The sequence below is a fragment of the Primulina eburnea genome, chromosome 12, assembly GCF_022965805.1.
Source record: "Primulina eburnea isolate SZY01 chromosome 12, ASM2296580v1, whole genome shotgun sequence".
NCBI lineage: Eukaryota > Viridiplantae > Streptophyta > Magnoliopsida > Lamiales > Gesneriaceae > Primulina > Primulina eburnea.
Genome location: NC_133112.1, coordinates 37,456,056 through 37,512,176, shown reverse-complemented (window position 1 = coordinate 37,512,176; position 56,121 = coordinate 37,456,056). Strand labels below are relative to the sequence as shown.

The following is a 56,121-nucleotide window of genomic DNA, read 5'->3' as shown; positions in this document are numbered from 1 at the left end:
AAACAACATTATATTCTTGGCTACCAAATATTACAAGACATTATCGAGTGGCGTCGCTCCTCTAAACTACTTCTCAAACTATTTTAGTGTGCTCTTCAATATTGACATAGAGTAAGAGATGCGAAATCCAAATCGTACTCTCAGCTTTATTAATCAAGTTGGGTTAACGTTCGATTTTATTATTTTGATTATTATTTTGCACAATAATAATAATAATAATTGTATTAAATTGTTTCATAAATGTGGTCCAGAAGGAAAATTATCGACCCTTTTTTTTTTTATTGGATCAATGAAGGGCATGTAATTGTGACAGATAGGCTCAAATTAGCTGACTTCTTGTCACTAAAAGACGGTGCACGGAATTTATCATTAATTCCTGAACAACATTACCTCCACATGATTTTCTACAAATATGTCAATTTAAAAATTTTATCTTTTTTTCTTTAAAAAAAAAATTAGCTGATACAACACTGTTTTATAATTTTTTGAAGTTATCCTAACATGAGTAAAATTATATTTTATACTCTTATCAAATTATGTGCTCGAGGTTATTAGTTTTGTTACAAGGAAAAATAAACAGCTTATTTTGTAATTTTTTTATTAATAATAGTATATAGACTAAAAAAACAATATCTTGATATATTGCATAAAATGATAACACTTTTTTATTTAAATTTTGAAGAATTCTTATTTTTTCGATTTAGCATCGAGATTAATATCAATATACCTATAAAAGTGTAGATGATATCAAATATTTCAATTGTGAATTAACATAATCACGTTTCACATTGACACATGTGGTACTTTCACATTTTGTGTATAAATAATTAATACTATTTAGCCACATTTTACAGTTATGATTTTGTGTTTTTTATTTTCTTTCATTATAATATTTAATTATGATATATTGCATTCTATTTTATTTTTAAAAAAAATATTTTATTTCATTCTATACATATAAAAATATGGATAGTGAAAAAAAATTTCAATTGTAAATGGGTGTGAGAAAATAAAGTTGAGTTATATTTATATTTTAGTTTGTATGTAGTAAAATAAGTCATCTCCATGTTCTTAAATGTTTGAGCTAAATTTTTTTTAAAAAAAAATCACTATTAAATTTACTTAACATAATATTAATTAATTTTCTCATTTTAATAATTTCTTGTACTTTCAAAAAAATTATATATATGAATTAAGGACTCATGATAAAATATCTGAATGCTTTGAGTTGAGCATCATCTAAATGAATTCTAAATCAAATATATTGACAAATGAAAAAGGCAAAAACTTGTGTGAGACGGTCTCACGGGTCGTATTTGTGAGACGGATCTCTTATTTGGGTAATCCATGAAAAGGTATTGTTTTTTATGCTAAGAGTACTATTTTTTATTGTGAATATGGGTAGGGTTGACCCGTCTCACAGATTAGTATCCGTGAGACGGTCTCACATGAGACTCACTCAATGAAAAAATGTAAAATCACCATTATCACTTTTAAATTGAATTGAAGCGAAAAGTATATTTAATCAAATTTTTTAAATTTATTTTTTAAAATTATTAATTTATAAATGCATGAACAAATATAATATTTTATAACCCAAAATTTAATTGTGATTTGAAATATTATTAATAAAAAATTACTAAATTTGAATCAGAAGTACTTATAAAAGGGTGAATAAAATGAACTGTTCAATCACATAGATAATATGATATGATACTAGACAGATGCATATTCTATTTTATTTAAATATCCCCATTATATATTATCAAATAGTACTTAATTATTACACAATGTCATGACAATTTATTTGCATTTGTAGAGTTATTCTCATACATATAACATTAACTAGAAAAATTAAATAAACAATTAATTTATATCTTTCACTTCTGTTATTTTTCTTTAATAAATTGAGGGCTGGATATGATTATTTTATATAATATTGTTTGTCTTTTTGTTGTTCAAATATAGACAAATGTAACCGGTGTGAATTTTGTTGAATAAGATAAATATGTGCACATTTCAATCGAAAAAATGTAAATAGAATAATTCAGTGTAAATATTTATTTAACTAATATGACAATTAATTGGTTTATAATGAAATGATTATAATGTAAATATGAGTTAAACAAATTGATTTGTAATTATTTATATAATATTAAATTTACATCTGTCTCTCCACTTGTCATTGCATTGTATATATTTACTATTTAATTTACGTTATTTATTTATTTTATATTTATTACTATTAACTTCATATTTTCATATCATTATGATATATTTATTGTTCCTGAAAAAATAAAATGTTAATAATTATTTTAATTAGTTTTAGTTGTCCAATTGTGAAAATCTCAAATCATCTACATAAATTGAAAGACTTTTGTCAATGTAGATATATATATTTTCAATGAGCAAAATACATACATCACATGCTATAAGCTTTAAATGAGCATCAGTACTTATCACAATAAATGATACAACGCAGCATTATTGACTTTGCTAAACTAGAATCAAATCTAAAATTTAGTCATCTATTATAATATTCTTACCCATTCAACGCCAAATAAATATTCAATCAAATTTTTCTATTTATTAATTTTTAGAATATACTTGATTTTGTTATCTATTAAATATTTATAATAAGATAAATACTTATCGGCCACTCTTCCATTCAATCCCCCAATCCAAGTCCGATTACAATTATGACAAGAAAGCTCTCTCACCATGTATATCCACTGACAAGATTCGAATCCAATATTTTGTTTAGTTTTTTTTTTTACATATTCATAAATATCGTAGGTCCTAGCTATTTCGGATTTAATGACGTCAATTTTGTATGTTTGAACAAGAATAGGTGAAAATGGGAATAAGGCACCTTGTTAATTTGACCATCCTTCAGTTTCATTGGTTGCATTATTAAGTGAACTTCACTTTCATTGGTTGAATGATGTACTTTTAAGACAATGAAAATATATACAATATATAACAGATGGACCCGATAGTTATTTGGGTAGCCAAAAAAGTAATCTGAATCAACGAGTAGCAACTTTTTTTCATGCAAATATATATGAAAAATTACAGATAATTTATGAAGTATGAGTTTTGAACCAATTACCTGTTTCAAGAATACCAATTAAGTGAAACAAATCAAAGAGCTAGAGTTCTTGATATAATTGAAAAACAGAAATAAAGAGTTAAAACAACCACAGCCCAATTTTTAGAATGAGATAACATAAGATGGATGCGTATTAATATATCTATATATATATTTCAGTGCTGCTTGTCCGGCTTCAAGTCGGAAGCGAAAATGCAGTCTTCGAGCCTGAAAAAGCTCAAGTATTGGTCGTTGATCCATCCATATCTGTGAGTGAAAGGATTGACAAGTGTTTTGGGAGGATATCTGTCCATGCAATCTGCCCAAACATTCGGATCATCCAGGTCTCTCATCACTTCCCACACACAGTTGTTGCATTTGAAGCCGGCACCGAAGCTGATCATGAATATCCGATCACCCTTCTTTAGCCTCTTCTTGGCCTCCATGTACCCCAGAACATACCACAGCCCACCCGCCGAGGTGTTGCCGAATCGGTGTAGGGTCATCCTAGCCGGCTCCAGGTCGTACTCGCTCAGCCCCAGACTTTTTCCCACTCCATCTATTACCGCCCTGTGGACGAGAAAAATCGATAATGATATATAGAAATCTTATTAAAATCATTATGTAAATTGGTATATTTTAAGTTTTGATGCTTTTCAAATTAGATCTTTCTCCCATAAGCTGTCTTTTTTTTTGGACCAATTATAATAATTTGACATGAAATATTTAGTGATATATCAACAATCTTTTATCATTATATCAACGATTTGACGACATAAGATTAAGAAAAAAAAGTAAGGCATTAAAACAAAAATTAAATGACTGAACCTGGGACCTTTGGACGAATTTGACTATTCTCCTAATTAGTATAATATTAAAATTAAACCAAAAAGGCATTTTCACGTATCAATATGTAGTTATGGATTGATTAGATATTATTATTAGTGGGATATAGCTAGGTACCTGCCACCAGGATGAATGCAGAAGTGTTCCACACCAGACTTGAGATTCAAGCCTTGGCCAACCGCTTCCAGCATGGGATTCTTTTGCTTACCCCATCGCAGAGAAACCAACAGATAACGTAGTATCTCCCATGGCGGTAGGATTTTAGGCAGCAGCACTTTCAAGTTAATGATAAATGCCTTCGCAGCAGCTTTGGTAAGTTTCTTGGTCAGACGAAACCCTTTGTAACCTTCGTCATCCTCAACTTGAATGCAACATTCATATGCTTCGTCATTCGAACCGAAATGGGTTCTCACCAAAGTCTTCAATTTGAAGTTTGCGCGATGTTTAAGATCCGGGTTGTTCGTGAAAAGCATTGAACACCCGCCGGAACGGAACAGGCAGTTCGAAAGCATCATGGATTTCTCTTTGCCGCAGTACCAGTTGGGTCCTAAAGATTCCGTGCTTACCACTACAGCAAAAGCTCGTTTTTTAACCTTGAAAATCTGGCGAACGAGGTCGATGGCGATCAGGCTGGCGCTGCAGCCCATTCCGGACAGGTTATACGACTTAATACCCGGCCTCATCTTGTATCGGTTGACGATCCGGGCCGATAGAGACGGCTCCGGAGAAAGAAGGGACACGTTCACGACTAGTATGTCGATTTCCTGCGGAGAGACCCCGGATTTCTCGAAGAGCTGGTCGAGCGTGGAGAAGAAGATGTCGTCCATCTCCTCGATGGAGTCGCGGAAGTCGGGACAATCTTCTTTCCCGTCGATCACGCTCTGCGGGCTGTAGGTATACTCACCGATACCCGAGCTGACAATAGTCTGCAACAAGAATTTGTATTCTTCCCATCCAAGTGTCCTGTTCCGCATCACCACTCGGCACGAGGATTCGGTGTCGACTACTCTAGACTCGGCGGTAGGCTTGTAGCACTCGTAGTTGAGCATGTAACAGCAGTCCTCTCTGTCCCCGAACAACCAGTTTAGAAGCTTGAGCAAAGGGAATACAAAGAGGAAGATAACAAAGATCGTAGACATGAAGAGATCCATATTATCTATGCGTATGGATTACAATGAGCAAGATTTGTGTATAAACAAAATCCGAGTGAGTGTTTATATATATATATAACAACATATATTTATGTTTTCTAACCACCTAGTTGAAATATACCATAGCTCGATGATCCAACTAATGTTCAACGACCTATTTAGAGCGAGGGTCCCCACCAATTTCGAATCATCAACCTGCTTTTTGTGATAATATTATATAATTTTATGGGTGGTTGCTTGGATTTTCAGTGTATTAAATGTATCGGCCACTTCAAAAGAAAGTGATGGGAAATTGGGCTTTTGAATTTTTTTGTCATATTCTATATATACTTAGAAGTGTCTAAATCCAAATGATGGATGGATCGTTAGTAATCGACCTATAGACCCTAAGCATTGCCGTCTTGTGGATGTATATCATCACATTCAACCAACCACTCAAGAACTTGTGATTAATCTCCTCAAAGTACTCGTTGGTATGCATTCTAGAAGGGATGCAATAATTGTTGCGTTTGGGATCATGTGATATAATTTTAAAATATTCTAATTCTATAATTTTTGATAAAATAACAAATATTCGATGAAAATAAAACAATCATGGAGACATCATAAAATAATAAAAAATATTTTAGAGAATATCGATCTCATGTAGATGAGATCTTACTTATGTGGACACTACCCCCACTTGATTTCAACAGGTAAGATCTTACAACAAATACAATTTCTAAAAAAAGTGGGTCATATATATGCATGGTCAAATCTTAACCATAGGTAAGATGAAATAAACCTGATCTCATCTACCAAAAGACGTGCGATTAATGGTTTAAAAAGACACAACGTAGAATCCTTTACCAACAATCATTTCTTCGAAGTTTAAAATTTGTATTATATGATCAATAATTATTGTAAAACTTGTTCAAATTAAACTTTTTGATATGACACATCATAAGACTTGTAATTTAACCTTTGAATTTTTATTTTAATATAATAACATACTCCACAATCTTGTATGTATGCATCGGAATAATTCTAGAACTTCATAGATATATAAGCATCAATTCGACATAAATACAGACGGTTGAAAAGGGAAGTGATTAATATATATTTATATTAAGGCAGATTTAGTTAGCCAAATTTAATAATGAAATTAAATGGTAAAAAATTATTTCCATAATATAAGAAAAAAATTTTGTTCTTTAATTAATAAAATAATAAGAAACAAAAAACAGAAGATTGCGCGCTACCTTAAGATACAGACAGACAGTTGTTTCACGTCATTTTTTCATCCAACGTTTAGCTGAGATTGCTAAAATAATTGGGAGCATCAAAACTAAGTTCTGAAGTCCCCACTGTCGTCTTGTTTCTTGGCTGCAAAATTCTTCTCTTCTATGTTTCCTGCTCCCTCCTTTTATTTTTCTTTCCCGTGTACTTGGCAAACGCAGCCTCCAAGACCGATCTTACACTTGTTTCTGCTTCCGTTTTTCGGCGTTTCCTGGCATCTGTGACTTCCTTCTCGCCCTCGCTTACAGACATGGGTTTAGGGTCAGAAAGGTGATCTGTTAAATTTTTGACAGGCATTGCGTTGTTGGGAGCAGGAACTACACGTTTGAATGGCTCGTGGAAAGTATCATACAACCGTTTCACCTGATGACAGGCAAAACTTTCAAAATCATTCTCGGTAACGGATGACATCAATCTATACATTAGTAAAGCACATTACAAGTATTTTATAATACAGCAATTAGTGGGATGTGTAAGATCCACACGACATAACCTATGAATTTGTGATATACAGTTGAAGCAGAAAATGTGTCTAAGGAATGAATACCTTTCTTTCTCCTATGCCAGGGCAACGCGCTAAATCTTCCATGGATGCATCCATGATATGAGAAAGAGACTGGTAGTAGTAAAATTTGGCTCAGCAAAAACAGGAACATAACATGCAGTAGGTAGTCAACAATTCAACATTTAAAGACGAATCACAGGCTCACCCCAAACGTTGACCCAAGAGTAATGACATCCGTTTTGTTAACATGACGAACTGCTGTGATCGCATGATTCAACTATATTGGAGAAATCATATTTGGTTACGTAATTCAACAAGAATAGTTCTTAAATCGTATAGTATTATCATTTCTATCGTTAATTTTTTATATATCGGTCAGAAACTATTTGGTGTAATTATAAAGCAAAGGAGTTCATCAATAAACCAAAATATATACAAACATATACCCGTGACAGATAGTCCATATCCATTTGCCCCTGGATAAGATCTGCGGGTTTGTTCTCATATACTTTAATAGTCTCCAGATAACGGCCACATTCCTCTAAGCTAAATGATAAAGCTAATAAATGGTCAGCCCAGACACTTCGTATCACTTGGATATCAGATTGGCATAGCAAATGATGTTGCTTATTTCAAAGCTCTCATAGGACAATTGAACCAAGTTCAAGGAAATCGCTAATATCTTCTCTTCACCGTCAAATAAATATTAAACTAAAAAAACTTTTCAACGATCAATCTCCCATAACATCCAATACAAGACTTGAAAACTACCAGTTTTCCTTTCACATCAGTGGGTTTAGGAGACATTCTCCTGCACTTCTCTCAGTAATAAAATAAGTGTTTGAAAGATCTCATTGTATTGCTCAAAAAATCTATTAAATGCATCAAATATGTAAAATGATACCTCCAGCCGCATAAAAGAGTGCAGTCATGAAGTAGAGCTGTTTTTGTGACTTCAAGCAAGGGCTTAACAACATCTTCCTGGTAACAAAAGTGAAAGCATCCGAGAACCAGAGCAATTTATGTTCTATAATTGATAATTTACCAAAAACTTACCACATCAACATGGCATAAAACAACACGAAGCTTGAAATTTTTTTGCAGTTCTCTTATACGAAAATATAGGTAGTCCGGATGCAGTAGATGATACCGTAGACTGTTAAAATAGAAACCACATAAGATATTTGATAACTTCCAGGGCATGGCCACAAAAGAGAATCACTTTGGTAACTAAATGCATCAATAGATGAATATTAAAGTGAATGTGTTAAGGGTTTGGGTTTTTCAGATACTGTTGGACTTGGGTTTATGGGTAATAGTGGGGTGGATCTCCAAATAGGAATTACCTAGAATAAACATGTGTGAGTTATTTTGGGGTGAGTGAATTTTACGACGATTTTTGCGAGCCTTTGCTAGGGAGAGGGAAGACATTCTGTTTTGAAGATTTTCTACTATAAGGGGCCATAATCCTTGTGAAGATTGGCCATTTTCTTTACAAATTTTATCATATTTACTGAATGAAATTATACTGTTAAGTTACATTTCCGTTTATTCTCCTTTGATACTGGTTTTGCTTGTGTTTTATGGTTTGCGTCATAACAGAATGTCTCAATCTGCATGACCTGTAATACACTGACCTTTTTTTTAGTGCAAGGGATGCATATCGGTCCATTTTTTTAGTAATTGAAGCATCAGGAATTGCTCAGAGAAGTAGAGTGCCTATATAAGTTCTCGAAACACGTTAAATGAAAAACAAGGATCGAAGCAATCCTTCAAGAGGTAGAAGTATGAGGTAAGGAAATGAACTCCGACAGGGGGAAACTTCTAGAAAATTTTGGAAAACGAGTGCTAGTATCTTAGTACCTGAAAAGGTTTAATTTTGAGAAAGACAATGTAATGTGTTAAAATTGAAGGAATAGACAACGTTTTAAACATATTAAAGAAAGAACTAAACCGTCATAAAGCTACACACATAAAGTTTTAAAATAAACTTGTTTTCAAAAAATACTAGAAGGAAATTAAAAAGCCTAATTATTACAAACTCATTATTGACAGCAACTTACGAATCTGAAAATTTTGAGATTTATCACATAATGAATTCAAAGTACACTTTTTCTTCTTCATGTCTAAACAAAAAAAAAAACTAAGATTAGCACTCAAAATTCAAAGCAAGTAAAAAGTCCTCGGGGAAGGGATGGGAATAGATTAAAACGTATGTATCCTGATTCCGCTCTCATAAATAGATGAAGACTTTTTTTTGTTAGTTTTGAAAAGGTTTTAAGCAGGGTTAGATTACAGGTTTTTTCCCGCATCAGTTGGAAATGGCTACCCCATGGTTAATGAAGAAAAGACCCAACCCAAGCATATGAATTTGAGATTTGAACCAATTGATGTTCCTTAGAATAAAGAATACCAAACCCAAGTAAAAGAATGGACGAGGGATACTGATCCTATTTCCTAGTCAATAACTCAATAAAGAAAATTCTTGAATAATACCAGTGATTTGCAAAGTGATCATGTTAAAACAAAACTTAAGAAACAAACTTCAGCAGTATAGACTTCGCAGAATATGAAAGTGATGAAAAAATTACTTAAACACATGTATCTCAAAACTACTTTCATTTTCCTCCCAGAGAATGCGATAATAAAACAAGTCTCCTATCTTGACTCTCATTCAAAAGAAGCGAAGTAAATAATCTAAATCTCAACCAGTATGATAATGATTAGTTTATAAAACACAACATATTTGACCGATACCATGCAAAAACCTATCAATTGAGAATTTAACAATTAGCATTCCAACCTCAAATAAAGAGCGCAAGAACTTTGGCCCAACAAATAATCACAAACAATATCAGCAAAAGCCCATCGCACATTTCTTATATGCTTCAGTAATGGGTTTCCTGTCTGCACGAAAAGAAAAATACTTAAATTACTGTGAACTTTTTTATGATGTAAAGATGAATTGTATCCCTCGAAATCTTAGTGAAACACAAAGAAAATTTCATCAAACATCGAAGCAGTGAATTCAAACTTATTTGATTTCAAAAACTCCGAAACTAGAGAGAGTTCTGGAAAAAATATTACAGTCAAACAAAACATGGTTGAAACACATTTATTAGCAGCAAATGCAGATGCATATGGCCAAGAACTTCCATTTTTTGTTAGTTATGGCCACCAATCTTCTCTAACCTGATCAGTTACTAAAGAAACACTCATCAAAAGTACACCAATGCTGGTAAAAGAAAACAAATTTATCAGCTACTTCAGTCAGCTAAATTTTTAGCAACTCTAAATGAGAACGATGAATTGGGTTTCCTGAAAGATATCCTAGCATCAAAGAGTTTCAACTAGCTAAGAATTCATCCCTGTGTTGAATGGCAAAAAAAAGCAGTGGACTTTACAAAATGCCACTAGTAATAATACGTGAAAACAATATACCTGTCTATGGCTAACAAGGATGCAATTTCGACTAGGACCAGGTGCCGAACTAGATGAGGATGGAACTTCTGATTGAACAATCCCCCTAAAAAACCAGAATTGAAAATACAATAAAGCAATAATAATAATGAGTCTCAAATCAATATCGTTTACCAAGACAAAAGAGCGTGTATGTGTGTGTAGGTGGGACAGAGGACAAGAGAGCACCTTGGGACGGCTGAGGGAGATTGATACGGCGGCGGAGGTTCTGGGACTGGGGCGGAGTAGAATTCTGAGTTCTTGACAAAATTGAAGGCCTGCGAAAAGGAGGATGAAGGATTGAAGATGGAATGGTTGGTGGTGGTGGGCTGAACCACCTCTTCGTAAGAAGGTATCTCGATTTGAAAATTTGAAGTGTGCCGGCGGCTTTCAGGTTCACCGGCGTCTTCCATTTTTATCACTTTCCTCTGTACACGGTTCCAGAAACTTTTGGCTTCCTTTAAAATTTTGGAAAACCTTTTAATATTTTAATAATGTAATGTAATAAAATATTTACAAGCTCATAAACTTGTGTTTATAGTTGGTTTTTATCTAAAATTTCATTAATTTTTTTTTTTGAGTTATTAGAATTTATTAATAAAATAATGAATCTATTTAACCGTTAATAGAAAGACACGTGTCTAATGATTACATTGAAGAGGGGAAAAAAAACATATCCATTCATGAATAAAATGAAAAACATTTACTAGAACTTTGATGGGTGCAATCGTACCAAAAAGTTAAAAAGATAACCCTATAGTTATAATAAATTAATAACAGAGTTATATTTAATTTCTATTTTTCGCTATTTTTGTATTTGATACATAATGCAAATATCAAATAAACTAAGGGAATGGTGAAGCTTTAAAAAGGTGGCTTTCTCACCCCTTTCCTCCATTGTCGTCTTCTTCCCTCTTTCCATTTGGTTCCGAGTCAGCCACCATTCTACGCACCCAGAATAAAAGATTACCCGCAAGTCTTCCCCTCTCACCTTTTCAACACTCATTTGCGCACTTTCTTCCTCCAATCATGTCTTCTCCAGTCAAAAATGGTGTGTTCTTCATTTATCTATTACTTCTTTTTCTTTTTTACCGACTTAAATTTTAGCTCAGGACTATTATCTTCGTTCTTGTGGATCTGGGATTCTCGAAATCCCATTAATAAATCATGGGAATTTATTTAATCCAAAATTCTTTGGAAGTGTGCTTGAGTTGATCGAAAAAATTGTACCTTTTTTCCTCGATTCGTGTGTGGTTTCCATTTAAATTATTTACCAAGTTAGTAGCTGCTGGTCTGTAGATAAAGCTCGGTACTAACTAGCTGGATGCAGCGAAGAATCTGATTCAAGTGTTTCTTGACGTAATACTCGAGGGAAAAAATTGTAGTTGATATATTTACTCGTATTTAGATGATACAGAATAGAGCAACATGGCCTTCTTATTATTTTATTTTATTTTTTGTATTTGGGAGGAGGTTCTTGTGATCAAGTACACGCATCCATGAATTGCTAATGAAATTGAATTTTGTTTTTTCTGATTTTCTGCGAGTAATCTGTCTATTCTGTTAAATGCTTCTCAAAGATTTGGTTTGTGGGAACTTGTATAGAGTTGAAACACGTCCATGAATCTTTCTAATATTTGTTATTGATATAGCCCATGATGGAGACTTGGAGAAAGGTATATCCAGTCCAACAACAAGCCAGAACCCATTGGATGAGCCATCACCGTCACCATCACCGTCCTCGTCTACTGCACCCGCTCTGGTTCTATCAAATTCAGGGAAGCGAATTGACCAATCAGGCAAAAAGAAATACGTAAAACAGGTGACTGGTCGTCATAATGATACCGAGTTGCATTTGGCAGCTCAAAGAGGTGATCTTGTCGCAGTGAAGCAGATACTAGATGATATTAATTCTCAAATGGTGAGGACTCTAAGTGGGGCAGATTTTGACGTGGAGGTTGCGGAAATTAGGGCATCAGTTGTAAATGAGGTGAATGAGTTGGGAGAGACTGTGTTATTCACAGCAGCTGACAAAGGACACATTAATGTGGTTAAGGAGCTTCTCAAGTTCTCGAATAAAGAAACACTTACTAAGAAGAACAGATCATTATTTGATCCTCTGCATATAGCTGCAAGTCAAGGACACCATGGTGATGGTCTCATTTTACTTGAAAAATTATTGCATTTATCTGTCTTATGCTTTCTTCTTTAGTTGTTATTTATATTTTAAGTAAAATGAAACTCATGTAACAAGAATTCTAGTGAACTTGAGGGATTGTCCAATGCTTTTGGACCCCGTATAATTAACTTTTTCAGAAAAATCAACTATTGAGTTTTTAATTAATATAAGTTTGAGACAGATTACTGTCATCTAATGGCACAGTTAAGTAATAGGGTATGCTGTGAGTTAAATTCCTGAAAACGCTCTAGGACTCAACACACTTTCTTTAAATGGGGACCTAAATAAAGATTGATATCGTTTAATTTATGGCTAGTGAAATTGCCACAAGTTTTGTATAAAGAAACCACTTGTAGGTTTTCTTTACACGTCAGCATAATCGTGTTTTTTTTTTTTTTTGCTTCCTATTTAATGTTAGCATTGCACACTCTTATCTTATTATGTTGTCGTGTGATATCCCATCTCACCTTAGTTTGGTGCTCAATAGCTGACACCCTACTGTGTTGATAGTCCTTTTACTTAACGTGTTCTTGCAGTTTATTTACAGATCTCAATATGTCATGTTCTGATTGTTTGCCAAAAAAAAAAAGCAGCCAAGCATCAAAATTGCGAACCTAAGCTTTGAATTTTTCAATGATCTTTCAGTCTTGTCCAAGTTTTCATCTGTTATTATGCATAATTTTATTCTTTGAGATTTTATTTCGCTTATGGTAGATTTATTTTTGTGTTGCATTGATTTGCTTCTCATTATCGCAGAGATTGTGCAAGTGCTGTTAGATCATGATCCTAGCTTAATTAAAACAATTGGTCCTGCAAATGCAACTCCTCTAGTAACTGCGGCTTCAAGAGGCCATACTGCTGTGGTTAACGAACTGTTATCAAAGGATTGTGGCTTGCTAGAAATTTCTAGATCAAATGGAAAAAATGCATTACACTTTGCAGCCAGACCAGGACATGTTGACATTGTTAAGGCATTGCTAGAGAAAGATTCACAATTGGCTCGAAGGACAGACAAAAAGGGACAAACAGCGTTACATATGGCTGTGAAAGGGGTTAGCTGTGAAGTTGTGAAATTACTTCTAGATGCTGATGCAGCTATTGTTATGTTACCTGACAAATCTGGAAATACGGCTTTACATGTGGCTACTAGGAAAAAGCGACCAAAGGTATACTATGAATTATCTCCCACTTTAAATTTTACCATGAAAAAAGATTTATTTTTGTTTCACTCTTCCAGTTAGTATATGATTAAATACAAGCCATTCTTTATGAGTTTAAGATGCTAGATGCATATGGTATTGTTGAGATATACCATCATATTCTTCTGGATTTTAGAAAGATCCTTAAATGAATTTTTAATCTGTTGCAAAATTAAATTTACTCTTTTTGAGACACGATCATCTATGAAGAAAAGCCTCCCACATCCGGAACTCATATTTCTCATTGTTGCTGTGGCAAGTTATTGCAATATTATTTGTCACTCATTGTACTAGGAAACTTTACTATTTTTCTAAAGACTTGTAAGCTTTTCTAAGTCTCCATATAAATGTCATTGTTTTATAACTTTGCTTGATTGGTTTCTGACGTGTCGTTTTTTTTTTTTAATTCGAATTGTCTCTGATTATACTCTACTACTGAAGCATGCATCTGTGTGCACCTCCTAAATTTTCTATTTGATTGATGTATTTATGTTTGCTTTGGTGATTCTTGATTCCCTGCAGATAGTTAATGAGTTATTACGTCTACCTGATACCAATGTGAATGCACTAACACGAGACCACAAGACTGCTCTTGACATTGCTGAAGATCTTCCCCTTTCCGAAGAATCCTCCGAGTTAAAGGCATGCCTATGTCATTACGGAGCTGTGCGAGCCAACGAATTGAATCAACCCAGAGATGAGCTACGCAAAACCGTCTCCCAAATCAAAAAAGATGTTCACATTCAGCTCGAACAAACAAAGAGAACAAATAAAAATGTCCATGGAATTGCAAAAGAGCTTCGAAAACTACACCGAGAAGGTATAAATAATGCCACCAACTCGGTGACTGTGGTAGCTGTGCTCTTCGCGACGGTTGCCTTTGCAGCCATTTTTACAGTGCCTGGTGGGGATGAAAATAATGGAACGGCAGTGGTTGTGAGCCGTATTTCCTTTAAAATCTTCTTTATTTTCAATGCCATTGCACTTTTTACGTCCTTGGCTGTTGTTGTGGTTCAAATAACTCTTGTTAGAGGTGAGACGAAGGCTGAAAGACGTGTAGTAGAAGTTATCAACAAACTCATGTGGTTGGCTTCCGTGTGCACGTCAGTGGCTTTTATGTCGTCTTCTTATATAGTGGTTGGCCGTAAACATGAGTGGGCTGCTATACTGGTTACACTTGTTGGAGGAATTATAATGGCTGGGGTTCTTGGAACAATGACTTATTATGTGGTGAGGTCCAAGAGAATACGATCCATGAGGAAGAAGGAGAAATGTGGTCGGAGTGGCTCCAACTCATGGCATCACTCAGAATTTTCTAATTCGGATATCGAGGCATATTACGCACTCTGATGAATGAAAATGAGGTAGCTGACGCGAGAATGGATGAATCTCGTAGTAGTAAAGATATGTAATCATGGAACCTGGGCAGGTTTCAATGAGTTGGCTTCTTTCTATATAATTGTGTCTGAACTATGGAATCTATATATACATATGCGTATCTTGGTTAAAGGGATTTTAGTTAATATTGTGTTTGTATCGCTTTCAGTTTGATATTATGGATTGCAAGCTCTGCCTGGTAAACAAAATATGGCTCATATCATGGAATCCTAAGAATATATCTTCGGAGAAGCAAATTACCATGTTCACATTTATAAGAAATCATTTTTGAAAAAATATGTGGATCAACGTTCAGTCTGTCTCACTTGATGAGAGTGGGATTATGATGCTCCTAAAATCGACACATCTGGCCGGACTGAAGCTCATCTCTTAAATTGGCCTAGTTTATTAAAGGTTAGGCCTCCTTATTATGACAAGCCCGAGCCTTCCCTAAGGGTCCAAGTCCACCAATGGGGCCGGGAAGTCCGAGTTCTAACGTAGTTAGTGAATATGAAGACATTCTCTTCAATAAATAAGAGGTCTCGATAAATATAAGATTCGATCAAATCTCATCGAGATAAGATAAGAGTCTTAGCCGCCATCAAGAGTCCTAAATATCGTGGTCATTGAGTCCTACCGCATTATGTCTCTTTTCTCAGGTAGAGTTTGTAGGATCGAATGTTTATCGTTTTACCAAAAGTTATAGCTGGTGGTAATGGTGCAACTTAAATCTTTTAAACCGCACAGCAGCTCAAGCACCATGGTTCGATCGCTCTACCAAGCAGGGACAATTATTGCACCCAACAATCTCTCCCTCAATAATTGCACTCCTTACAATCAATGATAATCGAACCCGTGACATTGGCTCTAATACCAATTGTAGAACCGAAAGCTTACCGCTTTACCAAAGCCTATAGCTGGTGGTAATGGTGCAACTCAAATCTTTTAAACCGCACAGCAGCTCAAGCACCACGGTTCGATCGCTTTACCAAGCAAGGACAATTATTACACCCAACAGAGTTCTATCTTAATAAGAATTCTACTCCATTAAGGCAGTTAATCTCTTCTGCCTCTATGAATATCATGTATTGACCTACGATTTTATTCGTTTGCATTCTATTACTTATTTAGAACTACTATATCTCACTGTTAAGTTTGCTCTTCAGACTGACTTAAGGTAAATTATATCTCAATGTCCATATCCATATTTAGGACTACTATATCTCACTGTCCATATCCATAGAGGTTGGTGTTCTGGGTTCTGCACAATAAAAAATTTTATGTACGAAAATTCAAAAATGTCCATATTTATTATTATTATTTATTAATCATATTACTAGTAATAACTAAAAAAATATATATTGAATGGATAATGTTGTAACATTTAGTTTTGGTGATTGGTAAAGATATCTCAACTAAATTCAACTAAGAAACTGTAATTAATAACCTAATTGATCACAAGTCCAAACTGATATCCACCGTAAAAATCAACTTACCGGAGTGATTAAAGATTTATTGATTTAACTCAACCGACATGCTATTACTTTAAACAAGATCGTTACAACGTCAGTGATTACAGATCAAAACATAAAGTGATACAACTTTTTTTTCCTAACAATTATTGTTAAGGATCAGAGTGAGAGTCTCTGTCAGAAGTCAATTGATACCAGAAAAGACGGTGACTCACCAACAAGTACATTTGCAGTCATGAATGAATTTTTCACTCATGAACAAATATCTTTTGTACAAGTTACTGTTGAAGATTGAGATATAAGATCAATTGAACCATCTATCAATCATCTAATACAAAAAAAAAAAAAAAAAAAAGCCAATTCTCTTTGCAAAAAATATTACAAGTAGTCGAATTAAAGAAGAAGCATAAACTGATTCTTTATTTATCTGATCCTATCAATGATCATATTCATGCACATAAAATCTATTTAATTCGTATAAGCTGTGAGCAAAGAACTTTACTGCTCCAAGCTTGATAAAGATAAAGTGAGAATACCAGTAGATGTAAAAATGTATCGAGGTTTGATAAGTTCATTATTATACTTAACTGCCAATAGACCTAACACTTTATTTGCAGTTTGTATGTGCACACGTTTTCAGTCTAATCTAAATCAATCTCATTATTCATTTGCTAAAAGAATACATAAATATCTTAAAGGGATACAAAATATTGGTTTACGGTATGCAAAGGACTCATCCTTCGATCTAGTTGACTGACTCACTATTTAAAGTGATATATTTTTAAATTATTGAACTTGAGTTTCAGATTTTATTTTTTGCATGTAATCTTCCTATTTTACTAATAAGATATGTGTCTAAATTCAATAAAAAAATTAATAATAATGAAAATAAAATAAAATAAAAGCAGCTATACATGATCGCAACTTGGATGCTTCTATTAGTGACAGATTGATGGTGACGTTTTCTCTTAATTTTGCAAAACTTCATCATCTACCTTATTTTTAAAATTAATTTTTTTAAAAAAAATCCGAAAAATAGCAATTTTTTAAATGATAAATATGTGTTTATTTTATAATGTAGATATATTTTTATGAGGCTGAAGTATCCCAATGCAAACCTTTTCTCGTACGTGTAATATTTTTTTCCCGAATCATTTTCGTAACCAACTCCAACTAGCTTGTTTGTTATTTTTGTGTCTTTTTCATCTGTGTGATATATTTACCATGGTGGTCAATCCAAGCAAGAATGCGTAGCAAGATTTTTTTAAAAGAAACGAAGAAAAGCTACTAGATCTGACTGATTATTTGATCACCTTCTTCGTATGTTAGTCCCTATGAAATAAATGCCGAATATTCATACTGTAAAATTAATTTCCTGGAACAGAAAAGTATTGTTGGTCTACTGCATGTGGTATAAATTTAACCATTTAATACTCCATCATTTACATAAATTATTTGATTACATTGGTAATCAAATTTGGCATCGGCCAATGGTTGCCGTAAAAACTTGACATTAATAATTTATAATGTGGCATAAATCTCTCTTCCATGGCTGAAAAAGATGGATATGCACGAGAGTTGCTAGTGTTTAAACAAATTCTTATATCTTCGTTTGTGTTCATCATCATTGTGTCATGTTTCTGCATTAAGTTTTTATCTGTAAAAAAACTACGGATGCAGCTTTTGTGAAACCGAAAATCCTTTTGATGAACAACACACACTAATATGCAATGTGATTAGGTGTTGTATGTGTGTATTCAATATTTCACGGCAACACAAGAATATTCCTTGGCTTAAACATTTGATATCTTCGATGTAAATTTTCAATTCTCGTGTTTACTCATGTGGCGTCTATATTATCTTTTTCGCACACCTTTTGTAGCGGTTATTTATATGCTTCTTTTGCCATATAGCTTATTTGATAAAAAAAAAAAAAAAGAATCTTACAAAATATGGAAACAAGAGTTTTATTAGAAAATAAACTCTTAGGTCTATTGTGAGACGATCTCACGAATCTTTATATGTGAGACGGGTCAACTCTACCGACATTCACAATAAAAAGTAATACTCTTAACATAAAAAGTGGGGAACTCAATGCCTTAATTAAGGTGAACGAATTCAGCACTTATGCTACGATGAATAAGATGTTTTTTTAGACCAAGGCTGGAACAAGTGCACTAGAAGCTATCAACACATCTTTTAAATATGCGACTCAGGCTGAATTTGGACAAAACACTATTCTATTTCAAGCTAATTCAAACCTCAAAATTTTCTTTATATTCAACCTGATTTTTATTTTAAAGAAACGTGCTTGGAGTGTCGCAGTTATTTGTTTCTCGACAAAATTTAAATTATATTTATAATTTTTTGTTCAAAATATATTAATATTTTAAAATATATATTTATTATGAACATTTGTGGGACAGCATGAAAAGAGAAGTTGCCAAGTGCAAACAAATAGATAATAAGCTGCTCAAATATAGCTTTTAAATGTTTATATAATATTTAAATAGAACACCGGAGGAAAAAAGCAGCAAGAAGACTCGAGATATAATAATCTGTTTATAAGATTTTAAATGTTTGCACAAGTTGGTAACCTCAAGGAAACCAAGTTCTTCAGCTTCACACCAAATTTCTTTCAAAATAAGATTTGAAGCAAGGCATCTGACATTTAGTTTACATCATCTCCTGTGATCGTCTCACGCAACGACTAACTTTCTTCTTAAAGTCGTCCCTATGATCTCTCCACTCCTTCTGCAGCAATTAATAATCAAAAACATTGATGAAATTGATTCATAGATCGATCAACTAAAGTAAAGTATTGAACTGAAATGAAGTTGATTTATCAGCAAAACATCAGGTTTCATAAAAGTTTCGTTTGACAGCTTAAAATTCAAGTCCAATATGAAACTTCCATTAGATTTCCGTAACATTTCAGATATGGACAACTTATGATTCCTTTACATCAAACCACCAAAAACTCGTTGAAAAAATAATAACCATAAAGGAAAGGAAACATAAAAATGTTACAAACATCAAAGAGGTTATAGAGCTTTCGTAGAGATTTTAAGATGGTATAGAATTTTTAACATAAGCTTCCTATTTGTTCACTGATATCAACCACATTTGCTTGTATTAGGATTTTATGGAAGATCTCATAATCTCATCCTGACAAATTCAAAATCAACATTTATTAAAAAAAACAAGGTGTGATCTCCTTGCTTTTCCAAAATGATTATTATTACCTCACACTTATTTTAAAATTTATTTTAAGTAGCTCGCTGAAGATAACACAATACATCCTTATAAGCTCCCTATGATCTTCTGATGTTTCAAGAAGGTTAGAAGAATGGTTAAAAACCATCAACATTTTGTATCCAATCATGTAACGCGACAATAAAATAAAACAAAAGCAATCTAAAGAGTTTGCACTCACAGCAGCTTCAACATTAGCAGGAGATTCATCATTTGGACTTGAAAGCATTGATATGATGCTTAGAACTATACTCTCGACCTGGAAATCAAAAATTAAAAAATAAATCTTCTGCACACAAAATTATTATGAGCAGGCAAGAAAAGAGTACGGTCAGAGTGGAGCTCAAAGCTTTGTAGCAACAACCATACAAGAAAACCAACATATATTAATTGATGATACGGGAGGAATAAAGAAAATATTAGACGGTACTGGTCTAATTAACCTTCTTCAAAACTAGATATGTGTCCTCCCTCCCCACCCCCACCCAACAAAACCCAAATAAAACCGAACAAATTAAGATTGCTCGCACACTTCAGTTCACGGGCTTCACAATCTTGTGTTTTTGCTCATAAAAAAACTCAACTTCATACAAATTTAAGATCACTAAAATACTCAACCTAAAGAACACAAAATTGATACAACACATTGTTTTATTGTCATACCGTGTGCACAGGTGACCAACGCTCACTGGCAAGCTCATAGCCATTTGGATCATCTCCTGGGGGATGAAGAATTGAAATGCAGACCTTCCCGTCAGTATAAACTGCAATCCATGAATTTCCACATCAATATCAGTAATTAATAAGCACACCATAAAGCTGATAGATCATTTTAGACCGCCAAAGAGAATATACCATTAGGATGCCATATCTCCGAGGTAAATTTCACTGTTGGAGGACTGTTTGGGTAATTTGGTGGGAAACTCATGATGGCATTGAAAAAGCCCCCTTCACTGCATCAAAAATTAAAATAATCCGACAAAATGTTATCATGCAATATCTAACATGAAACCATCACAATACTGCAACACGTTAACTTGACCAAAATAAATTATGTGATCTTAAAATAGAAATAAAAGAAATCAGGCAGACCAGCTAACTTAATCACCATCACCCTTTTTAGCACTACAAGCACAAAACCAAATAACAGAAATAATTGTCATCATCCGCAGCAACTCGGTATATGATCTTATAATCAGTTAATCTCACAAACGGCAAACACTCCTGAAAACAAACACAGATTAAATTAAACATGCCCCAACAAATTCATGCAACAGACACGATATATGAACCTTATTGAAATTCATACATTTGTCTCATACACTATGGCCATGTAAAGGTAAATAAATATATTTTACATCCCAGAGGGCTATAGTTCAAGCTACCACTGTTTCTGTTACAAAATCTCCAATGAAAATGGGAAATATGATAGCAGCATCCAAGTAATGGCAGTGGCCAAGACAGTCGCAGGATTAGAGGCAGAAGGCAGACAGGGATAAATAGCTGGGCTTGACTGGTATAAACAAAGTGCAGTGGACATGGCAGTGAGGGTAATGAAAAGGGGAAACCATATGAAGTTTGATGACCCGGATGCATAGTCGTGACAAAAGACCTGACAAATATTTAAAATTTCAAAAAATGAGAAGAGACATCAAGTAAGGAGAAGCCAAGGAGGCCGAGAAAAATGCAAGCTGACACAGCCAAACCTTGATATTTACTGAATGAAAGATTGTCATATGCAGTAGATGAGAGGAGTAGAGTTGGGGCAGGTTGTAGTTGAGGTTATAAGCAAGGACTGGTAGCAAACAAGGCACAAGTGCAGCGGATTGGAATTTGGAAGTTGGGGATGAAGAAAGTAATCATGTCCGACCATGCTGAGAGCAAAATAGCTAGTGTTTTTTCTCTGATGGTTGACGTACTATAACTCTCAAATATACTTCTCATACCAAAATTCTATGAATTACAGTGATCACCAATCAGCAATTTAATACCAAAGTCACCTTTCACTCAACAAATTAACCATATTTGAATTCTATCATTCACGGGTCTTACATTCACATCATATGATGTGAACAACTGAACAAGAATAACCATTTAACCTAGAGAAGATCAACCCAAAACCTTACAAAATAAAGTCAGGAAGTTGATGGATTTCCACATATAGACGGTAATGAAGATTTGCACTGAAGGTAAATACATACATCAGAGAATTCAAATAACCATACTAAAATGCTTCAGCGAGTCTTTAGAAAGGGTTGCAACTGTAAACCAATTTCTGTTGATTAATGGGACAACACCATACAAACAATCAACAAGCTGGAAGCAACAAATCAAAACCCCACAACAGCAACTGCTTTAATGATAAACCAAAAGCGCCATAGAGCAAAACATAATACATAATAAAAAATACAGGCAAAGAAGTTGTCAAACTAATCAAGGGAATAGAAAATTTCCAACATTGTACACAAGATAAAAAAGAGAAAACACCCACTATAACGTGTCAGGTGGGCCAATTATGGTCACACTCCATTCAAACAGGTTAGCTTCATCCAGCAAACCGGCAGAAAATCCATCAACCGGGTGTTTGCACAGATCTGCAGAGAAAACACACAGATCATTAACCCACAAATTTTAACGAAAATCTTAAGAAGCAAAACCCTCTTCCGACAAAAAGAAAAAAGATTGAACTTCTATTCATTCAATAAAGTTATACATACCTTTAAGTTGTTTTTGAAGAAGAAGGCTAGCTTGAGAGGGCGAAGCCATTGATAAGAATCGAGAATTTAGAGAATCGAGGGACGCGGAAGAGGCGGACGAGGCCAAAAACCATGAAATATGATGAGATTGGTAGAGAAAAGGTTAATGGCCGACGCAGCTTTATATATGTTATTATGTGAATTTCGTATTGCTAATTTATATACGAGACATAGATGCGATAAAGTAGCTATGGTATATCTAAATATAACTTCATGGTTCTTTCTTCTCTTTTTTTTTTAAAAAAAAATTCTTGGACTCCTTTGTTCCAAATCATGTAAGTCTTTGAGTACAAGAGAATCAAATTAGCAATTTTATGAGCTACTTATGTTTGTTAGGTTAGTCAAAATGCTAAAATTCGAAGTACGAAAATAATCATTGTAGAACAGTAAATGAAAGTCGGATTGTACAATCACTAATAAAAAATAATGAGTATAAATATTGAATATGTAAAACAATATAAAGTCAGGTAAATCAATTGAGGCTTGCACGAATTATAAATTTTTTCAAACAGATATGTCATATCTGAAGGTGCTTTCGAGGATCATGACAGACAATTGTCTCCCAAGATACAATGATAAAATCATGTTGCAGCTTAGCACGAAATAACTTCACCGATGAATTGAAAAGGTATATAAACTTAACAATCGAAACTTAACAGAGACCAAATGAAAACTAACAAAATAAATATGAAGAGTGTGTTTGAGTGAGATCTTGAGTGTGTTTGTGATAAATATATTTTATACATTGATTGAGGAAATAGACATATTATTTATAAACTCCAAAATGCAAATAAAAAATCATTTAAAATTAATCAACTCAATTAATCTTGCAATTAACTTAATAATACGAAGAGCCAAAAATCTCCAATTTACTAAAGAATGTTGAAACTCAAAAGATACTTCAACAATAATGAGTCAGAACTAACTCAAAAATATAAAGTGTCAAAAGATATTCCTATATTAATGTCTCACATAAGATTAAGATTTTCTCGTGGATCGTCGCTTTGGGAAAGTTGCCTACTTGTGACATGGTGCAAAAGAGATGGAGGAGTTGCGTTCTAAGGCCTCAATGGTGCTGCTTATGTCGGCAAGATGAAGAAAACCAGGACCACATCCTACTGCATTGCTCATTCGCGCGCTGCATTTGGATAAAAGTTCAAAGAGAAATGGGAGTACAATGGGCACTTCCAAACCAGGCTAAAGAGTTGTTATATGTTGATTCGGATTGCCCATTACCATCAACATTGAAGGAATTCTGGCATATGATTATTCACTGCGTTTTTTGGTCCTTATGGTTGGAAAGGAATAGAAGAATTTTTGAAGATGAAAACGATTCAGCTGAACAAGTATGAGAAAAAGTAAAATTCAGGATTGCAACATGGACGACGAGATTACAAGAATTTAGTCATTTATGCATAAATGATGTAGTTAGAGATTTGAAGTTTGTGTTGCCAGGTCAATAGTTTCATCGGTGGTTCAAATTAGGTTATGTTAGCAAAGGAGTTAGTTCACCGCGGATTACTTATCCGCGTTTTATTGTAACTCAAAATTATTATTATATAAAAATAGTCTTTAATAAAAAAAAAAAAATTTCCAACTTATCGTATGAACAAACATGAAATATTCTTGATATTTTGATTCCATTAAATATACTCAAAATTTCTTGATTCTATCTATGAAGAGAGTTTGGCTGATTATCATCTATCTAAACTTTTGATTTGTATAATATACTCGTTTGATTCTAACTAGGGGTGGGGTCGGTCGGTTCGATCCGATTTTTCTATATAACAGTTCGGTTTTTTCAGTTTTCGGTTTTGAATATATCTGATCCAAAACCAAGCCATTTATTATGGTTCGGTCCGATTTTTTTCTAATACGGTTCGGTTTATATGGTCGGTTATATGTGGTTTTTATAATATTTTGTTAAGAAATGAAATTATATATTACTTGATGTTTGATGGATGCAACACATATAAAAGAAACAATTACAGTAGATGAGTTGAACATATATGATAACAATACATTTATGACTTAACAATATAAGCTTCAATCAGTAGCTCTTCAATAAAATGATACATAGTCATTAAATCTCAATTCTAATACTCCAAAATGAACGTAGATTTTGCGTCTCAAATATCAATACATTTAACAATATGAACTTCAATAACAATTTGAACTTCCAATTGTCAAACTCCAACATCTTGTTTTGCAAAACTAAAAAAATAACATTAAATTCATTACGATAGTGATTATGAATCACAATCCTGAAACATAACTTATATATGTAAACTTACTTAAACTAACAAAGATATTTTCCAATCATATAAGAAAAATCTTATTTTTGTGGAAAAAACAATCAATTCATTAAAACTAGTTAGATAACTCGTAACAACAAGTGAATATGTATAAACTTAACTAGTTAACTTACAATATTTCATTGAAGCCCTATAGTTAAATATGATATGGTCGGTTCGATTATTTTAGGTTTTTGGTGATCAAAACTATAAACCTAACCGAAAAACCGAATTTCTCTAATTTTGAAACCGTAACCGGTCGAAAAACCGAATCATTTAAACCGAACTTTTCGATCTGGTCGGTTATTTCGGTTTTAACCAAACTATGCTCATCCCGGATTCTAACATCGAGATTCATTAAATAATACTATCAACTTTTTGGTATATATATATATATATATATATATATATATATATATATATAATACTTTGAGTTTCATGGTTATCTGAGTCATATTTGAAACATATTATATTTAGTTTGATTCGAATCTTGAGATTTATGAAATGAATTTCTTGCTTCTTTTGCTGCACATTATATTTAATACTTTGAGTTTCATGGTTATCTGAGTCATATTTGAAACATATTATATTTAGTTTGATTCGAATCTTGAGATTTATGAAATGAATTTCTTGCTTCTTTTGCTGCACATTGGTACCTACACTGTGAGTCATATTTAGAGCTCTATTAACGCAAATTTAAAATCATATTTTATTTTATTTTATTCAAATGAATCAAACCTCTCATGAAATTCCATTTGTTCGAATTTTTTGAAAGAGATGGTCGAATTTTTTTTTTGTTTTTTTTTTGAAAAAAAAACAATGTATATATACATATAACAATCAAGAATGTAATTTTTAGCCTTTCGAAAACAATTCTTATTTTATTTTATTAAATTATTGGAATTATTGGAATTATAATAGATTCAATCAACCATTCTCATCCTCCACATAACATTTAAATATATTCTGATTATACATTATTTAACTCCAAATAATTATAATTCTACAAATTTATCAAAAACCCTGATTGGGTTAGAACAAAGTTTTTATTTTTCTGGTTGCCTACGAAACTGTGTGAATTATCAGAGAAATCGATCGATTTGACCGGAGATATGGAATTTATATGGATTTTGTTTCAATTGCTGATCTTGGCTTCTGTTTTGGCTGTTGCATTAGCATCCGCCATTGTTTTCGAAACGTTCAGGAGAAAGTATAACCACTCGTATGATTTCTACCTCCAATCACTCTATTGGATTTTTTATTTACTTTTTTATGAAATTTTATTTATTTTTATGTTTTTTGCTTTTTCTAAGCTGTCATGTTGAGGCCCCTCCTGTCTTTGAAGATCCCAATTCATTGAAGCCGGTATGTCTCCCGATTCAAATTATTTTTATTGCGATTGTGCTATTCATCGCGTGGATTGGATTTTATGCATGAAAACTCGATAAAGGACAGTACAGTTGACTTGGATGAGCTTCTCTGTGCAGTGTTTGATTGACTACTTTCCAGCTGAAGGATTTACGAGGATGTAAAGTTTCTTAGTAATAAAAAAAAATGTAGCATAATCTGAGTTTTGACTAAAATCGAACAACAGGGGCTGAAAAAAAGATTATCTTGTTAAGTACTTTGAAATAGATTTAGCAAAAAGTCATCTCTATTACGTTTTATTTATGTTTCAAACAGTTTTGAGAGTCTTACATGATATTTAGAAGGGGAGCTGGGCTGAAAACTGGGAAAAATTGTAGTGCATGCTTCATTGCTTTATTCCGTGTAATTTTTGGGAGAGGTCCTAGTATCTTGTTACAGTTTGGTTACATATATCAATAACAGGGCTTTGATTGTGCTGCTGCGCTTAATTTCTGTATAACAGGTCAAGTGTCCTCATATTCTTGATCCTGCTGAGAAGTATATTTCCTTGATAGTTCCAGCATACAATGAGGAGTATAGGCTTCCAGGAGCTCTCGACGAAACCTTGAAGTAAACAACATTTCTTCTTTTTGCTTTTACGTTTTTACTCTGAACATGTTTCATTATTATCCTTGATTGCATGATATCAAAGTTGTAATTTATCTATGTACATCAAATTTGGGTGGTTCGAATGCATTTTTACAGTTTATCAGGAGACTGAAACTTGTCTTATCACGACATTATTTTCTCGTCCTTCACCGCTGCTGCCACCACTACTGTATCACGTTTTATAATGATTTATGACAGTCTTCCCTGATCTTATCGTATGTACTTTTATGTGATGAGCAGAAGGTTAATCAGGGCATATTTGTTCTGAGATGATAGATTAAAATTTAAAATAATTGTAACTTATTTGATGCCATTGATTCTGATCAGTGAAATATGTAAATCTTTCTGTCCTACAAATAATCCATTATTATCAGACAGATGTATACATGCTCAAACATGGATGAATTTTTTTATATGAAAATCAGCTTTTTGAAACCTATAGGGTATGAAGCTGTCTGTATATGCGAACATGTGATTCTTCTCCAGTAAATATATTTATCTTTGTTGTAGAGGTAAATTTTTTTATAAGTTTTTCGATTATTTGTATTGTTAATTGTAGCTACCTTCAAGAACGCACAGCAAAGGACAAGCTTTTTTCATATGAGGTAAATTCTTAAACTCAACTTTCTGTTTATCATTGCTGCATCACCAGGGCTGGCTTCTTGCAGTAAGAAGTGTTGTATTGTGTTACTCGAAAGTTGAGCCTGAAGCGTGGATAAAAAATTAGTCAATCATCAATGGATTGGCAATCTCTTCCTCACTGTGGAAGACAGAGTACAAGACCGATAACAACAAAATTGGAGTAAATCAGATTTACAATACTTCGATTAGAGTCTGATTTTTTGAATTTTAATTTTTCAATGAATTGTCTGACAGAGCAGCCTGGTTTGTGGTATACGATGTTATTATTAACAAGATTCGGTTGATTGGGATATAATCATGTTTACCTAACTGGCTATAAATTATGTAAATGATGGCCAAGTTATTGCTTGAAATGTATTATATCTCTTATATCACTTGTATTAAGGAGTGATGCAGTTTCCCAGGTGACTTGGATAAACAAAATTAAATATCTTGAGTGTACTCCACCTGATGTACTAAAGGTGCATGTATGTTACATCTACCTGAAATGATATTCTTTTCACTGCAGATAGCTAGTTTCACTGGACTTTGATTGTTGTACGCATCGTACATTAAGTAGTTCGTTTAGTTTGCACATATGCTGTTTATGCTGTTAAAAGAGATGTGAGCTTGAGGTCTTCTTATACTTCATTGCCAATGAAAAAGTCCCTGAGCATCTAAATGATTATAGGAGATCCAAAATTTGTAAACAATGGTTCATGGGATTGAAATCATAATTTGAGCTGGGGTAATTATATGAACCAAATTTAAACTTGTTTTACTTCGATTGTCATGTGCTTGCAGCTAGATAATTGATTTATGAGTTGAGAATGTGAGTTTGTTACATTTTTTTTCCTTTTGTTTAATCTCGATATAGCCTCTGCTACATCTAGTTTTTTGTTTTTTGTTTTTGTTTTTGTTTTTGTTTTTTGTTTTTTATCATGTATGATCTTCACTTTCGTCTCTAGACATCGCAATGAGCAAAATTTTCCCAGTTTTGTTTTAACTGACAGCAGTAAGATCATACATCCCCGTTTTGTGTTCCATGTCAATAATAATCAAATGATGAGAGAGCTCTAAGCTTGTGTTTGAATATCGCCTTATAGTTGTTGATTGTTGTTCCTTTCTATTGAAGTTGTCATTATTATTTTAGGGAGGTTTTTTGGGTACTATTTTTAGAGCAAGCTTTCTTGTTGAAATATGTAAAGCAGCAGATACTCCCGTCCTGGTACATGTATGCTCATATTGGAGAAATGTGTCATGTTATTTTATATGCTGATTTTAGGGAAATGGGTTCTTTTTAACATAGAACTTTCTAATGAATCATTGCTTGAATAGGTGGTGATTGTTGATGATGGAAGCACTGATGGTACCAAAAGAGTAGCTTTTGACTATGTGAAGAGGTACACCGTAGACAATATAAGAGTAGTCCTTCTTGGAAGGAACCATGGGAAGGGTGAAGCAATAAGAAAAGTGAGCCAATTCTGAAAAATTAGTTCACCCAGTATATTGTTGCTATTTTTTATAATGACTTGTCATTGAATCATAATGCTCTTGGGAAAGCATTTCCAAACAGGGCGTGCTACACTCACGTGGTGAACTAATATTAATGCTCGATGCTGATGGGGCAACCAAAGTGTGTGACCTTGAGAAACTAGAAAATCAGGTTGGTGAGCATTTTCATGATCCGGAAGGTTGGTTCTTGCACAAAAAGTTAAAATTTTGTGTGTGGTATTTCTTTTCCATTTTGATGGAGAGTTAGGTACCAATTGTCTTGTCGTAATTTTGGCTACAAGGTTTTTATTTTTTATTTTTTTTTTTGGGGGGGGGGGGGGGAGTGGGGGAGGGTGGGGGGGGTCACTGTGTATGGTTCTATTCACTAAGCATTCCATTCAATCCTCTTACTTATGTTTGTTTTCTACTGGTTGTACTTTGTCCTTCTTTACCAGAAGTCAGCCTCTGGTCGCCTTCATGTGTCTTTTGGCTTATAGTTAGTGGTCAAGTCTGCCTCAAACCCCAGTCACTTGGCAGGCTTTTAATTAGAAAAAAATTTGACCTATATATGGTTTCTTCATCAGATTCTTGCACTTGCTATGGAGGAGCGCAAGTTTGGAGACTCTTCAGCTAGTGATTCAACTTTAAGAATCTCCGATGTCCCAATTGCTGCTTTTGGGTCTCGTGCTCACCTTGAGGAGAAGGCTCTGGCAACAGTTGAGTCTTTTGGCTGTATAATTGCTATTTTGCATTATGGTGTGGTTAAATTTATTCTGTTTGAATTATTAGCATGTAGTTCAACTCTAATCAGAGGATCGTCTTGTGTTTCAGAGAAAGTGGTATCGCAATTTTTTGATGAAGGGATTTCATCTCGTAGTTCTGTTGGCTGCTGGTCCTGGAATTCGTGACACACAGGTACTACAGCTTCTCTCAAACTGTGTCTTTTATCCCCATTTCAATTTCATTTCTATTTTTTATATCGTTTAGTTGCATTTGTGTTTGTTGGTCGGGTGGACATTCTCTAATGCACTCTCTTTATTCTCTTTTTCACTCTTGCAAACCTGGAAAATAGCAGTATAGGTAAATTTAGCTTACGTCTTAAGTTTGGTCATAGAATCTCTTCGTCATGTTTCAGTGTGGTTTTAAAATGTTCACCAGAGCTGCTGCGCGGAAGCTTTTCATGAATGTCCGCTTGAAACGGTATGTTTCTCTTTCGTCTCATGTCGGCATGTAGTCAAGAGAGAATTTAGAGTACCGTTGCATGTATTTGTCTTTTTGTAATTTTTTTTCTGAAAGTTAGCTGTATATTCTTAAATTTTTCTTGCATTTTTTCAACCGGGTCAAATTCATACACAGAGTCTTTGACTAATTGAACAGTGATGAGATTAAATTATGAATTTTCTAGCGTAACTTTAATGTTTCAACTTGGTCAAGTCATACTCAAGTTTTTGACCAAGTGAGGCATAGTTATATTCTGAGGTTTATTTTGAAATCTTTTGTAACCTAATCTACCTAATGTTATACTGAAAGAGCTATGTTCCATATGCATCCAAAAATAAACATGTAAAATTGAGGTCGATGAGGTTGAAAGACTGGATCAAACCCTACCTCTGTGACTTTGAGAATGTTCGAAAGAGATAAATGAGTTTAACTATAGGAAAATTTAATTTGCTAAAATGAGAATTGTACAATAATAAAGAACGAAAGATAAAGAGGACTGCAGCAGTTTTATGGATGATAGGCAGTGGAGTATTACCGAAACAAGGAAATCATACAAATGAAGCACGTCATCAGGTTAATATAGCTTTTTTTTGTGTTGAAGAATGTAAATGAATTGACAATGAAGTGTCCACCTAAACATTTAATTGTTTTTGAAACCCCCAATTTGTTTGTAAATAAGCTCAGTTATGAAATCCAGCTCACCACTGGTTTTGTATCAGCAACCGATTAGAGGCAGCTTTCATCTGGCTGGAATGATGATATGGTGCAATTTATCTTCTTCTAGGGAAAGGCAACGGTCGGGTTGAAATATGTTATGCTAATAGTTAGCGCGATTAGCTTTGGCAATTTTCTTGTCGGCCTAATAATAGTCGTACAGGTCATACACTCATGCTAGTCATAGGACATTCGGATGTTTGAAAGTACTTTATGGAGAACTTGTCATTTTGTAAGTTCACTAGAATTAATCTAAATTGTTTGTGTTCATTCCTCACGGTATTTTTTTGATGTTCCAGTTTTTTGTTCAATCCCTTTCCATGTTTCCATCTGCATAGTCAGTTGGTAGTAGCTTGAGTTTTACTGTTGAAATAACTGTTGAAAGCTTGAATTTTCAGGTGGTGCTTTGATGTTGAGTTAGTGTATTTGTGCAAATGGTTTCGCATCCCCGTGATCGAGATTTCTGTTAACTGGACTGAAATTCCTGGATCAAAGGTTAACTTATTAAGCATTCCTAATATGTTGTGGGAGATAGCTCTCATGTCGCTAGGTTACAGAACTGGCATGTGGAAAATTTACAGCTAATATTTAATCGGAGATATGCAGTATTGTAAACGAACTCAGGTTTTTTAAGCATGCAGATTTATGAAATTCTGCAGTCAAACCAGTTTCAATCAATGAGGAAACATGTGATCTTTTAGGACAGCTTCTGTTTTTTCTTGCATATCTTTCTGGTAACTGCTGATTTATAAGAAACTTGAGGCCAAATCGCAGTTTTTTTTCCATGGACTTGAGTTGCGTGCATGTATACATTGAAGATATTAAGTAATTTTGTGTAAAAAATTTAAAAATTGTATTTAAATTTAAAATTTTAGAGAATTTCTATAAGATTTTTCAATGGTTAGATTAATTATGTAGATTTAAGATATTTTTAAATAATGATGTTCACAATAATTTATTAATTATTGACCACATTAAAATTTTAGAGTTATTCGACTCGATTGACTTTATTTACACCTCCGGTCAAATCCATGTATTAAAATTTTTTAAAGCTTCCTTGTATCGACCATGGGTCATACATTAACCCAAAATTAGTCTTAACTCGTACTCATACACCAATACTGATAATGAACCGTAGATTGATCCAATATGAGCAGTAGCTCATATTTATGCATCGTGACTCATATAATATCACATATCTAGAAGTGGTTTCTTTCGTCTCACTTAACATTAGAAGTCTGAAGGTCCTAAGTTCAAGTGTTGAGAGAGACGAAAGAAACCACTTTCCAAGAATGAGAAATGCTACGAGTGACGATACATGATTATGAACTATTCTTAGAGTGTTTGCTGGCACCAATTGGACCAATTGCTACCAACACTCAAGAAATTTTGATACTCAAGTCTTTATGTCATGAGTTAGAATCTTTTGTGGGAGCAGAAAGAAATCATTTTACAACATGAAATTCATCTTATCATAAATGATGCATTCGATTAATTAGACCTTCAGTAGCTTAAATTTTGTTACTGAATTAACTATAGTTTATTCAATTATAGAAATATAATTTAGTATTAGAGGAAACGGTAATATCTGAATTTCAAAGTAATTATTTATTGAAATTTAACTTTAATTTGTAATTATATAAAGCAATAATTTAAAAATGCATGCTATAACTGGTATCATCAATTAATATATTATTTTAAACTTTGCTCTCGATTTTTATATTCCAACCGAATTCAAATGTTACGAATGCTGCAATTAAATTCTAATTTGTATTCACACTTATTTATTTGTGTTATTAAACTTTAATTAAAAAACTAACAATTTGCTTATAATTAATTACACGGGCTACTCAACCAGCACCAGAAAATTAAAGCAAAATTAAAAGACGGCCAATGGATATTAGAAATTTCGGCAGAACCTGCCGGCCGATTACCCGGTTTTGCCCATATAATCCAGCCACTCTTAGTTAATGCCGGATCAACCTACTACATATGACCAATAATGATGCATGAATAATAGGTTAAAGTTTATGTTGGTCAACCTATGACATAAAATCGTTACATTTTAGTACGAAAGATTTTGACCACAATTTTGAACAAAAATGTTTATATGGCCAAAGAGTGCTTTAAAAACGAATTTGGAATATTTTCCTATAAAGATGATCAATATTTTTATATGGACTAAAAGCAATATGAATGGACACTTGGTGGGTAATAATATATAATTTGTTTCCAATCAAAATATTTATATATAATTGTTTAACATTTTTCTCACGTTTAAAATCACGTGTTTATATAAGCTAATGCGTATTCATTGTGATCACATACATAGAACTATGTATGGAAAAAATACTTGACCAAAGTTTAATTTATACTTGACTGACTTCCCGTTTTTATTGCCAAAAACGAAAAAAATTGTAATCAGATATTAATTTTTGTTGGTATCAGATCATAAAGTAAAAATAAAAGAAGATAAATTAATAAAATATTACTTTTTAAAATGATTTTTTTTAAATATATAGTTATCATTTAAATACAAAAAACATAAAAAAATTGATAGTATATTTGTTAAATCATTAATAAACTTCTTTTTATATTATTATTACAGCATTCCATAACTAAAGCACAAGCCGTCCAGGTAGCAAATCGAACATTGACAGACAAAGAAAGAAAACCTAATCAAAATTGACAATTGAAATGCCACTTTTTTTGTTATAAATTATTCAAATTTTGACCAAAATTTTGTCAAAATAATATAAAATCATTACAATAATGTTGGCCTAATTGCATATGCAAGTCCACTTTCTAGAGTAGTTCTAGTGCAGTTCCATTTTGCTAATGGAGTGGTCATAATTCCTCATTATCGGAATCAAATTTTTTATATATATTTTCCCAACCACTATGTACACAAATACATTATTTTTTAAATAAAGCGATATAATATATATATATATATATATATATATATAGACACACACACACACACACACACACAACAACAACAACAAGTCAACAACTATTGCATGCTGTTAATTAAGCACCGCCGAAATCAATCAGGCTACTGGTATATATATTTATTAGTGCAGAAAGCTCCTCTTATTCGTGCAAGAAAGCAAAAATGGGGTCTGGATTGATGGGTGATTTGAAGAGGCAAGCTTCGTTGTTCTTGAAGGATAAAATGAAGAGAGCAAGATTGGTATTAATGGATGCTACACCTGCACAATTGTAAGCTCCATCTCTATTAATTAATTATTAATTAAATCCCATTTTTATAATCAACTTTAGTTTCTCTGAACATATAAATTTGGTTGATAATTAGATTAACAGAAGAAATAACAAATGGAGATTCATGTGCACAAGATGCTTCTGCCATGAGGATGATCGCTCGTGCTGCCTTTGAGGTCGACGATTATGAAAGAATCGTCCATATTCTTCATCACAGGTTTTTATATAAAAAAAAATTCTCAGTTTGTTTATTTATTTATTTATGAATATATATCTCCGTTTCCAAACATTCGACAAATAAACAATCTTAGGGACTGTTTAATTTGAATGTATAGTAATTTCTTGCAAATTAAAGCATAGGATATATTGATTTTTACGCGATCTCGTAAAAGAGTAGCAAACATATATGTAAGAAAAATCAAGGAAATATTTGAAAATTATTAAAATTTTCTGCAGGTTGTCTAAATTTGATACATGGAATTGGAGAGGCTCTTACAATGCTCTAGTTGTTTTGGAATACCTGCTCACCCATGGACCTCTACGAGTGGCAGAGGAATTTCAAAGTGACCAGCAAACTATTACACATATGGCGGCGACTTTTCACTATGTCGATCACAAAGGGTTCGTATTTATAACTCCGTCCACTACTACTGCATGTACGTATTTCATCATGATATATATATATTCTCATCACGGCTTTAAACTGCAGGTTCGACTGGGGATTGAGTGTGAAGGACAAATCTGACAGAATAACAAGCCTTCTCCAAGACAAGTCGTATCTCACGGAGGAGAGGGCTAAGGCAAGGAAGCTTAGTGTCGGAATCAAAGGGTTTGGGAGTTTTAACATATCCAGCACGAAACACTTCTCAACAAGTGATAATCGTCGTCAAAAGGACATTGAATTTGATGGATACAAAGCCGAGCTCGTGTCGAACGGCTGCCATGAATATGTTATGGAAGATCATCAGGAGCATCCATTTTGGGATCATAAAGAGTCACACAGCACAAGAGTCTCACTTCTATCTGCCATATAATATAATCCTGGGAAAATCATACTGCAAATATTCTATTTTATTTTATTTTTTTGGAGCTGAATCAATCATTTTAATTCCTTTGTTGTATTCTAGTTTGTAATATATTTGTTACCTTACAAAAATTTTACAATAGTATTCGATCGGGAATACTAATCAGTACGCTTTATCAATTCTAATTCTAATCATTTTACACCAAAAGAAAATTAATTTCCTTGATAATGCGTATAACTAAATAATAAATATTCCTATTTTTATTTTTCAAAAAATATAATTGTAGATCAAATCTATATTTAATATCCACCTCGTTATACAATGACTTAATGTTAAATATTTTCTAACTCCATTTAAATATCATATAAGTTTATCAGAAGTCCAAATTAAAAACTTAGTGTCCATTAGTAATTATATTAAAGCTAAAAAAGGATAAATATACAAAATATAAGCCCAATTATTGAAAATATGTAGCCCATTAATACAATAATGTTTATTTATATATCTATATTAATATTATTCGAGATTTTGAGACCGTCTCACGAATCTTTATCTGTAAGACATGTCAAAGCTACCAATATTCACAATAAAAAGTAATACTCTTAGCATAAAAAGTAATACTTTTTAATGGATGACCCAAATAAAATATTTGTCTCACAAAATACGACCCGTGAAACCGTCTCACACAAGTTTGAACCATTAAATATTTAACTATTCAATATGTCAGCTGTTTGTCAACTAAATAAAATATATTCAAATTTATAAGAATTTTGTAAAATAATTGTTTATTATGATTAAAAATTTTATTGCACAAAATTTAACTCCAATAATAAAAAATAGCAAAAACTAAAGATTTATAAATATTTACAACATTAATATTTATTTTGAAATATTTAAAATTTTAAAAAATAAAGAATCAAAATAAATTTGAAAATATGTTTAAAATACTAAAAGATTTATATATATCAAATTAAACCAGCTGCAGAAATGAATATTGGTTCGATCAACTATTGAAATTAAATCCAAATTAAATGGCATGTCAAAAGTTAAAGTGTATTTTAAATTATAATAGTTAAATAAATAGGTTATTATTATCATTGTAAGAAAAAAATTATGATAATTTTAAAATACAATTTTTTTTAGAATAAAAGGTACAAGAGTTGATAACCAAATAGATAGATTACAATTGACTTCGAAACTAGATTAAGATTTTATGGCTTCTTAAGCTAGAAGGAGGATAATTTCATTTGCCGATCTACCCATATGATTTAACGATAAGAACTCCAGACTATTTGACATAGACTGAATTTCGGTGATAAAATTATCTTCCAACCGAAAATTCTCTTCTAATTAAGTTATTGCCAGAATCGCCAAGAGAGATTATGTAAATATGCAAATATTCGAGAAACCACAATACAGAACAAAGTCCATATATATATTATAGTAGTTAACATGAAAAATAATGTATTTTAAGTTTTGAAAATTAACTAATATTTAGGGAGGCTAACGTTGACAATTTTTTGGACGAAATCCTTCCAAAACTCAAGATTTATTTTTTGAGTTAGAGAGAGAATTTTGTTATAATTAAATCTCGAACATGAAAAATCTTGTTATAAACTTGAGATCTTAACGTCAGATAAACTATATCAACTCCAAAAATTCAAATCAAGGACGGTAGTGAGAGAAAATACGTAAACATAAAATATAAGATCAAGATTCCTTACCTATAGCACACAAAAAATGATAGATTCAAATATAGATTTTTTTTTTATCTACTAGATTTTAGATTTGATTTTACCATATTTTCTGTATATATATATATATATATCTATATCTATCTATATCTATATCTATCTATATCTATATCTATATCTATATCTATCTATCTACTATTATAAATATATGAGTTTCAATTGTGAATTTACTTGGTTACCCTTTTTCAACTATTATTTAATTAATGTCTTATTTATTTTTTTAGGTGACTTTTCAATTTTCTTATCTAATTACCTATTTTGTTTAATTAATACATTTCACATCTTTATATTTTCTAAGCTTTATAATAAAAAATGCGTACTTAATTTTTTTTATACTTCAAGTTACAATAATATATAAATTTTTGATTAGCGGTTCGGACTTAATTTTTTAAACTTCAAGTTAAAAAACATATATGTTTTATAACTAAAAAGATTTCAAACTTTATTTTTTAAACTTCAAGTTAAATGAACATATAAATTTGTGGTTAATATTTTTTAAACCTACAATATATTTTCTATTTTTAGCGGTCCGGACTTAATTTTTTAAACTTCAAATATTTTTTATGCTTTTTTAAACTTTATAAGTTACATTATAATATAAATTTTTGGTTAGCGGTTCGAACTTAGTTTTTTAAACTTCAAGTTAAAAAAACATATATGTTTTATAATTAAAAATAATTCAAACTTTATTTTTTAAATTTCGAGTTGATTTAACATATAAATTTGTGGTTAGTATTTTTTAAACCTACAATATATTTTCTATTTTTTTAATATATTTTTTATGTTTTATAACCAAAAATGGTTCAGACTTAATTTTTTAAACTTCAAGTTACATGAACATATAAATTTTGGTTAGCGGTTCGAACTTAATTTTTTAAACTTCAAGTTAAATAAAAATATATGTTTTATAACAAAAAATAGTTCAGACTTTATTTTTTAAACTTCAAGTTAAATGAACATATAAATTTGAAGTTTAGTATTTTTTAAACCTACAATATATTTCTATATTTTTTAACAAAAAATTATTCATATTACTATGTTAACTTAAAGTTAAATAAAATATATAAATTTGTCATTATACCATTCATATTTATCTATAATATGCATCCATACATTTTTGGTTATTTAATATTTGATTTATGAAAATAGATCAAAATGAACAAATTAATCTTCAATTTGGTTATTACCAGTTACTTCATAATTTGTCATCCATGTTGTTCTTCTTCTAAATCGTTGAGATCTTTGTTCATTTTCTGTTTCATTGACTGAAATATGTTGATTGATTATTGATTGTTGCTTTTACTCTACAGATTATGCATTCTCCAAAGGATGTGTCATCCATGTTGCTCTTTTTTCTAAATCGTTGAGATCTTTGTTCATTTTCTCTCTCATTGACTGAAATATGTTGATTGATTATTGATTGTTGCTTGTACTCTACAGATTATGCATTCTCCAAAGGATCTGCATTTCTTCTCCATTTTCTACATCAAAATCAGCTTGAATTGGTTGTCTAACAATATTTTCATCAACGAAAAACTACTGAACATCATGGATATTTTTGGCATTGGGATAACTGTATCTACCGATTATCGTGTTAGTATCTATTTGGTTCAACTTTGAACACAATTCTTTTTCTGCGCATATATTTTACCTTGTTGACTTGTAACTCAACTGAGTTGAGATAAAGCGATTGTATTTTGTTACCTCAAACCAATCATACCGAAAGTTTTAATATGGTATTCATTCATTCACCCCCTCCAAACATCTAGCCGGTCCTAACAACATATGAGATTGAGTACATGCTGATAATCATAGACTAAAAAACGAAAGCTAGAGAAATCCATCATTCTTTGTTGCAATTGCAATTATTAAATAACAAAAAGACACTTGGTTATTGTATATTGTTGAATTAGTTAAATATAATTTGACATAGTATATGTAGTATCCCGATGCCTAATTTGAGTTAATTATTTGATTAATTATATTTCGGTGGGATCGGAAGGACCGAACAGGGTTCGGATCGTCCGAACAGGATTCGGATCGTCCGAGACAGGTGGTTGGAACCGTGGAAGACATGCAGGATTCGGATCGTCCGATCAGGGTTCGGATCGTCCGATCAGAGTTCGGATCGTCCGAGACAGGTGGCTGGACTCGTGGAAGACATGCATGGTTCGGATCGTCCGAAGTGTACCGGTTCGGATCTTCCGAAGTGGATCGGATCGTCCGAACGTTGGCTATAAATAGAGGCGCGAGGCTTCACTTGTTACTCGCCAATTCCGAGCGTTCCAGAGCGTTTTAGTCGTTTCCGATTGGTTTCTAGTCTTTTCCCGAGGTTCAGGCGCTAGCGGGGAGCTACTGGTTTTGTAGCGGAGCTGTGCTCTTGTTGGGAGCTAGCGGCATCAGTAGGATGACTGCGGACGCAGGCGTGAGTCTAGGGCTGATTGTTAGGATCTGCTGGTTTGAGGTACGAAAGTACTATCCGAGATATCCTGGTCGAGTATACATTCTTATATGTGTTGCATGATTATTTGGTGCATTGATATATGTCATATGATGCATGCTATTATGTCACGTTTATTACTGCACCTTTATTGTTGAGCTGTATCTCTTTCGAGATAAGCTATATCTTGTGGGGCCGCTCAGCCCTGTTTTGTGGACGTATGGACACCGAGAGTACACAGTGGCCGACGGGTCCGGAGGGCTTCGGTGATCCGGGACATTTTATGTAACGAACCGTACTTTTACTACTTGAAATTTGCGGAAAGATTAAAAATTTTCTTAAATAAAGACATTCATACGGTCGTCACTCAACATTCATAAAATAAATCTCACAATCATCCGTCACCAATAAAATTTTACTAAAAGAAACTGTCTCAAACCGTCTCACGTTCAAATCAAAACATCAGGGTATTTTAAATTTTGCATAAACTTAAACTTGCGGTCCTCGGGTTTAGCCTGCCACTCAGCCCAAGCCTGCCCCTTGGTCATCACCTCCTGTCTCCTCAACATAGTCACCTGCATCGATCAAGTCTAGTGAGTCTAAAGACTCAACACGTATAAACTGGAATAACGAGTACTACATAATAAGATCGCATGCAACTTTAAAATAGGACATACATAATTTGAAACTTGAACTTGCGCATTAAAACTTGAACATACGTACATACATACTTCGACGTGCCATAACTTAAACTTTTCATAAACATGCTGCATACTTGAACATACTTTAACATACATAACTTCATCATTTTGCGTAGAGGATGTTTCAAAGCAAGTGACCCATACATAATAAACGCCTGATCAGACATACCACAGTACTGGGCTGACAGGGACGTATCCACTGCCGCATACATAAGATCCCTGTTCATAATTTAACAGGCCAGTTGATCCACGTTCATAATTTAACGCTTCACAACCACGATCTAACCCGTTCATAATTTAACGGGCGGATTGGTCCCCGTTCATAATTTAACGCTTTCCAATCCTAACATAATTTGGTCACAAGACATTTAGCATACCTCAAAACTTAAAATACTTTCTTTTGCACGTCAACATACTTACTTGACGTTGAGGGATTCGTTGGACTTCGACTGGGGCCGTTGCTGCAACTTACTAACATGGATTTCATACTTAACTTGCATTACTTAGACGTAGAAAACTCATGCTTACTTTCAAGCTCAATCATAACTTAGGACCTTCTACCATTTCCCACGACACGCCCTTAATAATCCTTGCACTAACCCCTAACATCAAACTTAAAATGAACTTACAAGTAGTTCCCAAAAACAAGGGTACACGGACCCCATTCTAGGGTTCGGGAGAGGGTCCGTGTACGTACTGCCTATAATGTGTCGGAAAACGGAAGGGGCACGGACCCCGTGCTTGGGTCCGGATGGGGGTCCGTGTAGGCTCTGGAAGAAGACATCGACTGAAACGCGAAGACACGGACCCCGTGTGAGGGTCCGGGTAAGGGTCCGTGTACGTACTGCCTAGACGCACTAAGTGGAAAGCAAAGGCACGGACCCCGTGCTCGGGTCCGTGTCCGGGTCCGTGTGGCCACTGTACGTCGAAACCTGCGAGAAATCTCATAAACTGCCTACACACCCAAATTGACACTTGACTATAATGGTTCGACCCCTCAAGACCCTTCTTAGGACACCATAATATTGCATCAAACTTATACAAACACCTCAAAAATACGACGTCCACTATACAACACAATGCAACATCAATTACGCAATTGACATCGATCGATTTCCTACGACCTTAAACTAGTTCAACCGCCTAACGACATACATCAAAACCTTAAAAATACCACAAACCTCGGTACTAACATACTCGTACGCAGCAACGATCGCCCGTCGGTTTCCAACGAAGCCTGCAACATAAAACTTCAAGAAACGTATCAATAACATAATTTTCTGAAAATTTCAGTTTGCGCAGTCGCACGGAAAATATCATAACTCACTCATTTTTCGTCCAAAAATTTCGAATCATATATCAAATCGAAGGTATCGAAAAGTTCTACGTTTTTGCCGTTGAAAGTTTTCCCAAAATATGAACAGAAAAATCGCAGTTTTGACATGAACAGTAAAAACGAGTTTTAGATCTAAAAATTTTCCTTCGCAATTGATCCGATTCATGATCCGCTCGAACTACTATCATGATACATAACCTTTACGCATAAAAATCAACGCAACGCATAATATGACTTGATCGACACAGCAAGAACAGAATATACGTGCCTTTTGATAATTAAAAATACCGTGACGACGATACCGAAGCGGAGAAGGATGCGAGGTTGATCCGGGACGAACGTGACACTAATTTCTTGCAATGAAATAAAGAAAAGTTGCTGGAGAATTCGAAGGGGAGGGGCGGCTGCTACCATCTTGAAGAACCCTAGTTTTTTTTTTTAAAATGGTGATAGGAAATTGTGTGGTGTGTGTTGTGTTATACGTGAGTGTGTGTGTGTAGGTGTGTGTGCGTGAGTCAACAAGTTAGGGAGGTAATTAGTGGGTTATTTTAGGGAAATAAATTGCTTAAATATAACTTAACCACTAATTAAAAGTAAATCAAACACTTACTCAATAATTCTTTGGAATTAAAATACACACTAATTTGAATCAAACTCTCTAATCAAAATAACACACACAAAAAAAACTAATTTTAAAAATTCTAAACTCTTAAAATTACTAAATAAATGGTTTAGGCTTAACAATGCTAAAACTCAATAAATCATTTAAAATGCACATCCTTGACTTAAAATAAAATACCACATTTAAATTGCCAAAAACATTGTCACCGGTCTTTTCCTCGATCCCGCCTCGAATAATCGCCTGAAACATGAAATTCGAAAAGTATTTTAACATGCATCAATTAAACATAAATATTTAAATAATGAAAATTCTTAAATCGTGAATTAAAACCCAAATCAATGAATTAAGCATGCATTAAAACATTTAATAAAATACACAAGGAATTTAATAACTTGCACGCACGTGGCTCATGTGGATCTCAAATTTCGGGACGTCACAATCTATCCCCCTTAATTTGAATTTCGTCCCCGAAATACGCTTATCCTCGATAATCCAAAAGTTAGATTCTTAATTCTAGCATCCCAACGATCCACGCTACCGCTGCGCTACTCTGAATAAAATTAAGTCTTATGTTGTTCTTACGTCTCTTCAATCCTAATCAAATTGCCTACCAGAAACCTCGTTTGCTAATCGCAACTTAAAACGACTTATGGTAACTTAGCTTACTTTACTACGACCTCGAATTCGGACTTTTCTCGTCGTTATCAATATTAGAAATGAAGGTTCAAACTTATCGTATCTTACCTTCTCTATACTATACTTGTAATGTCAATGACCTATTACATTAGCATTTATGCAGTCCAACCTAAGAGGTCTTAGCACCAACGGTTACTGATCAACTTCCATCCTCAGCAATACACTCACAAGTTAAATCTTATCTTAATCCCCATAATAATATTGGCCTACAATCCTTGAATCGAATATTTACCTTACGATACAAACTTACATAACTTAGCTATTTACAAGTACGACCCAAATATAAAATTGTTGCCAACCTTTCATTTCGAGTAACATAAATCCGTAAAACCCCAAAATATATAATATCGATCCTCTCCTTAAATAAAAACTTTCTAGCATCAATCACATGCTTAAACTATTCTCTTCACGATTACAATATAGTTAAAGCCTAAGACACTTGAACTTTCCTCATTGGAACGAATGTCCCACTTAGACGTATCCCCAATACTCAATTAATTCTAGCGTAAAAACTTAATAAGTTTCCTTTGTTAATGATGGACTAACTCTAATAAATCAACTCCACTTATAACAAATAGAATTCTAGAATCCCCATATCAAGCTTTTAGATTTCTTACTCAATAAAAATCTTAATATTCACTTATTGATAACTTATGTTGAACACCACTAATTTCCTTTGTTTTTATTTCACCCAAAAATTCCGTATGAGCAAATATCCCATAAATTTGAAATTCAACCTTACGCAGTCCAAATAGTTTTGGATAACATAATTCCAACACACATAATCACTTATTCTCAAGTTTCTTAATAACCTACAAAAATTCCCAAGACAAGATGTCTACCTCAATTCTTACATGCGTCGTCTATTAAAAAAAACTAATCATCAACCATACCCAACCTTCTAGAAAAATCAAATTCCAACAAAGGTACAAGCTTAACTGTTACAATCATGACTAAAACTTATGACACATCGACTTAAGTTCCCAAAAAAAAAATTTTCGCTAACTCAATGTCTACTCTTCTAACTTAGTTAAACGATCAACTTTACCTCAAATCGTTATCACCCTGAATTTTAAATTTGCCGCAACATTAATTCACTAGCGCTTAATTTTTCGAGCCAAATGTCGATTCATCTTACAATCCCCTTGATTATCATTTCTTATAACATTATAACCCAGATACTTCAAGGTTCTAATGATCCCTTCGAGCTTAAATCATCGAAAATTCTTATCATTTAAATCATTCAGTTCTCACTTACTGCTAAACTAGTTCCCCAAATTCCTTAAAATTGTAGCATTAATTCATTATTTCCTCAAAATTATCCAGTTTGTCCCAAATTTCGGAAATTCCACATTTACCCATAAGTTGTTGGCGTTCCTAATTCCATCTTATAGATTTCTCGTAACACAAAGTTCAATAATTTTAGGCTTATTAAACCCAAAATCAATTCCATAACCTCGAAAAGCTACTGATCTTACTCAGGTGTTCCTTAAAAGTTCGAACTAAATCCTCAAAAGTTTCGAAATTTGCAATTTGGTCCTTAAAGTTCCCACAATTTATATTTTTGGCCCTACAACTCTTTGAAATTTGCATCTTCGTACCCATAAATTTTTTTCGACTTAACCTCATTAACCTTAAAATTCTTTGCACTCAAAATTGAATCCCCAAAATTTGGTAAATTTGAAAATAATCCCTTAGAGTATTGCTTTACACTTAGGTCCTTAAAATTCTCAATTCATGAAATTCAATCCTTAAATATATCTAGATAGAACATACACTTTAAATAAATTCTTCGTCTTATACTTCCAAAGATCGTCGTAGTCTTCGAATCATTAATTCTTACATGAAATCTTCAAAAAATTAATTAAGCTAGCAACCACGAACCATTTGTAATTTCTTAGAAAATCTACAAGTCCCAAAAGCATTCGTAATTGTCAAATTTAACTTACGAATCACTAGTCTAACATCAGTACTACTATCCAAAAATTAATATAGAAAAATCATTTACAACTTTTTCTAACGCCCAAAAGCAAAATTCTTACTCATGTCCAATTCCACCACACCAGCGTGCAAGAAAATTAAATAGTTTTTCATTTCATGTCGTAACATGCATAAAAAAATTTAAAGATCCATTCTCAACTTATAACGACATGCAAACCCGTACTCCAAAACGTATGTCATATAAACATACAGGTGATAGAATTAAAACATGCACATGCCGAAATCATGACTTCATGCTTACTACTTAAAAGACTTTAAAACTGTAAAACTTACAGATTTGAGGTGTGACTTCGAGAGCTTCTTGCGACTGGCAGTAGGCATAACCCTTTACAAGAACACCGCTCTGATACCAACTGTAACGAACCGTACTTTTACTACTTGAAATTTGCGGAAAGATTAAAAATTTTCTTAAATAAAGACATTCATACGGTCGTCACTCAACATTCATAAAATAAATCTCACAATCATCCGTCACCAATAAAATTTTACTAAAAGAAACTGTCTCAAACCGTCTCACGTTCAAATCAAAACATCAGGGTATTTTAAATTTTGCATAAACATAAACTTGCGGTCCTCGGGTTTAGCCTGCCACTCAGCCCAAGCCTGCCCCTTGGTCATCACCTCCTGTCTCCTCAACATAGTCACCTGCATCGATCAAGTCTAGTGAGTCTAAAGACTCAACACGTATAAACTGGAATAACGAGTACTACATAATAAGATCGCATGCAACTTTAAAATAGGACATACATAATTTGAAACTTGAACTTGCGCATTAAAACTTGAACATACGTACATACATACTTCGACGTGCCATAACTTAAACTTTTCATAAACATGCTGCATACTTGAACATACTTTAACATACATAACTTCATCATTTTGCGTAGAGGATGTTTCAAAGCAAGTGACCCATACATAATAAACGCCTGATCAGACATACCACAGTACTGGGCTGACAGGGACGTATCCACTGCCGCATACATAAGATCCCTGTTCATAATTTAACAGGCCAGTTGATCCACGTTCATAATTTAACGCTTCACAACCACTATCTAACCCGTTCATAATTTAACGGGCGGATTGGTCCCCGTTCATAATTTAACGCTTTCCAATCCTAACATAATTTGGTCACAAGACATTTAGCATACCTCAAAACTTAAAATACTTTCTTTTGCACGTCAACATACTTACTTGGCGTTGAGGGATTCGTTGGACTTCGACTGGGGCCGTTGCTGCAACTTACTAACATGGATTTCATACTTAACTTGCATTACTTAGACGTAGAAAACTCATGCTTACTTTCAAGCTCAATCATAACTTAGGACCTTCTACCATTTCCCACGACACGCCCTTAATAATCCTTGCACTAACCCCTAACATCAAACTTAAAATGAACTTACAAGTAGTTCCCAAAAACAAGGGTACACGGACCCCATTCTAGGGTTCGGGAGAGGGTCCGTGTACGTACTGCCTATAATGTGTCGGAAAACGGAAGGGGCACGGACCCCGTGCTTGGGTTCGGATGGGGGTCCGTGTAGGCTCTGGAAGAAGACATCGACTGAAACGCGAAGACACGGACCCCGTGTGAGGGTCCGGTTAAGGGTCCGTGTACGTACTGCCTAGACGCACTAAGTGGAAAGCAAAGGCACGGACCCCGTGCTCGGGTCCGTGTCCGGGTCCGTGTGGCCACTGTACGTCGAAACCTGCGAGAAATCTCATAAACTGCCTACACACCCAAATTGACACTTGACTATAATGGTTCGACCCCTCAAGACCCTTCTTAGGACACCATAATATTGCATCAAACTTATACAAACACCTCAAAAATACGACGTCCACTATACAACACAATGCAACATCAATTACGCAATTGACATCGATCGATTTCCTACGACCTTAAACTAGTTCAACCGCCTAACGACATACATCAAAACCTTAAAAATACCACAAACCTCGGTACTAACATACTCGTACGCAGCAACGATCGCCCGTCGGTTTCCAACGAAGCCTGCAACATAAAACTTCAAGAAACGTATCAATAACATAATTTTCTGAAAATTTCAGTTTGCGCAGTCGCACGGAAAATATCATAACTCACTCATTTTTCGTCCAAAAATTTCGAATCATATATCAAATCGAAGGTATCGAAAAGTTCTACGTTTTTTCCGTTGAAAGTTTTCCCAAAATATGAACAGAAAAATCGCAGTTTTGACATGAACAGTAAAAACGAGTTTTAGATCTAAAAATTTTCCTTCGCAATTGATCCGATTCATGATCCGCTCGAACTACTATCATGATACATAACCTTTACGCATAAAAATCAACGCAACGCATAATATGACTTGATCGACACAGCAAGAACAGAATATACGTGCCTTTTGATAATTAAAAATACCGTGACGACGATACCGAAGCGGAGAAGGATGCGAGGTTGATCCGGGACGAACGTGGCACTAATTTCTTGCAATGAAATAAAGAAAAGTTGCTGGAGAATTCGAAGGGGAGGGGCGGCTGCTACCATCTTGAAGAACCCTAGTTTTTTTTTTTAAAATGGTGATAGGAAATTGTGTGGTGTGTGTTGTGTTATACGTGAGTGTGTGTGTGTAGGTGTGTGTGCGTGAGTCAACAAGTTAGGGAGGTAATTAGTGGGTTATTTTAGGGAAATAAATTGCTTAAATATAACTTAACCACTAATTAAAAGTAAATCAAACACTTACTCAATAATTCTTTGGAATTAAAATACACACTAATTTGAATCAAACTCTCTAATCAAAATAACACACACAAAAAAAACTAATTTTAAAAATTCTAAACTCTTAAAATTACTAAATAAATGGTTTAGGCTTAACAATGCTAAAACTCAATAAATCATTTAAAATGCACATCCTTGACTTAAAATAAAATACCACATTTAAATTGCCAAAAACATTGTCACCGGTCTTTTCCTCGATCCCGCCTCGAATAATCGCCTGAAACATGAAATTCGAAAAGTATTTTAACATGCATCAATTAAACATAAATATTTAAATAATGAAAATTCTTAAATCGTGAATTAAAACCCAAATCAATGAATTAAGCATGCATTAAAACATTTAATAAAATACACAAGGAATTTAATAACTTGCACGCACGTGGCTCATGTGGATCTCAAATTTCGGGACGTCACATTTTAGGTCCACGTCTGATCTTGTAGTGGATGCAGTGACCCAGAGGAGTACCGCGCGGCACTATCCACTTGGCGCCTCTAGACTGAGCATATTGAGATATTTTGTGACTCCTGTTTCTTGACTACCCTGGTATCATATCATAGCATGTGCATTTCATATAGGCTTGTATACTCATGCTTTTGTACTGGGCGTTCTTATCGCTCACGTCCTCGGTTTTGTTTATCTTGGACACCCCATTCCCTCGGGGCAGGCCTCAGGTTGGATGGCTCAGGAGGAGGAGGAGGAGGACGTTGAGTAGCCGGTTGAGTTATTTCTTCAGTACCATTTGATTCGATATGGTTGTACCGCATACTTTCATTTTAGTTTGAGTTGTTCTGGATTTCGATTGGGTTGTATAACTATCATTTGTTGACCTTTTCCGCCATTATCTCTGATTGTTTTTAATTAAGTTAATTGCATGCTTACTTCTTGATTAGTAGGTGATTCTGGAACGGGTCACTACAGTATATTGATAAAATAATGAATTCCTTCAAAGGCATTGCTTAAGAATTGATATGTACATTAACCGATATTCGTACAGTCGTTTATTAATTATTTTAATTTAAATTATTTAAATTGTGTTTGTTTCATCCTTTTATTTTAATTTCAATTTATTTTATTAATTTATCAAGTTTTTGTTCAAGTTAATTAAAGAATTGTTTTTAATGTAGATTTGTAATATATCAAGTTTTGTCGGACGATATCCGTACTTGTTATTAAAACTCGACATGTACACAGAAATAACAAACAAATTTATATAACAAAAATTAAATTATTTAAAATAAACATGTGAAAACATGTAAATTTCATATATGTAATTAATATGAATTTATAAAAAATATAATTTTCATTTTTATTTATTATATCAACCAATTTTATCTCAGATAAAATTGTTTCCACGTGCAACGCACGTGCATATATATATATATATATATATATATATATATATATATATGGTTAAGATGGAAAGACTTAATTAAGTTCGAGATCAAGATATGTTTTTTTTTAATAAATCAATTTTCAAATTACAAACAAGCATAAAAAATATGATAAAAAAATCAATTTAATAAATTTGTATAACTATAATATATCCTAATAATAAAGGAGGGAGACCTGGTCTTATAATGAAACAAGTGGGTAGTATGTTTTATCGAAACAAAAAACAATGACTTTGATGTGGAATCCTAGTTGACTTTTAAATATATAATTGGGGCATACATCATAAATAATGAATTTGATAAAATAATAATTTTTATTTATTTCAACGACTTTTTTAATAATACAATCTTTAAAAAAAAAAAACACAGCAGAATTTTCGATATTTGGTAAAATTTTTAAAAAATATCCCACAAAGTAATTCTAACAATGCTAATGTTGCATGCACATTTCCTTGACAAAGCTGATAAACGGATGGCAGCATATATGTTTTAGACTTTTTCAAAACAAAATGCTGACAAAGAACCACAATCCAACAAAAACCTTAGACTTTCGCTTCATCTTTTGGTCTCCCATTTGTTAAACTCCGCTACCATTCTTGAGTATTGTTATGCAATGGCTCCTAGAACCGAAGGAACGGCGATCGGAATCGATCTGGGCACAACTTATTCATGCGTAGCGGTGTGGCGGCATGATCGTGTGGAGATCATACCCAATGATCAGGGCAACCGGACCACACCTTCTTATGTAGCTTTCAAGCAAAGCGAATGTCTCATCGGCGATGCCGCCCAGAATGAAGTTGCCATGAACCTAACTAACACTGTTTTTGGTGAGATATTATGGTTCATAATTTCTTTTCCCTTTTTCGTAATTCATTTGACTGTTTGTATATTATATATCACGAGGGTGAGTTTGAAATTATGATTTTGTGATTTGTATTTCGTTCTCCAATAAAATTGATTCTGCAGATGCTAAGCGATTGATTGGTCGAAGATTCAGCGACCCTTTGGTCCGGAGGGATCGGGAACTTTGGCCTTTCAAGGTTATTGCTGGTGCCAATGACAAGCCCATGATTGAGGTTACCTACAAAGGTGAAAAGAAACAAATTTCTGCTGAAGAGATCTCCGCAATGGTCCTCACCAAAATGAAGCAAACGGCAGAAGCTTTTCTTGGGTTCGAGGTAAAAAATGCGGTTATTACGGTGCCAGCCTACTTTAATGATTCACAAAGGCAGGCCACCAAGGATGCTGGAACTATTTCGGGGCTCAACGTCTTGCGTATTATTGTCGAACCAACTGCTGCAGCTATTGCCTATGGCATCAGTAAAAAATACAGCAAGGTCGGTCCGAAAAATGTACTTATTTTTGACCTCGGAGGTGGTACCTTCGATGTGTCTGTTCTCACCATAGAGAACAGTATCTTTCAGGTCAAGGCTGTTGCTGGTGACACCCACCTTGGAGGAGAAGATTTCGACAATAGAGTGGTCAACTATTTTGTCCAAGAGTTCAAGAGAAGGCATAAAACGGACATAAGAGACAACCCCCGAGCATTGAGAAAGTTGAGGACATGCTGTGAGAGGGGAAAGCGGAATCTATCTGCCACAACAGATACAACCATAGCAATTGATAGTTTGTACAATGGAATTGATTTCGAGTGTACACTAACCCGTGCAAAGTTTGAGGAGTTGAACATGGATTTATTTGATCAATGCATCAACCATGTCGACAAGTGTTTGAAGGATGCCAAGGTGGACAAGAAAATCATCCACGACGTGGTACTTGCTGGTGGATCCACTAGAATTCCGAAGGTGCAGCAAATGCTTCAAAATTTCTTCAATGGGAAGGAGTTGTGCAGAAGCATTCACCCTGATGAGGCCATAGCTTACGGTGCTGCAGTTGAAGCGGCGTCTCTAATCAGAGTGGATAACCCCAAGATTCGAGACATGGTACTATTGGATGTCACACCTCTGTCTCTCGGTATCCGGCTTGCAGGCGATGTCATGGATGTTTTCATCCCAAGAAACACAACCATTCCTATCAAGAAGGAGAAGAGATTGACAACGGGCATCGACTTCCAAAAGAATGTCGACTTCTCCGTGTACCAAGGGGAAAGTGCAAGAACAACTGACAACATTCTGTTAGGCGAATTCGATCTTATAGGCATTCATCCTGCCCCAAAGAATGTTCCTTATCTAAATGTCTGTTTCCACATCGATGCTAACGGCATCCTGCACGTTTCTGCTAAAGACAGAACAAGCGGTCGGAAAAACAACATCACGATCAACAGTATTAAAGGCAGATTTGGTAAGGTTGAGATTGAGAGAATGACCAAAGAAATTCGTAAATGTATATAGTTATAACTCTAAAAAATCAAGAACTATGGCACTCTGCCGCTATTGAGAACAAGGAAAAATCAAAAAAGATTTTTGTGTGGAAGTATCTTTGTCTTGTGAATATTCTCGCCTATGATGGAGCTACTCTACTTCATTCACATTCTATGAGGTTTTTGCCAAGTTGCTTGTGTACTTTGTTTTTAAACCATCTTAATTATTTCTATAGGTTTGTTTTTTCTCAACCATATGACCAAAACATACATTTATTATTTCATTCATCCATTTCAAAGACACACACACAGTTCATGTTACTTCATTCAAATAGAGATGGACAGTTTTTACCATCCTTAACCCGAATGGTGGACACAGTTTGCCTAGAAAAACTCTAAGCCCCATTTTACTTGTTTTTTCATATTTCAGGCTTAGGAAAATCATAAAGAAAGCTTCTGAATAAAAATATGATCATTTATAAAATCACCTATAAGAACAGTTTTTCCCTTGAGCAGTATGAATTAGTACCTAATGAAATAAACGAAGAATAAAAATACTTATATGAAAACAGAAAATTTGTTATATAGGCACAGACAAGAATTGTAGGTACTATGCATCTTACCTCCAAGGAATTAGATTTGGTCAACTGGAAATTGGCCTTCAATCCCCAGCCATCATTTTTTTTTGTGTTCAGTCCCTGGGTACTTTTTTAGTACCACATTTCCACATGAAGTGTACCACATTTCCACATGAAGTGTACACATTTTGTATGACATAGTACTACAATTTTGTGGGTAGGGAGTGAACCCAAAGAAATATTTTGATTGGGGATTTTTCACCGACTTCTCTTTTGGTCAACCGTCATTAAAAATAAATTAATTTTTTTATATATTAATATATTAACTGGAAACAAAGAAAGTCGTACGTGATTTAGCCCATATTAATTATTATGCAACATTTTTATGTTGCATAATTATCTTATTTTACATGTGAAGGATTTTATTCAGTGAAATTATATATCATAGCTTTTTTGGATGACAATTAAAGATTAATTTCATGTTAGATTTTCCTTTTACTTATTTTGAATCGATTGTGTATTTTTTAATTTTGAAAAAACATTTTTATTTAATTTTCAGAAATTAAAATCAATGATTTTTTTTGAAAAAAATATATATACTCCATTCGATTTCATATTCTCCCATTGACTCCAAGTTCGAGACTCTCCAACTCAAAAAGAAAGTTAAGTGTCCACACATCACATAACATATACAAAAGATTATGAATCCAAGCACATACCACCAGAAGTAAAATACTAAAAATAGATACAATTTTATGGAATAAGAAACCTTAACCAACTTCATCACACTGAGGACATCTTTGCAATGATGGGGTCGCAAATGCTCTCTACTTCTTTCATTTTGTCCTTGAATTGATTTTCTCTAGCAAGTTGATTGCTTTCCAACCACAAGGTAGCCAGGTCAATGGCAACTTTAATCTTCATCCTGTCTGAAAATGTCCATTCGGCAATAAAATTCATGTTGTTTTCGATTTTACTCCTTACTTCGTAGACATAATTTTCCAGAGCATTCTTGGCTTCAACTCTCCTTCTATGTTGCTCATCTTGGGCCTTGTAAATCTCGGCTTCTCGCAGCATTCTCTGAATCTCTTCAACAGATAACCTGCCTTTGTCATTGATGATTGTCATGCTTTTTTTGTTCCCAGATGTTTGATCTTGGGCAGAAACATCTAAGATCCCATTAGCGTCGATACTAAAGGTGATGACTATTCTACGTACGCCCCTCGAAACAGGTGGAATGTCGGTGAGCTCGAATTTACCCAACAAATTGTTATCAACCGTTCTCGCCCTTTCTCCCTCGAACACTTGGATCAGCGCCGAGCTTTTGGTGTAAGAACATGTCTCAAATATTTTCTCCTTCTTAGTAGGAATAGTAGTGTTTCTTGGTATGATTACACTCATTGCGCCTCCTTGGACGTGCACGCCTAGGGACAAAGGCGTGACTTCGCATAACAATATATCTCGAACCTCTGCATTACCCTGGCCAGATAAAATTGCTGCTTGAATAGCGGCACCAGAAGCAACAGCCTCGTCAGGATGAATGCTCTTGCACAGCTCTTTGCCATTAAAGAAATATTGTAGCATTTGTTGAACCTTTGGGATTCTAGTAGATCCGCCAACCAGCACCACTTCGTGGATACTTTTCTTGTCCATCTCGGCATCATCCAAACACTTCTCAACATGGTCAAGGCATTTCTTAAACAAATCCATGTTGAGTTCCTGAAATTTTGCACGAGTTATTTTACAGTCAAAATCTTTCCCGTCATACAAACAATCAATTCCAATAGTTGTTTCTGTCACTGAAGATAGATTCCTCTTTGCCTTCTCACATGATGTCCTCAACCTCCTCAATGCTCGGGGGTTGTCACTTATATCATTTTTGTGCTTTCTTTTGAACTCTTGAACACAATGGTTAACCATTCGGTTGTCGAAATCCTCTCCCCCAAGATGGGTGTCACCAGCGATGGCCTTAACCTTAATCATACTATTCTCCACAGTGAGGAGTGACACATCGAAGGTGCCACCCCCAAGATCGAAAATCAGCACATTTTTCTTTTCACCAGAGCCGCGAACTGTTTTGTCGAGACTATATGCAATGGCTGCAGCAGTTGGCTCGACAATGATACGCAAGATATTAAGCCCAGAGATAATTCCAGCATCCTTGGTGGCTTGCCTTTGGGAATCATTGAAATAGGCAGGCACTGTAATAACTGCGTTTTTTACTGGTAAACCAAGAAAAGCTTCTGCGGTTTCTTTCATCTTGGTGAGGACCATCGAAGAAATCTCTTCGGCCACAAACTTTTTCTCCTGGCCTTTGTAGTTAACCACAATCACTGGTTTATCGACCGGGCCGGAAATCACTTTGAAAGGCCAGAGTTTCTTATCACTCTGGACCAAAGGGTCGCTGAATCTCCGACCGATCAACCTCTTAGCATCTGCAAAATCAATTTTCCATTTGTCGTGAAGAGATTATACCAACTGAGTTTGATGCATGATGTTCCATTTTATACCGAACTCAATTATCATCGATAGAAACACATTTAAAACATTTAGAAACATGAGCAGGACAAACGGAAACCCAAAAACATACGAAATATTCATATTGATGAACAAAATGGTAAGAATAGTAACGTTAGTTCACTCACCAAAAATGGTGTTGGTTGGGTTCCGGGCCGCAAGATTCTTGGCGGCATCACCGATGAGACGTTCTGTGTCGTTGAAAGCTACGTAAGAAGGCGTTGTGCGGTTGCCCTGATCATTGGGTATGCTCTCAGCACGATCATGCCGCCACACGGCAACGCATGAATAAGTGGTGCCCAAATCGATTCCAACGGCGGGTCCTTGGCTGTTTCCAGCCATGGTTAATCTTCTGTACAATAATCCTAATTCGAATGATCTCGATCTTCTCTCTTTCCTGAAGGCTACTTGACTTTTGTGGATTATAATAACATAAAGAAACTTGTTGGACTCCTCGTCTGCCAATTATTTTATTTAAAATTTGCATTTTGAAACATTCAGATCCATCAAACAAGTTGACTTGGGTATTGCATCTCCAATCTCTAGGAATACCAAGAAGAGTCTGTATTTATATAAAAGAACAAGATATATCGATCCACAAAATCGTAAAATATTGCTAATTTGTATTAATAGGCACAAAACCATAAAAGTAAAATGTGACTAATTAGTATTAATTATTAATTAATAGAGAAAATGTGAAAGTATCACATGTATCAATTGCTCCAATTGAAAGGTAATTATGTCCGCTCACAATTGAAAAACTTTTTCCATTATTCAAAATTTTATAGGTACAAGCATGAAACACGTGTGATACATGTAAATATCAATTATATAACAAAATATAATGAGCATAATACTTTCAACAAAATTTAAAAATATATATCTAAACACCACATATAAGGCATAATAACTTAAAAATCAACTAAATTATGCATTTTATCAATGCATAAATCATAATTTACATAAGTGAAATATACTAAGAATAAATAATTATCAATTTAAAATACTCGTGACTAACTCATATAAATAATATCAAAACTAATGAAATAATAACATTGATAACAAAATATAAATTATAATATTCAATTTAAATAATATTTAACCTCTTATAGAACTTTTTTACCTTTTGTTTTTAGAATTCTATATTATAGATAATTAATTTTATATCAGAATCGATCTTTTGTAGAAGACATCGATGATTATTAATTTCTTGTTAAATATAATTTTAAAATAATAATAAATAAACATATGTAATGAAATACAAATTTAAATAAGATTATATAGTAAATATCAAATAAACTCATACAATAATTATTAAATATAAATTTCAAAGTATCGGCATGATTTTCACCATAAAAATTTGAAATATAACCAAAAGAATAAACTTTCATAAAAAATGCTGTTATTTTTATTTGTTGAATATGTTCGTTTGATTTCAAAATAATTAAATAAATATATTAAAATATCATATGTAAAAGCTATAATACTTTGACAAATGCTAATATATTATTATTATTTATATTTATTATAAAGATTATGTCTTTTTTTTTCAGTAGAAAATAACTTTCATGTCTCATCAAAATAATATCAAAACTAATGAAATAATAATACTAATAGTAAAATAACACATAATATTCAATTTAAATAATTTTTTTACATTTTGTTTTAAAATTTTATATCACAGATAAGTAATTTTATATCACAGATAATTAATTTTATATCAGAATCGATCTTTTGTAAACTATATTGATGACTATTAATTTTTTTTTAAATAAAATTTTAAAATAATAAGTAAATCATCATATATAAAGAAATACATATTTAAATAAGATTA

At 33.6% G+C, this 56,121-nt stretch overlaps 8 protein-coding genes across 11 annotated transcripts; 4 read left to right on the top strand and 4 right to left on the bottom strand.

The window, feature by feature from the left end:
* Nucleotides 1-3,132: 3,132 nt before the first annotated feature.
* Nucleotides 3,133-5,152, bottom strand: LOC140806914 (3-ketoacyl-CoA synthase 19-like). The gene is made up of 2 exons (XM_073163464.1): nucleotides 4,055-5,152; nucleotides 3,133-3,661 (listed from the first exon to the last, which is right to left on the bottom strand). The coding sequence occupies exons 1-2, from the start codon at nucleotides 5,086-5,088 to the stop codon at nucleotides 3,268-3,270; spliced, it is 1,428 nt and encodes a 475-aa protein (XP_073019565.1). The 5' UTR covers nucleotides 5,089-5,152; the 3' UTR covers nucleotides 3,133-3,267.
* A 1,109-nt stretch (nucleotides 5,153-6,261) lies between these two features.
* Nucleotides 6,262-10,810, bottom strand: LOC140806915 (DNA excision repair protein ERCC-1). Its single transcript, XM_073163465.1, has 9 exons — nucleotides 10,520-10,810; nucleotides 10,313-10,397; nucleotides 9,675-9,778; nucleotides 7,928-8,027; nucleotides 7,776-7,852; nucleotides 7,318-7,417; nucleotides 7,077-7,148; nucleotides 6,914-6,982; nucleotides 6,262-6,729 (listed from the first exon to the last, which is right to left on the bottom strand). Exons 1-9 carry the CDS (start codon nucleotides 10,741-10,743, stop codon nucleotides 6,472-6,474), a joined length of 1,089 nt encoding a protein of 362 aa, XP_073019566.1. The 5' UTR covers nucleotides 10,744-10,810; the 3' UTR covers nucleotides 6,262-6,471.
* A 364-nt stretch (nucleotides 10,811-11,174) lies between these two features.
* LOC140806913 (ankyrin repeat-containing protein ITN1) lies at nucleotides 11,175-15,231 on the top strand. Its single transcript, XM_073163463.1, has 4 exons — nucleotides 11,175-11,381; nucleotides 11,983-12,480; nucleotides 13,266-13,675; nucleotides 14,231-15,231. The coding sequence occupies exons 1-4, from the start codon at nucleotides 11,360-11,362 to the stop codon at nucleotides 15,056-15,058; spliced, it is 1,758 nt and encodes a 585-aa protein (XP_073019564.1). The 5' UTR covers nucleotides 11,175-11,359; the 3' UTR covers nucleotides 15,059-15,231.
* Nucleotides 15,232-19,015: 3,784 nt separating this feature from the next.
* Nucleotides 19,016-22,746, bottom strand: LOC140808059 (ubiquitin-conjugating enzyme E2 7). Its single transcript, XM_073165066.1, has 6 exons — nucleotides 22,530-22,746; nucleotides 22,304-22,406; nucleotides 20,668-20,765; nucleotides 20,476-20,576; nucleotides 19,994-20,071; nucleotides 19,016-19,311 (listed from the first exon to the last, which is right to left on the bottom strand). Exons 1-6 carry the CDS (start codon nucleotides 22,576-22,578, stop codon nucleotides 19,234-19,236), a joined length of 507 nt encoding a protein of 168 aa, XP_073021167.1. The 5' UTR covers nucleotides 22,579-22,746; the 3' UTR covers nucleotides 19,016-19,233.
* A 3,063-nt stretch (nucleotides 22,747-25,809) lies between these two features.
* LOC140807357 (uncharacterized) lies at nucleotides 25,810-31,652 on the top strand. 4 transcript variants are annotated; one of them, XM_073164173.1, is made up of 11 exons: nucleotides 25,810-26,084; nucleotides 26,176-26,227; nucleotides 26,733-26,839; nucleotides 27,438-27,483; nucleotides 28,653-28,733; nucleotides 28,838-28,972; nucleotides 29,076-29,165; nucleotides 29,578-29,709; nucleotides 29,825-29,908; nucleotides 30,152-30,193; nucleotides 31,327-31,652. In XM_073164173.1, the coding sequence occupies exons 1-11, from the start codon at nucleotides 25,975-25,977 to the stop codon at nucleotides 31,336-31,338; spliced, it is 891 nt and encodes a 296-aa protein (XP_073020274.1). In that variant the 5' UTR covers nucleotides 25,810-25,974; the 3' UTR covers nucleotides 31,339-31,652. The 4 variants fall into 4 exon arrangements, with proteins under 4 accessions (XP_073020274.1, XP_073020272.1, XP_073020271.1 ...); XM_073164171.1 differs by having other exon boundaries at nucleotides 25,816-26,084; nucleotides 28,653-28,727; nucleotides 30,129-30,193; XM_073164170.1 differs by having other exon boundaries at nucleotides 25,816-26,084; nucleotides 30,129-30,193.
* Nucleotides 31,653-33,977: 2,325 nt separating this feature from the next.
* Nucleotides 33,978-35,265, top strand: LOC140808043 (ENTH domain-containing protein C794.11c-like). The gene is made up of 4 exons (XM_073165044.1): nucleotides 33,978-34,153; nucleotides 34,248-34,370; nucleotides 34,610-34,774; nucleotides 34,863-35,265. The coding sequence occupies exons 1-4, from the start codon at nucleotides 34,047-34,049 to the stop codon at nucleotides 35,185-35,187; spliced, it is 720 nt and encodes a 239-aa protein (XP_073021145.1). The 5' UTR covers nucleotides 33,978-34,046; the 3' UTR covers nucleotides 35,188-35,265.
* Nucleotides 35,266-49,360: 14,095 nt separating this feature from the next.
* LOC140808083 (heat shock cognate 70 kDa protein-like) lies at nucleotides 49,361-51,444 on the top strand. The gene is made up of 2 exons (XM_073165102.1): nucleotides 49,361-49,699; nucleotides 49,839-51,444. The coding sequence occupies exons 1-2, from the start codon at nucleotides 49,486-49,488 to the stop codon at nucleotides 51,221-51,223; spliced, it is 1,599 nt and encodes a 532-aa protein (XP_073021203.1). The 5' UTR covers nucleotides 49,361-49,485; the 3' UTR covers nucleotides 51,224-51,444.
* A 949-nt stretch (nucleotides 51,445-52,393) lies between these two features.
* Nucleotides 52,394-54,892, bottom strand: LOC140808180 (heat shock cognate 70 kDa protein-like). Its single transcript, XM_073165235.1, has 2 exons — nucleotides 54,416-54,892; nucleotides 52,394-54,205 (listed from the first exon to the last, which is right to left on the bottom strand). The coding sequence occupies exons 1-2, from the start codon at nucleotides 54,627-54,629 to the stop codon at nucleotides 52,554-52,556; spliced, it is 1,866 nt and encodes a 621-aa protein (XP_073021336.1). The 5' UTR covers nucleotides 54,630-54,892; the 3' UTR covers nucleotides 52,394-52,553.
* Nucleotides 54,893-56,121: the final 1,229 nt, after the last annotated feature.

Bases quoted from the DNA above. Each gene is read 5' to 3' on its own strand.
- LOC140806914 (XM_073163464.1), bottom strand. From the start codon at position 5,088: ATGGATCTCTTCATGTCTACGATCTTTGTTATCTTCCTCTTTGTATTC. The intron at 3,662-4,054 runs GTACCTAGCTAT...TCTCGTCCACAG, and splicing joins TGCATTCATCCTGGTGGCAG to GGCGGTAATAGATGGAGTGG.
- LOC140806915 (XM_073163465.1), bottom strand. From the start codon at position 10,743: ATGGAAGACGCCGGTGAACCTGAAAGCCGCCGGCACACTTCAAATTTT. The intron at 6,983-7,076 runs GTGAGCCTGTGA...TACTACTACCAG, and splicing joins CTCTTGGGTCAACGTTTGGG to TCTCTTTCTCATATCATGGA. The intron at 6,730-6,913 runs GTATTCATTCCT...GCCTGTCATCAG, and splicing joins CTGGCATAGGAGAAAGAAAG to GTGAAACGGTTGTATGATAC.
- LOC140806913 (XM_073163463.1), top strand. From the start codon at position 11,360: ATGTCTTCTCCAGTCAAAAATG. The intron at 11,382-11,982 runs GTGTGTTCTTCA...TTATTGATATAG, and splicing joins GTCTTCTCCAGTCAAAAATG to CCCATGATGGAGACTTGGAG. The intron at 13,676-14,230 runs GTATACTATGAA...GATTCCCTGCAG, and splicing joins CTAGGAAAAAGCGACCAAAG to ATAGTTAATGAGTTATTACG.
- LOC140808059 (XM_073165066.1), bottom strand. From the start codon at position 22,578: ATGGCTTCGCCCTCTCAAGCTAGCCTTCTTCTTCAAAAACAACTTAAA. The intron at 20,577-20,667 runs GTATATTCTCTT...CATGGATTGCAG, and splicing joins GGAGATATGGCATCCTAATG to TTTATACTGACGGGAAGGTC. The intron at 20,072-20,475 runs GTATGACAATAA...TTTGATTTCCAG, and splicing joins GTTGGTCACCTGTGCACACG to GTCGAGAGTATAGTTCTAAG.
- LOC140807357 (XM_073164170.1), top strand. From the start codon at position 25,975: ATGGAATTTATATGGATTTTGTTTCAATTGCTGATCTTGGCTTCTGTT. The intron at 26,840-27,437 runs GTAAACAACATT...TGTTAATTGTAG, and splicing joins GCTCTCGACGAAACCTTGAA to CTACCTTCAAGAACGCACAG. The intron at 28,734-28,837 runs GTATGCTCATAT...TTGCTTGAATAG, and splicing joins ATACTCCCGTCCTGGTACAT to GTGGTGATTGTTGATGATGG.
- LOC140808043 (XM_073165044.1), top strand. From the start codon at position 34,047: ATGGGGTCTGGATTGATGGGTGATTTGAAGAGGCAAGCTTCGTTGTTC. The intron at 34,154-34,247 runs GTAAGCTCCATC...GTTGATAATTAG, and splicing joins GATGCTACACCTGCACAATT to ATTAACAGAAGAAATAACAA. The intron at 34,775-34,862 runs GTTCGTATTTAT...TTTAAACTGCAG, and splicing joins CACTATGTCGATCACAAAGG to GTTCGACTGGGGATTGAGTG.
- LOC140808083 (XM_073165102.1), top strand. From the start codon at position 49,486: ATGGCTCCTAGAACCGAAGGAACGGCGATCGGAATCGATCTGGGCACA. The intron at 49,700-49,838 runs GTGAGATATTAT...TTGATTCTGCAG, and splicing joins CCTAACTAACACTGTTTTTG to ATGCTAAGCGATTGATTGGT.
- LOC140808180 (XM_073165235.1), bottom strand. From the start codon at position 54,629: ATGGCTGGAAACAGCCAAGGACCCGCCGTTGGAATCGATTTGGGCACC. The intron at 54,206-54,415 runs GTGAGTGAACTA...TTGATTTTGCAG, and splicing joins CCCAACCAACACCATTTTTG to ATGCTAAGAGGTTGATCGGT.